At 32.7% G+C, this 72,089-nt stretch overlaps 1 protein-coding gene across 1 annotated transcript; it reads left to right on the top strand.

Annotated features, from left to right (window-relative positions):
- The first annotated feature begins 14,081 nt into the window (after nt 1-14,081).
- Nucleotides 14,082-42,451, top strand: LOC145296719 (uncharacterized). Its single transcript, XM_080142708.1, has 4 exons — nt 14,082-14,892; nt 29,433-29,651; nt 32,550-33,237; nt 41,505-42,451. Exons 1-4 carry the CDS (start codon nt 14,836-14,838, stop codon nt 41,831-41,833), a joined length of 1,293 nt encoding a protein of 430 aa, XP_079998834.1. The 5' UTR covers nt 14,082-14,835; the 3' UTR covers nt 41,834-42,451.
- The last annotated feature ends 29,638 nt before the right edge of the window (nt 42,452-72,089 follow it).

The raw sequence follows: 72,089 nt of genomic DNA on the forward strand, positions 1-72,089 counted from the left end.
TATTAAGCAGAAACGTTCATTTCGCAATTTCTTATCAAAATACCTACTGTTGATTTTATATGCAGGGCCCTTCTGCTTGTGCGATGATAAAACTTGTGAAATGCATTTGTGGTGTAACTTTGGTCAAAATTGGATTGTTATTTCTTTAATAGTTTTTTTTTTTTCGATTATCGATTTTTGATACTTATCTAAAAACACCTTCAGACACATTAAGTACATTGTGTGAAATTAAAAAAAAAATTGGCCCACCTGTCTCGACGTCATTAGGTAACAAACTACACAAACACGTATACAGACCAAGTGCATTCATGAAAAACACTCGCATAGCTGAAACCACTAAACCTAAACGTAGATTCCACGAATAAAGCTTCTTTCTTAGAACTGCCCGCCTGTGGAACTCTGTTTCGTTTTTCTGCTTTGCAACTGACTACAATATGGTCATCTTAATGTCCAACATGAACAAGTTCTTGATGAGCCAACCACTTAAGTAATCCAATTTAACAAATTTCCACTGCTAACGATTACTATGTCATTTTCTTATTGATATTCATAATTTAATTATTGATAATGGTTGCAGATAGATGAGTGTTTTTCATGAAAATTGGACAAGGAGAGACCATGGATTGGAGCTCAGACGAGCATTTGCCATGAAAATGATAGAACAGAGATAGGCTTGCAACGTTTCTTCTGTGGAAAGAGGTTGCACTTTCTACTAGGGTACAAAGTTTGTTTTGAACTCTGTCAAGGCAGGATAAGGTGCTTCTAGCAGCTTCTGCCCACATGTGGCAATAGTACTCCATCCTAGACCATACTTGAATTTGATGCAGGTAGAGAATTAAGAACAAAATGTAAAAAAAAAAAAAAAAAAAAAAAAATCCCACTTCCTGACACAAGGATGTTATTCAAGTTTCCCAAAACAATGTCACATAAACTTTATCAGGAGATGCCATTTGCACTTCATATCTTCGTTCTTTTACCCCAAAGCTATCTGATTAACAACTAAAGCTTCACTCTATGCCCAAAGACATTTTTAATCTGATAGTTTCCTCCCCAGACTGCTTGTCTTTGGAATTCCCTTTCTGCTCACTGTTCCACTGGCAACAAATAAATTTCAAAGCAATGTTAATAAGCATCTTGATGCTCAATTCGCCACCCACCTACTCTGCTTACTATAAATCTGGCCTCTATCACAGTAGCTCTTATGCATCAGAAGCAATATGTCTTGTTTGGGATGAATGAAAGTAAAAAAATAAATAAATAAATAGGGGTCAAGGATAATTCAAATCCCCTTCCACACCTTATCCCAGATTCACTACCCAACCCTTCGGTTACCAATGGGCAAACATCTCTGGGCCAAACAATGATAATATAATACTTGCAAGAGCTAGTGTGTCACAGGACGTTTGGCGAGAGAACAGTTTTTTCTGATTTGATAAGGAGATAAGGTAATATCATCAGGGTGTTTACTGTCACCTTTGTCAAGGTTCAGTGATTCCAGTTGCGAGGGAAAACTGGTTGTCTTTAAAGGCAACGATGTTGTTAAGAGCAGCATGATGTGGCTAAATTGATAATAGAACAAATGAATATTAAACATTGTATAGCCGCATTGGTGAACTGTAATGATAACACAGAATGCACTCTTCCTGCCTCTGAAAACTCGGACCACTGGAGAGATTAGCTAGAAAATGAATGACAATAGAATGAAAGACACGTGGAAAACTTTTTAATGGTTTTCGCCCCCCCCCCAAAAAAGAGTTTCTAAAGGGTCAAAATTGAAAAAATGGTACGTGGAGGGGGGGGTCATCAGATTTTTATCTGCTTGTCAATTGTTTCATGACTGCGCATGCACGAATGGTTCATATGACAGCTTCTTTATGTTAAGAATAAGTAGGTTTGAAAACACGATTTAAAGAATGTGTCAAGCTAGCCTAATGGTTATCCTACTTGACTCATTGTCTTTAGGTTTTGGTTTCGATCTGAGCTTGAGTATTTTTTTTTTTTTTCACAGAAATTTAACTGTTTAGAAAAAACATAATGCTCACATGCACATTTCTTAATTACTTTACCTTTTTATTTTTTACTTCAATTTTTTTTTAAGTAATTTAACGTTGCGCTTACAACCTGTGATATTTTTGTTTATAATAAATAAGAATTATGCATTAATTAAAATATAATATTTATGCATATTTTACGACCAGGTAACGCCGGGCAACGCCGGGCAACGCCAGGATATGCCAGGCAACGCCAGGCGGTCTGCTAGTATATATATATATATATAACACGATCTGCCCGGTTGCTGGTGTGTGACCGACCCATGTGTTACACTAAATGTCCTGGAAACAGTCCACATATGAAGATCTGTCGATTAGACGTCTTTTGTCAGAGGTAAGATCAAAGGCATACCTAAAATGTTGGGTGTGGCCGTCTCATTCACTCAGGGCTGCGTCCCCACTCAGGTGTCATTCTGTATGGAATCTTCTTCGTTTTCAAGCCCGTTTCCTTTCACCTTAGGCAGACATTCAATACAGGCACAAACAACGCACGACACAATTGTATATATAAGACCTTAACTATTTTATTCTCCAAATGTTTTCATACAATAAACTGAACACAATTAGCTCCTTAAAACTAACTAACCTAACTAATGATCCCCTTCCTCTCATCTACAGAGGAACAGAAAATATATGCTCACCTCATGCTGTCCAGATGAAAAAGAGGGCGAAAAAGGGAAAGGGAATTCTGGGCTGCATTTCTGTGTATCCCTCCGCCTAGAGCCAAATTACCACCTACCAACCATGGCACTACAATATAGTGCCACATATATATAATTCAAAATTTAGTGTTTAAAAGGTCAAACAAGTGCAGATTTTTTTAAAAATAAATGTTTTATTTTATTAAAATTAAAACGAAAATTTGGTTCATAAAAGAGCATCAATCAGCATCCGTCAGGAACATTCAGATATTTTTCATTTGGTTTTCCCTTATGTGCAAATGCTGATGGTAATGATTCGCACGTTATCAGGTGTTGAAGGTCGAGCTGTTGAAATATCCAAGTAAGTTTTGGTCATGAGCACGCGTGGAAAAATAATCGAAGAATTCACTGTTAAAAAAAATTACTGTGATATTGCAATTTAAAATTAATTGCTTAAAAGACCAGAAAAGCGCAGAATTTTTAAAAATAAATATATTCATATATCTTTAATGTTGTTGATGATGAACGAGTACAGATTAATGAGAAAGGCAGATGCACGCTCAGGAATCTGATAGGGTACTTTTTCTGGTGTTGAATAAAGGAACTTGGAAATCATGCCCACACACAAATTCTATATTAGCAGAGAACAAAGAAAATAACATGTCCGACTTTGACACACATATTGACCTCAGAGAACAAAAAATACTATATCGGACTTGATGGAACAAAGAAAGAATTTGTCAATAGAAGCAAGAGGTTCGACAAGCAAAGAGAATAGAGAGAGAGAAAGAGAGAGAGAGAGAGAGAGAGAGAGAGACTGAGAGATAAATGCATAATTAGTTCGTCAACACCGTTGCTCAATATGTCCAACGACCACTGCAGGCAAAATAATAATTAAATAAAAAACAGTTTTGTTATGAAATCGTGTCTGTGTTTGATTGTCACACGACTAGAACAAGCTAGAGTGTATATATTTATTTAGCAGACATGATTATGCATACAGCGCAGCCGCAGCCGAGATTGAACTCACTACACAAGTTTGTAGTGTAATTCAAATCTGGTCGATAGCTGAATACTTGATGCTTTGCCAGGGCTATCAAGGGTATCATTTTTTGTGACGCCATCATTAGATGGAGTGCCTACCACGACTTAAGAGAGGTGCATCTACCATCAAGAGAAGGATAGACCGCACTAGTTTCTCAACCTGGTATTTTACCTCATGGTACATACAGTTGCCCATCTGGTACTGGCCAGGCTCTGCATTGCTTAACTTCCATGATCTAGTGAGAACCGGTGTGTCAATCTGATTTTTTCAGATAGTTTCAATCAACAATTATTTTATTTTTGATAATCATATCGACATATATACGTGAGTGATAAAAAGATATATCATTACAGAAGGCAGACTATACAACACTGGGGCCTAAATCCTCAGGCAACTAACTATATAAATTTTAGATTGATATTATATAACAATTTGTAACACCTACGCTATCACCTGTATATGGCCACTATCGGACTATGCTTTCATTGTTGCCATGCCCCCTATGCGTTTTATTCAGTGGCAGAGTAGTTCCTCCTGCCATTAATTTCTGTAAATAGTTTGAATCAATAATTATTTTATTTTTGACAATCCACTATATTTGTTTTTTTTTTTTTCAACCAGGTGATTTGATTTCAATTGACGATTATTTTATTTTCAACAATCAATCATGTTTTTTCATAGCCGATGCCTCGAGTATAAGTCCTAGTACTGAGAAATATTATGAGAAAATGAGAGTTCGAATATTAGTGGATCCCTCCCCCCACCTTTAAAACTACATGCCAGGAGGTTATTTGCTTGCTTGTTTGTTTGTTCACAGCTTAGAGTCTACATCAAATAACCAAATGTCACCAAACTTGACCAAAATATGGCCTTAGAACTGATTTAATTATTGTTTATCTAAGTGAAAGTGAATATTGTAGAAAAGGTAAATGCCACACATTTGGTGATAACTTCAGTTCTGTTCATCATAGAGATTCACTAATCGGCATATATTGTACCCACCGAAGTCCTGCATTTTATATGCCCTTGATCTTTGAATAAAATTTTTACGGAATTTCAGGTGGAGGTATGCAATTTCATGATTGACTTAGGTTCTTATTTTTTATTTGTTTCCCTTTTTGACGAAAGGTGTTTCAAAAGTAGTGCCTCCAAATTATTTTATTCCGCCCAAATGGATCAGAGAGGATTGAATTATTATGATGAATTGCATTGTTATGATGATTTAACATGCATTCATTACCTAAAAATTTCATCTCTGTGTTGCAGGTATTGACAATGTGAGACTCTAAGGAAGCAACCCACTGCCATAGACGTACGTCAGAAGCAGAGATGTGTCATTGAATTCTTGGCAAACGGGCATTGAGAAAGGTGGTGACGATATAGAAAAATAAATTCTGAACATAAAATGTCACTCGTTTTACCATTTCCATCTTCGTAGCTCTTCAACTTTTTAAATAAAAAATAGGAGGCTTTAATTTTGAAATGACCCTCATATGAGAAACCGCGTTCCGAATGCCCCCACGCAACAATCGTTTATCACTGGCAAAGGAACATTGCAATCGGTGGTGACTATGTGGAAACATAGGTTCTGATACACAAATGGTCGCTCGTTTTAATGGCCCATTCCCGTCTTCATAGCTCTTCAACTTTCTTAGTTAAAAATAGGAAGCTTAACTCATGAAACAACACTCGTATTTTAGTGAAACGCCATTTGCTAATTCTGGTTTTCTTTGTTTTCAAATGAGTCGTCCAATGCAGTGAAGACATGAGATCACCTAGCTGTCATATACTATCTCTAACCCACAACATATTGTTTGTTTAGTCATTAGGCACAGATTAACAGTTCCATTTACAACTTAATGAAGGCGCTGGCGTTAATTGCCCATTGTCTTTAAAACCGCCCTACCTTTGGCTAATGATTTTTGTGTTCATTTTCTATGTCTGGTTACGGCTGGGGAGAGTTATCTTTTATCTTTTTAGTTGCTAGTATCAAAGTGTAGGATCTTATTTTATTCTTTAGGCATCAGCTTAAGGTTAAGATCAGATGTGACAAAAAAAAAAAGATTACATCTCATAGAATTCCACAAATAGTGGGTACAAGTTGAAGACTTGTGCGTATATGATACCGAACCAAAACGACACTTACCATAGGCAGACTGAACCTGTTTCCTCCAAAGGAGGAAGTTTCATGGGAATATCAAATTCACAAGCGGTCCCCAGTCATGTGTAAATCAGGAGAGATAATAACGTTAGGGTTTTATAGTTTCTTGCAGTCAGTTGTCAACATCTTCCTACATACAGTGCCTGGTATTCCCAAATGATCACCGATCAAATACTGACCAGATTTAATATTGCTTAACTGATGATCTAGGAAAAACTGGCGTGTCAACATGATTATACCGTATTACCATATGATAAAAGTCAAGGATGTGTATGTGTTATCTGCCTGTAAAAACAGTTCTTGGTCCTGTTGAAGTCCAGCCCAGTTCAGGTAGTCTCTTAGCAAGTTAGGTGAATGAGTCCCATTGCCACTTTAAAAAATATTTTTGTAATATTGTTTCTCTCAGGGGTTCATTTTGACTATGCTCACCCCTTGTGTCACATCACCAAAGTGTTGCATCTTATGTTGCTTTACAAGTACTTCTGTGGAATGTGCCACGATAATCCTACTGAATTTGTACCCTTTTAATAAATGCCCTTTATCGATCCAACAGCAAAATCTCACCCCTTCTCTATAGTTCCTAGATGCCGGAAGATCTTTTACTCTATTAGCTTCTTTTGTAATCCTCTCTATCCACGATACTATACAATTTTACGTATTTACAATTCTCTACATCCTAGATCCTCTACGATCTTTATCTTCTACAATCTCGATACTTTAAAACCTTGATTCTCTTCTGCACGAAATATCTTGTTGCCTGTTCAATTTCACCTGAAAAAAAACAACAGAAACCTGAGTTCATAGAAATGTAATAATAAATAATAAAGTTGACACACCATTTTCGATCATCCAGTATTATACACAAAATCAAACAAGCTACAAAAACCGTAAATTGTTGGTTCACATCAATTAGTGTGGTGGTGGTGGTGGTGGTGGTGGTGAAATATGTGTGTATCGCTTGTTACATGTAATTTTGTGACTGCTTTTAGAGTTGACTTTTGCGGATTAAAAAATAAAATCCTTCCATTTAATTTGCGATTCTCTACCTGTATAAGAGCCAAGTACATCCAAGAATAGAGTACTGCTGCAACATCTGGGCAGGAGCTGCTAGTAGCAGCTTATCCTGCCTTGACAGAGTTCAAAATAGACTTCGTAGCCTAGTGGGGGATACCCTTTTCTCTTCCCTGCAGCCTCTTTCCCACAGAAGAAACGTTGCGAGCTTTATCGTTATTTTCATGGCAAGTTCTCGTCTGAGCTCCCATGTATGGTTCACCCTGACCTCACTTTTATGAAAAACGTCTAGCTGAAACCCCTATTAATAATTTCCTCAACTCTTTATCTGTGCCTAAGCCTACAGCACGTAGATTCCATGAACAAAGTTTCTTTCTTAGAAAGAACTCTGTTCCGTTTGCCTTCTTTCCTACAGACCACAATATGGTCGTCTTCAAGTCCAATGTAAACAAGTTCTTGATGAGCCGTCCCCTTAAGTAATCCAATTTACCAAATTTCTGCTACTAACGATTACTACGGCATTTTCCCATCGACTAGTGTACACTCATTAACCTTTATCCTCGAGTGACCTCCGGGCCTTGATAAATGGTTACTCCTTTGTAAAACAAAACAAAAAAGAAACATTTTAAGGAAAAGTTTTATACATGATGTCATCTCTCTCACCATTCTAGGATTGTAAAGGGTAACCCTCTAGAGGAAAGGGTCGATCCCTTAAGAAAACAAATTCATAACGAGTCATAACGATTACGTTTCTGCTAAATAAGTGGTATTTACTCCCCCCCCATCCCAACCACCACCACGATGGGATAAAATGACATGAAATTGAGAAACAAGTGCCCTACTGCCCTACTACCCTAGAGGAACAGTAATTCGAAAAAAAAAAAAAATGGTGTTCTCCTGTAGGAGATGTCTCCCTGATTTCTACTTTTGCTTTTCTTGCTCACGTGACCCTATTCCGAATATGTAACAGCTGACCGACATCAGTGTACTTCTTCCCCCCCCCCATCAAAACGGTCATTAACAATGTTTTTTGTTTGTGTTTTTTAGTGTTAACCTATTTCAAACTGATATGAATTACTGCACAGTAAAAATAATTAAATTGAAACAAAAATCATTTTTTCTTTTTTCGAATTATTCAATCAAGTAAAAATTCAATTTTTTACTTAAATACTAAATTTTAAAATCTCGTTGTTGTTGTTGTTGTTGTTTATTAAATTGCTAGGTAATTGACTAGAATAACATTTTAAATTTAATCAAGTAAAAATGGAGTTTCTTCTTGATTTAATAATTCGAAATGAGAAAAATGATTTTTGTTTTAATTTAATTATTTTTACTGTGCAAAGATTTACATCAGTCTGAAATATGTTAAAATTTAAAAAAAAAAAAAAATGATAGAAAAAAAAAAGTCGGCCCGCTGCTACGTATTCGGAATAGGATCATGTGAGCAAGAAAAGCGAAAATATAAATCAGGAGATCCAAAAAAAATGTCTCAGCATTCCTCGGTAGGTGCGCCCGAGGCGATTAGCAATAAACAAAAGGAGAAGGCAAAGCCTGGTACCGCAGTAAACAGAGGAAGACGCAACAATGACCTAGACTCTTGTTTGTTTGGGTGCCGAGGGAAGAAGAAAAAAAGAACTCCGGCCGGTTGTTTATCTCTCTTTCACGTCGAGATGTGACACAAGGGTTGGAAAGTAGGATTAAACAGCCAGCGCCTCAGAGGAAGAGCATCTTGACCTGAAAAAAAAAAGAAAAAAAAAAAGCCTGGGCAGATCCGGTGGCATTCCTCAGGCGATTAGCAATAAACTAACTCCTTCTTAAATGAAGAAGGTAAAGCCTGGGAAGGCGGGAACACAGCAACGTACAGCAATTCAACAGGAAAACGCCAATGGACTGCTGGCTTTAGTACCGAAGGACCCCCCCCCCCTACTGAAGTAGAGTAAATAGTTGTTTTTGTTTTGTTTTTCTAGTACATAAAATTTTTTAAAATGTAAAAAAAAAAAAAAAAAAAAAAAATGTTCATTTATTACAAACAAAACAAAAATACATTTCTCGCTGAACCGGTATATTTTGTAGCTTCTTTTAAAATCTTGCTTTCAAATAAAAAGTTTTAGTTTCGACAAGTGCTTTCACTTTAGTAAATAAACATATGTCGTGTAGTAGTAGTAACAGGGTTTCCAAAATCTCGAGGTAAAGACAGAACTAAAAATTGAACGCTTTGATGGGAAAACACGTTGTGTGACGTAGGCGTGTGAATAATTTAAACCAACCAGAAATCGGGGCAGCTTCAGCTTTGACCAATCAGCGTCAAGTTATCATGTGATCAGCCTGTGTTCTAGCCTCGATGTACACGTGGTCATGCCATGAAACCAGCATGGCATTAAATAGAAACAACTGTACACATAGGCGCGCACTCACAGCACGTATACATAACAATGTCTCCCACCCTTCTCGCGTACTCAGTTTTGTGTTGCGTTTTTTTTTGTTTTTGTTTTTTTGTCTGTGCAGCCATAACACTCCCCCTATTAGTAATTCTGCCATTTATTGCTTGTATTGTTGTAATAATTATCGTAGAAAGAAAAAAGGTGACGACGGTGACAACTTTTTACCTAAAAGGAATTCAACAACGTATCTGTTTGTAATTACGTAGCTAAGTGGTAAACGCGAGGTGTAGAGAAATCCGAGATTCTGTGTGTGTGTGTGTGTGTGTGTGTGTGTGTGTGCGCGCGCGCGCTTTAATATTAAATCAGCGTTGCCCGGAAAAAGGTCTTAGAGAAAAATAATTAAAAATACAGATCACTGTGACGCTGAACCTGGCCAGTGCTTATGGGTGACAATTCAGGAATAAAAGGTGACAAGGATTTGTAGCCGTGGGCCCCAAATTAGACAATTCTGTTTCCTATTAATTGCAGGGTAAACATTGGTCCTGCCTGTACTCTCCAGGCTTTGCGTTTCTCTCTTTTAAAAGGGGTTCAAGGAAACTGAGTTTTCTCCCAACGTTGAACTGATTTTTGTTCTAATAAAATATCTTCTTTTTTAGCATAGGACCTCGACCTTGGTCTAATGGTCAAAATCGTCGGTTTGAGTCCACAAAAATGTTCGGTTCTTTCCCAGGGGATCACCTCCCCGGACATTACATCCTTTTGGAGTAATAATTTAATTACATTTTGTTAGTCAGTGAACGCGAAAAATTCTTCTAGACTAATGTAATTTATATTTTTGAGTACTCGTGCATTTTATCAAACAATAAGAGGAGGGCTTTTAAACCATTCGGCTAACAGTTTAATAGACAAAAAATACCGTAAGTATTGAATTAAACTTAAACATTCCATCTAAAAAAAAAAACAAAAAAAAATTAATAGCACGGCCTGTAAACTGCACGAGCACCAATTTTTGTCCCAATCCAGAACGCCCCATATTATGCCCAACTCTGCACTCGTGGGAAGGCGAGCAAATAGGGGCCGAGCGTGATTCTTTTATATCTTAAAAAAATATAAGTATGTGACAAGTTTAAAAGACGCCTGGTCACTTTTTGTAGGACAGTGCTATTTTTTTTTTTTTTTTTTAGGTACGATTTTCAAGTTAATTCAATTTTTACGGATCTTTTGTTTATTAAATTGTTAAGTGAAAGCAGTGGCGAGCATAGCACGTTTTAGCCAAGTGCTCACTCACTGCTCAAATAAAAATAAACGGCAAAAATATAGAAATAAACACCGTCTGCCGTCTCGGTGATACAATCCTCTGAAAAGGGTATTTTTAAAACAAGTAAATGCGGCAGGTGCTTGGGAATCCCTGGCACCCCACTTCCTCTGCACGTCCCTGGGTGAAAGTATAGTTAACAAAAGGAATGGGTTTATAAATAATAATGTTATTATTTCAGCATGGTGCGTAAACTGCAGAAGTACCGGTGTCCGAATGAATATAACAATAAATAAACGAATTACTCGCATAGTGTTCCTCATCTTTCGCCTGACAATTATTTTGTCTTATAACCCTTATCCTCGAGTGGCTATTGGTTCTGATAAGTGATGACCCAATAATGAAAAAGAAAAAAGAATCGGAAAAGACAAAAGAAACAGTGGATAGGTGTTCTTGCTATGCTGGGTAAAGAAGAAGGCGATGCGGAAGTAAACCGCTAGATTCCACATCTCACAGAATCTTTCTGTTAGTAGTCAGAATGTATCCCCATTCCACTGGCATCGACGAATTAAGGTCAGGGCCAATTCCTGCTGGCTACAGCCGTAAAAAATGAGCGGAACTGCAAGAGTACAATTTTTTTTTTTTTTTTTAATTTTTCTTTTTTCATTAGGAAATCACCGTTTATCAAGACCGAAGGGCCACTTGAGGATAAGGCTTAATGAGTGTCGGGTAGACTGTGGAACAACACCTTGCTGATTGGTAATGATGTTACTTGAGTAGGTTTGGATTATTTAAGAGGACAGCTCAACAAGAGCTTATTCACATTAGATTTGAAAACGACCATGTTATAGTCAGCTGGGAAGCAGCTCGGCGATATTGTGTTTCACAGACGGAGAGTTCTAGGAAATAAATTTTGTTCATGGAGTTTTCATTTCGTTTTCAACGTTGATAAAGGGTAAGGGAAATTATTGACAGTAGTTATGACTAGACGAGTGCTTGTTGTGAATGTTTTGCAGGGGGGGGGCATTGATTGAAGCTTAGTAATCCGTCCATTTTTGAGGTGGCATGTTCTCTGTTGGTTGAGGTATGTTTCTATGCTGTTCAAGAAGGGCCACCCTCTCAGGCTTTGCCGCTTTCACCCTTTGAGAAATGTTACTTTTGCTTAATCGCCCGTAGCGCCCTTGCAGAAAAATGGCCATCGGGCTGCCCAGTCATTTTTGTAGGCCAAAGTGCGCTGTGGGAAAAAGATAAATAGTTAGATACAAAGTCTCTTTATAATGTGGGGGATACCCAACTCCCTCTAGAAACACCAGGAAGAGATACTCTGGGGAGCGACTAAAAACAATTTAAGTCCCTCAGCCGAGAAACAGTCCCCCTTCTTCTGACCACAGACTACATTTTGAAGTATTTAGTTAACGAAACACAGATGACTGGTGAGATAACAACGTAATGATCAGTAATGGTGGAAATTGGGTAGAGAACGACTCAACAGGACCTTGTTTACATTAGACAACGGCCATGTTATAGTTAGAAGGGAAGTAGCACTGCGGTATTATGTTCCACGACGGCGGGTAGTTCTAGAAAAGAAACTTTGCTCATGGAATTTTCATTTAGTTTTAGGTACAGATAAGGAGTAGGAGAAATTGTTGACAGTGGTTGTAATCAGACGAGTGTTTATTGTGAATGTTTATCTTTACTAGGAGCAAAGTGTAGTATTTGGGTAGATTTCTCGCTGACATGAGACTCTTTGGAATTTGTGGCCGTTGGGCGCCATCAATAAACTGCCTCTCCTGGATATCTCAGGCGACCGTCACGCCCGTCATAAATCAACCCTTTTCCCAAAGCAGAATATAATACCTGGGAGGAGGATCTTCTCATACGGATTAGAACAGATACCACTTATTCTTTCATCCTAGTTTAGATGTCAGGGTTTTTTAAGAGTCAAGTGTAGTATCTGTTCTGGTGCTGCTACACTTAAACTAATTTATCTTTAGTCAATGCAGTGTGCAGTGGAGACCCTTCCATACTAAGACAATTTTTATTTTCGCCTACTGTCAGAGTGCCCCTTCCCCCTCCCCTTAAAAACGACCTTGTGTTACATTTTGCTTCCGTGGGGAAGTAAATAAATACAAAATATGGACACATTACCACGACCTGCTTCCCAGCTGACTACAGCATGGTCGTTTTCAAGTCCCGTGTTAACAAATTCTTGGGCCGTACTCTGAAATTCAAATCTACTCAGTTTCAACTGTTGTCTCCAATCTTCCCCGTCCAACCAACAAATCCATTAGTCATAATCGAGTTGCCTTTTGAGACTTTGATTAGCGGTGACTCCCTCTCGCGGCGGTGTGATATGACACAGGAGTCGGATAGTGAGATTTTGGTATTCTCTAGTATGGGAGTCTCATGTGATTAACAATAAACTAACTCCTTCTCAAAGAGAGACGATAAAATCTGGGAGGGGGGGGGGGGCTCCTAGGACTGCACAAAACCAAAATCGTACCTCAACCAATGGCATGGTTGCTTTGAGGCCGAGAGAGAGAGAGAAAAACTACCTGAACTAATTAATATTCTCAAATAAAATAGCTCTATAAATAGGAATGGATTAAGAAAATAGGGCGGGAATCGGAAGACTGTAGTCCAGTCCACATTTGAAATACGTTACGGAGAATAAATAAAATACGAAAAAAGAAACAAAGAAACCCAGCCGTTTTTACGTCGATGCCATCAATTTTTAAACGAGTCGGGACTCGACTGTTGATTTCGAGTCACTGAGAGTGGGAAATTTAAAACGAATCTGATTCCTTTTACTACGTAAAAATAAAAATAAATAAATTAATTAAAAAAACTACCAATTTTTGTTTGTGAGTAGATAGTGGACACGTTGTTGCGTTCAGAAGATTTATTTGAAGTTTTAAAATATATTTGATTTTAAAATCCTGAACTCAGCATTTAAATTGAATTGATGTTTGTTTCTTTTGCGTCCATTTCTCAATTTTGCGACTTTAAAAGAAAGTACTATTTTAAACTCCATATTTTAAACAACAAAACACATTTACAAATAATACTATGAAAATGGGGCAAAAGAAATTTAGCTCCCCTAAGGGCACAAAAAATACTTATTAGGGTGCTTTAGACGATATAATACATTTCCTCTTAGAAAGGGGAAGCGCTCATTGTTAATTTGCCTCCCGACGGGGGCAAAGTGAGACACAAAGTTGATTTGTAATGTTAGAAAAAATTAATCTCCCCTCAAAGGGGCATTCTAGATTAGTCCGAAAAAATTGCCTCAGTCTAGGAGGATTTATTTCCTCTTATTAAGTACAAAACAGATACTAAAGTTAATTTAAGAAATCAGGCACAAGGCCATCAAAAGTGTAGGAAATCCCTATTTAATTGACTCCCCCCCCCCCGCAAGAGCAGAGTTAAGCAAAAGGTAAGATTTTATGTCGGAGAAAATCTAGACTCTCCTCTTTCTCCAACAAAGGACAGTTTCGATTGGGATAAAAATAAAAGTTGCGTCACTGGCAGAAGACAGAAAAGATAAAATATAGTGTCAAAACAGATACTAAATTTTACTCCTAGCCAAAATGCTAAAGAAATACGATAAGAACCTCGTTATTTGTCTCTCCAAGAGAGCAGAGTCTGACAAAAGGTCGATTTAAGTGTGAAGAAAATACAGCTCCCTAAAAAAAAAAAAAAAAAAAAAAAAAGGATCAATTCGGATTAGGACAACATTTTTTAAATGCCTCAGTCTAGAAGGATTTCTCCTTCACTGACCGACGACAGAAAAGAAAGATAAATTGTATTAATATTAGAACAGATACTACGCCTAGTTCCTAGTCATAAGAACAAGGAAATGTAGAGAGTCTTTGATTCTACAAAGGTAGAATGCATATTAGTTTAGGATAAGCCCCTCTTGATCTATCTTTCTATTACTGCCTAGTGCCTATCCCTATTTCCCTTGTGGCGTGGAGGCGGTAAATAGGGCGTCTTTTTCTATAACCGTTTTTTTTTTTTTTTTTTGCGCTACTTCTTAGAGACAAAGTAGGAGGGGGGAGAGGCTTCCTCCCTCTTCAATGTATTTCTTACCTCCTACTCCACTCCTCCACTCTGGCCGTGTTTCCTAATCCTCCTCCTCTTGTCAAACATTCGCACGTCGTCGTACTTTGAATGAACAACTTATTTCTTGTTTCTCTTCATTTCCCTCCAGCTTTTTTTTTTTTTCATCGGAGAGAAAAAAAATAATAATTATAGGGATTTAAAATTGTTAATCAACAAAAAATTACAATGCATGACACGGACAATTGCTGTCCACCTTCGCCACCGGCCACACCACCAAACTTTGTAAGTAAATTTAATTTCGCAATTTGATTTACTTTAAAAAAAAAATTTCAACAAGCTGAAAACGGAAATTCATATTTGTTTACATTTTTTTCCCCCGATTTTTAAAAAAGATTTTTTACATATATTTTAACTATAATTGTTATAGATATTTATTTCCGTTTAAATTTATTTAAAGGACGATTATTTTGTATTTATTGTTTTGATTTCTTATTCTACGGCCACTGTTTCTTTTATGAACGAATGAATGAATGAATGAAGGTGATTAAAAAAAAACAAAAAAACTTTCTTTGTTAATTTGTTTATTTTTAAATATTTTGCAAAATGATAAACACCAGATGTATTATATTCAGTTTTGTTTTCGCTATTGATATCTATTTTGGTATTATTATACAAACACCGTGACAGGGTTAGGGTTAGGGTTTAGGGTTAGGGTTAGGGTTAGGGTTAATTCGCTGTCACGGTGTTTGTATAGTTTTACCTCTATTTTTAATTGTCTCCATCGGGGATCACTCCTGAGACAATCTACTTTTTTGTAATAAGAACATTACATTTAATCTACGTATTGTCTCATATGGGGTTGATGAAGAAATATAGTTGTTTTTTTTTGTGTTTGTTTGTTTGTTTGTTTGTTTAATATGTGACAAAGCGTTTGTATTACACATAGATTCGAAAAAGTTGTCAAAAAACAAATATATAATAAATACTAAATGGATATGTTTATAGTGTTTTTATTCAATTATTCAATGTAACATGTTTATTCAGCTCGAAAGACATACAGTGTTTACCAATGTATTGGAAAATTTAAAATGGTGCTGCTCGAGTCTCTCTTTGGTACCGTAAGTTTTGGAAAAGGAGTTAAAAAAAAAAAATATGCAAAATACCGTTAAAAATCCACCTTAATATGTCACAGTAACAATAACATATATTGAGCGAGTTTTTAACCGTATTTTGTCTAGTTTTTCATTTATAACTCCTTTTGCCAAACTTAAGCGTGTCAAAGAGAGATTTCGGGTGCCATTTTAAATTTTCCAATACATCGGTAAACACTGTATGTTTTTCGAGCTGAATAAACATGTTATATTGAATAAAAACACTAAAAGTATACCCAGTTAGGTAGAAAAGTAACTTATCTTGCCTTTGATACCATTTATTTGTTATATATTTGTTTTTTGACAACTTTTTCGAATCTTTGTGTTTAGTAATACAAACCCGTGACAAACTTTAAAATAAATCGCAGAACAATATTTTTATCATACAAATATGTGATTTATTCCAAACAATTTCCGGCATATGCGGCCCCGCCTCAGCCCGTGTGCATGTACGTAATCTACAGGCCCAATTGTCAAAAACTCTAAGCCTTAAATTAGGCTGTATTTCATCAATAACGCGTCGAATGCTGTCTTCTAAGTGGCCTGTTGTGCTTGGTTTATCAGCATTGACATCGAACTCCATATATCCCCAAAGAAATAGTCTAATGGGGCTAAATGCTATGAGCGAGGTGTCCAGTTGACAGTTCATGTTGTGAAATTATTAGTTCATTGTTTCTCTTAATGAATTGCTCGTATCATTTGCAAACGCTTTCGGCTGCCAGTCCCATCATGATGAATTGCCAAACAGAGCTGAACTCAAAATAACCTATAGGTGCAAAATCTGCAAGTGAATAAATAGAGCTGTCAATTTAAAGTTCGACACCTAAAAACACATCTACACACACACACACTATATATATATATATATATATATATATATATATATATGTATGAATAAATAAGTTTGTATTTTGTTTTTCACTTAGTTGATTAAACCTAATATAATTTATACATGTATACAGATATCATGAAACTTAAATACCACTTTTAAAAAAATAGCACGGTAACATAAGTGCATCTAAGTGGATTTCTCTTTCACTGGCCGAGAAGAGAATATACTATAAGTACGTCATCAGAACAGGTACTACACTTTACTCCCACCCAAGATTTAATACATTCAAAGTTAGCTTTTCAGCATTTTAAAAAGTAAATTGCAATTTTATTTCGGGAAATTTTATTTAAGATTAACAATCGATTTTATCCAAATTTTGAACGAAGGAAAAAAATACTTTCTGTCCTCGGTCAGTGGAAGAGAAATCCTTCATGATTGAGACAATTTTGGTTTCTATCCAGAGTGCCCTTTTTTTTTTTTTTTTTTTTTTTTTTTTGGTAGCTAGATTTTATCCCACATTAAAAACAGACCTTGTTTCTAACTCTGCCCTCGTGGGGAGGCAAACAAATAGGAGCAATTGAACCAAAACTTCATCCATTCATTTTAAATACATGTTTCTAATTTTGGGACTTGTGCACTTTATCGACCGTACTATTTTTTAGATATGATTTTTTAGGTTAAATTCAGTTTTTACGGTATCTTTTGTTTCTTAAATTGTTAGGTGAAAGCACGAAATAGTTACCCCCCCCTCCTCCTCGTCTTAATGATAAGCCTGGTTTTCTAAATACGTTTTTAATTCGGTATGTTCCGTACTTTTATTGTGACACAACGTAGATATTTATATCAATAAGATTGTGTGACCACTTCTAGTGTGTGTTTGTTTCTCGTGTCTACGTGACTTATATATTTTTTAATTGTTAGGTGAAAGTACAGAATAGTTACAAAATAAATGGGTTTCTAAATAACGTTTTTATTTCAGCGCGTTCCGTATTCTGCATAAATACCATTATAATATCTTCTTTTTTTTTTTTTTTGTCCTGAGTATTTAATTTGGCAAAAGTCGCATTGGTTCGGTCCAAAGTCTGTAGAAACACCCCCCACCCCCCCACCCCAAAAAAAATTAAAGTTAATAAAACAAAAACAAAAACAAAAAATATTCCGCGTAGGTACGAGGTAATTATATTTTCCATTTTTTTATTTATTTTTTAATAATTATGTGATACTAAAACCAAGAAACCACTGTAAGTCCAGTCATGTTTTGCATACGTGATTTCTTTCTGGGTGTGTCGCTTTGTGATATGCTAATGAGCAAGGTCAAGGCTCTTCACAAAGAAAGAAAACCGTTTTCCCTTTTCTAGCAATTCTTAATAATAAATTCTTTAAAAAATGCTGATGTTTTAAACTTACGTTGCAAAACGGTGCTTATGCAGAATAAGTGATGAAATAATAAAGCTATTATTTACTAAATAATACTTGGAAACACTGGAATATTTGGAAAGGGTGGCCTTCCGGGCAAAAATGTAGAATATGAACCGTGCCGTGCTATATTTTAGATGGGATTTTTAAGTTAAATATATTTTTACGGTATTTTTTTATTATTAAATTGTGAGGTGAAAATACAGAATATTTAACAATATCTTCCCATCCTCAGAATGGGTTTCTAACGCTATTATTTCAGCACGGTCCATATTCTACATAAGTACCAGTTACTGAAAATAGTGTCACGATTAGGCACTTGTGCGTTTAAGCTTTGTTTTCGTTTTAGAGTTACGTCCGCAGCAAGGGAAAGCATAACATCCCTCCCCAGATTAAGAATGACTTTCTAAATTTGCACAGGATGTTAAAGTGCACAAGTGCATTTTTTTTTTTTTAACTCTTAACAAAAGATTAAAATGGCCGATTTCCTTCAAAAGAAACGGTAATGCATTCTGGTGGATTTAATCATTGAATTTTTTTAAATAGTATTTTTAAAATATGTAATAAGTTTAGCTTATTGTATTTCTTTCGATTGACATTAATGGTAACAGTCGCTCGAAAAACACACACAGACCAAGTTATCCAATAATTTTATTAATGTAGAAATTATGAAACTTAAATTCCATAAATACTTTCCAGTTCTTGCACTTACGCAGAACAGGGGCCGTGCTGAAATAATGTTATCATTTAGAAATGTATTCTTGATATAGTGGGGGGGGGCATTTTTTTTTTTTTTTTTTACTTGGGAATCGCCCCTTATCAAGGCCTGAAAGCCACTCAAGGATAAGTTAGTGAATTTGAGGTAGTAGTATAGTAATCGCTAATGGTGTAAATTGAGTAGATTATTGATGGGGACTGCTCAACAAGAACTTGTTTACATTGGATTTGAAAGCTACCATGTTGTATTGAACGGGGAAGAAGGCAAGCGGAGGAACAGTGTTCCAGTTCCACAGCCGGGCTGTTCTGGGAAAGAAGCTTTGTTTATGGAATCTGCGTTCTGCATAAGTGCCGAAACTCTTCAGAATGATTTTCTAAACAGTAACGTTAACAACTCCATTGTGTGTTAACTATTCTGTTCCAACGATCGTCAAAATTAGAAATTAAAGTATTTTTAATTGAAATATTGTGAGAAGTTAACAAGAAAAAAGTTTTTAGTGTGTAATTTCTTTTAAGGTTTCGTCATTGTTAATAACAGTAAATAACGAAAATCCCCGCTGTTGACATGCCGGAGAGGGGTGAGGGGATGACTATTGACATAAAAAGGAAAGCAGGGCGTGGCCATCAACCTCAACCGGGTCACGGTGATCACTCGTTCAGTGCGTGCTAATCTTGTTTGGACACGTGATCAGGAAGTGAACCATCTTGCTAGGTTGGTCGCACTTTCAAGCAGAAAACTATTATTACTACACATGTGACTTCATCTAGTCTAGACTTAATGAAATTATCTCTTCTTTCCTTGAAAAGAAAAAAAACGTGTTTTTTTTCTGTAAAATGGTAAAAACGGGGCTAAATTTTATTCTTTATTGTCTAAAAAAAAACACATATAAGATGTAATTTTTTTTTTGTTACACATTCCGTGGGATTTTTAGGCTTTTTTTTTTTTTTTTTAAAGACGAAACTATTGGGAAAGGTGAAATTATTTTTAAATTTTAGAGTGGGTGATCAGTTGTTTCGCATATAAATTTCATATAACACGAGTCCCCCAAAACAAGAGGTTAAAAAATATAAATATACAACAGATACTTGTTACGAAAGACAAGTTATCTAGCTACCTAGATACGTTTTAACTTATTTTAAAGCGTTTATTTTCTTTGAAATAAAAGTAATGCATTGCTACGCCTGATTTTTTTTTTTTTAATGGTGGTTTCGTTACAGCCACTTGGACCCTAAAAATAGCAAATTAAACAAACTACTTGTAAAACATTACATTTTCGCACGATTAGTAACTTATTGGATGGAGTTTCTATCAGTATTTTTAATTTTCGATTTTTTGGCAATTATTGAGGGTTTAAATAGCTGTAATAAATGAATGAAACAGTAACACCACTTTTTTTTTTCTTCGTTCTAACTCAACAAACTTACTGCTGTGTTAGTCTTCTACGCATGGTGGAGGGAGTCCCAAATTCTAGCCTTGTTTTCACTTCGAAGCATTTAGGTCACTTGGTGCTAACTAACCGGTGCCACTGACACATCATTGAATTGAAATATTTAGGTTAAGGTAGCAAGATGGGGTCCGAAAAGCCAGCCTCGTTCTGAGTCCAGGAAAAGGTAGATCACGTCGTACATTATAATCGGTATCGAGGCAGAATATAGTGCAGAGTTGTTAACTTCGAACAATAGAAAAACAGTGCAGGCTGCAGGTGTAATACTAATACACAACAAATAAATACTACCAAAGGCAAGATAAGTTAAAAGGAAAAACAAGCAATTCAAAGAATTAAATAAAGAAGCAGTTCGGTATTTTTTTTTTTTTACGACCTGCCCCGGCCCAGCGTATTATAAACACTCCAACCACCTCATATTAAGAACGGCTTTCGTAATAAACACCCCTCAACCTCCCCATATTAAGAACGGCTTTCGAGGCTGGGGTGTTTATTCCGAAAGCCGTTCTTAACATTTGGAGGTTGAGGTGTTTATAATATGCTGGGGCACGTCGTAAAAATTTACCAGCAGTTCAAAGAATTTTCGGGCATTTATTGGTAAATGTATAGTTTAGCGGCGTAAATTATTTGACGGACAAAAACATAAAAACTTTATTTTTTTATATAAAACACAGTATTAGACCTTAAGGCTGAAATAAAACAAAAACTTCAGGTACTTTTGATGACGAGTGTGGACCCCCCTGCGCAAATATTAGTTTATTTAGCTATGAAAAACTTTTTCAGGCCAAAAAACATTTTTTTTTAAGCCAAACAAAATGAAAAATTGATTTTAAAATCCACTTTAATCGAGCGTGTTTTCTGTTTTAACTTTTTTTTTCTTTGAGTAAATTTAATTCATACTTTTATTTTGTGTTGTTTTTATTTTATTTTATTTCATTTTAAATTTATTTTAATTCATTTTTATTATTTTCTCCACTAAATATTTTTTGTACATTTATAATAAAAAAAATGTTTACGCAACTATTTGAGTGGACAAAGGACTTTGATTCTTCTCATAATTTCCTCAAAGAACGAAAAATACTTGCATCTACGATGCAATATGCATTACAATGTAGTGCTGCTTCTGCTGTGGTCATCAGGAGATGCCTCAAATAAAGTATCGTGACACCAGTGTCAAGTTTGTTGAGTTTCGGTGCAAAATCATATGGTGTCGAACCCGTATCAAATAGGTAGAAATAAGTTGTGTCATTTGGTACGTGTAACAATTTGGAGTTTAAAATCAATTTGGCATTTTCTTTGGCCTTTATTTATTTATTTATTTATTTATTTTTGTCCTGAAAAAGTTTTTCATGGCTAAATAGACCCATGTTTGCGCAGGGTCGTCGTCCACGTCCACACTTGTCATCAAGTGCCAAACTTCATTTTTATTATTTTTCATCATTTTTATTACTTTAATCATTAGACTAAATGTACGACATTCGAGGCCGCCATATTGCTTTTAAAATTTGGCCTTTCTGTTTGACAGATTGGCTTTTTTAAGGCCAAATTTGGCCTTTTTTACGCTCTTTCATGGAGCCATGATTTTGGCCGCCATATTTTTTTTATTTTTATTTTACTGAAAGAGCGTATTTTATTTATTTATTGTAATGAAAGTGCGTATTTTATTTAAGTGAGACCTTTTCAAGGCAAATCTTTTTAAAAAAATTAAAAAAGGTAAATTGTTACCTGGTTTCCACCTTAACATTTCCCTTTAAAATGACAACTTTTGGTGAAAACGAATATCGCATTTAAATTTCTCGCAAATAAGTAGTTTTTCGAATATTAAGTAATGTCATTTCTTATGTTATTGCTGGTGGCCATCTTGGTACGCGCGTGCTCGTTCGTGTAAACGCAACCCCCAGAAAATATGCACAAAAAAGTATTTTTAAGTTTTAAAGTGGGAGGAGGATCAATTTCGCGTACAAATTTAACATAAAATGATCCTTCATTTCTAAGTCCTTATAGCGTTTGAGAGTAGTTACTCCCCTCCCCACTTTTTTTTTTTTTTTTTTTTTTTTACACTTTGCTGCTTTATTTTGCTTTTGGGGTGTCTATCTTTTGTATGTTTACGTGTGATTCTACTATTTGCCAGTCAGACTTATGGTTAGTTGTAAATCGTTTACTTTATTATTCACTCGGAAATCGATGATCATTTTGCGTTAAATTTATATGTGTAACTAATCTCCAACTCTAAATTCTAAAATTGTTTTATGGGGGGGGGGGTATCTTCTTTCCACTAATCGTTTCAAAGTGTTCACATGTAATCGCCTAAAATAAAGGTAGAATCTCCAGGGTATTTAAATCGATAAATTTATCGGTGCTAGTGCAGTAGTGCACTCACATCCGATCTGCGCTATTTTTTAAATCGTATTTCCAAGTTTAATTAAAGTTTTATGGTTTTTTATTCAATTGTAAGGTTAAAGTATAGAATAGGTACAACACCCCCTCCCCTCCCCATATTAAGAATGGCTTTTTAAATAATAACGTTATTATTTCGTCACGGATCAATAAGTGCACTAGTACCAATTTATCAAAAGTAGAAGTTCGTTCTTATTTTAGTATTAACTGCGTTGTGGGGGCAAAAAGTAAAATTTTACCGACGTCTCTTAACTTGTATCGATTCTTGGTCGTCTTTTCTTTTGCAACAAAGCTTTTGCTAAAGTACATTTTACCTCAGTAGCGTGTTATGCTTTATGGACGCCATGGCCCTGTTCGGTATTACCTGCGTCATGGAATCTTGTTTCAGATTCTATTTTGGATGGCTGTAATCATTTGTATTTATGATCATTGCAAAAGGTACGAATCAAAACCTGCTCATATGTGCTGGATGCAGCACTGGAGCAGTGGAGCAGTGAAGCAAAGCAGCACTTTATTCTTATTATGACTACGTATACCCATCTGGCGTTACCCGGGAGTATTTTCACCAGTTTTTTTTTTTTCTTTTACTTACTGTCCCCCTCCCCAACGTTACTCTCTATTTGTTCCCCTTTTTTTCTTATTGCAAGAAAATATGGTTTTTATGCAGAATTCTCTCTTCATTAAAAAGCAAAAATAAAGGAAACGCTGTCTGTACTTTAAAAAAAAAAAAAATGGAAATTGCTCCAGACAAGGCATGAAGCTATCTGATGTTAGGAGCTAAAAAATACACTACTTAAAAAGTCAAAACTAGTTAAATATAAGTGATAGATGGATAGATTCCGGCACAAAAACAGCAATTCCCCCGCTTTTATTAGAAACATATGGAATGTGAGGACTAAAAGACAAAATAAAGGACGCTAGAGTTACGAGGATGGCGGAATGTACGTATCCGTAACTAAACGAAATTATATAATGCCATTGGTCTAGACTGTAACAGCTGTTCTTTCATGATGAGGAAACACAATCGTTTGCAAAAGTTTTTGAGAACTGATATCCCAGTTTATGTTATGGGGGTACGTGTGCCGTTTATTTGCTCTTTGTTCGAGTAAAAACGGTCAGCATTTTGTCTTTCTTAGATTTTTTTTTTTTTTTAATAATCTAACTTCATTTTCTCTGATAGTGCAAAAGGACGGATTTTGTGAATGATACAAGATGTTTTGAATGCAGAAAATGACAGAATCCCTAAATCGGCACTGACTCTACGGCTTTCGAGAAAGTGATTTCCATTATTTTCGAACCGCATGATGATACTCACGCGCACTAATTTCAAAGTCAAGAAAAAAACGGACGAGATTTGGCAATGCCAGTAACATCTATAAAATTTTAATCAACTGCAAAATGCTTCTTTCTATTAATATTATTTTACAGAGGTAGCATGCTCTCGTTCCGTCAGCCATAACCAAGTAGAAGTCTTAAGTAATTCAAAATTCAGTTTAAATATCATTCGCATTTACAACTGATTCTTCAACTTCCAGGAGCGTCACTTAGATCTGGATTAAGCAAGGACCCATGACATAACGGATAAAGTGTTGAGTAGAATTCAGTTGTAAGTGACACTCTTCTGGATGTTGGAGGTTTTGCAGAAAGATTCCCGAGTTCGAATAGAAACGTCTGAGGGAGTTTAGAGGTCACAGTCACAACGTTATGAAAATAACACTCAAGATGAATACAGTAGTCCGAATAATTCAAATCTTACAAATTATCAATCCGCATAAAAAATTTAAAAAAATTCAGAATCATAAAAGAAAAAATGTTAGGCTTCTTGAAATCTGCTTTTGTAGGGCAGGTTCCATGATGCCTGCTCCATTCGAGTAGCCAGTCTTTGGACTCTCACCACATGTTGGATATCATGTCTTCGGGCCCAGATCAAAGTGTAGTATCTGTTCCGGCAGATACTGCAAGCTATGACTAGCTATGACTAGCTATGACTAGCAAGGACCAGATGTGGGGGCAACCCCACATGCCTGACCTTTAACCAGCTCCCATTTCCCACCTCTCGGGAGCTGGTCCCCTTTTTCCCTTCCCCCTCCCTTCACTCCTCACATTAAAAATTGGCCTTGTGCGTAATTTGCTCGGTGGGGGAGCAAATAAATACCATCTGTTCCGGCAGATACTGCAAGCTATGACTAGCTATGACTAGCAAAGACCAGATGTGGGAGCAACCCCACATGCCTGACCTTTAACCAGCTCCCATTTCCCACCTCTCGGGAGCTGGTCCCCTTTTTCCCTTCCCCCTCCCTTCACTCCTCACATTAAAAATCGGCCTTGTGCCTAATTTGCTCGGTGGGGGAGCAAATAAATACCATCTGTTCCGGCAGATGCTGCACTTAAGATAATTTGTACCAGTCAATGGAGGGGAAACCCTCTATACTGGGACAATTATTATTTTTGGTAACCAGAGTGCCCCCTTTTTGCCTACTTTTAGGGGAGCTGGTTTTTACCTCACATTAAAAACGGCCTTGTGCCTAATTTGCTCAGTGGGGGAGCAAATAAATACCATCTGTTCCGGCAGATACTGCAAGCTATGACTAGCTATGACTAGCTATGACTAGCAAAGACCAGATGTGGGGGCAACCCCACATGCCTGACCTTTAACCAGCTCCCATTTCCCATCTCTCGGGAGCTGCTCCCCTTTTCCCCTTCCCCCTCCCTTCACTCCTCACATTAAAAATCGGCCTTGTGCCTAATTTGCTCGGTGGGGGAGCAAATAAATACCATCTGTTCCGGCAGATGCTGCAAGCTATGACTAGCTATGACTAGCAAAGACCAGATGTGGGGGCAACCCCACATGCCTGACCTTTAACCAGCTCCCATTTCCCACCTCTCGGGAGCTGGTCCCCTTTTTCCCTTCCCCCTCCCTTCACTCCTCACATTGAAAATTGGCCTTGTGCCTAATTTGCTCGGTGGGGGAGCAAATAAATACCATCTGTTCCGGCAGATGCTGCAAGCTATGACTAGCAAAGACCAGATGTGGGGGCAACCCCACATGCCTGACCTTTAACCAGCTCCCATTTCCCACCTCTCGGGAGCTGGTCCCCTTTTTCCCTTCCCCCTCCCTTCACTCCTCACATTAAAAATTGGCCTTGTGCCTAATTTGCTCGGTGGGGGAGCAAATAAATACCATCTGTTCCGGCAGATGCTGCAAGCTATGACTAGCTATGACTAGCAAAGACCAGATGTGGGGGCAACCCCACATGCCTGACCTTTAACCAGCTCCCATTTCCCACCTCTCGGGAGCTGGTCCCCTTTTTCCCTTCCCCCTCCCTTCACTCCTCACATTAAAAATCGGCCTTGTGCCTAATTTGCTCGGTGGGGGAGCAAATAAATACCATCTGTTCCGGCAGATGCTGCAAGCTATGACTAGCTATGACTAGCAAAGACCAGATGTGGGGGAAACCCCACATGCCTGACCTTTAACCAGCTCCCATTTCCCACCTCTCGGGAGCTGGTCCCCTTTTTCCCTTCCCCCTCCCTTCACTCCTCACATTAAAAATCGGCCTTGTGCCTAATTTGCTCGGTGGGGGAGCAAATAAATACCATCTGTTCCGGCAGATGCTGCAAGCTATGACTAGCAAAGACCAGATGTGGGGGCAACCCCACATGCCTGACCTTTAACCAGCTCCCATTTCCCACCTCTCGGGAGCTGGTCCCCTTTTTCCCTTCCCCCTCCCTTCACTCCTCACATTAAAAATCGGCCTTGTGCCTAATTTGCTCGGTGGGGGAGCAAATAAATGCCATAGTGGAGGAGAAACCTTTCATGAGTTCCTATCCAGAGTGCCCCTTTTGGGGGAGAGCTGGATTTCCCCCACATTAAAAATTGAATTTGTGTCTAACTCTGCCCTCGTGGGGAGGCAAGTAAGTAGGATCGTGTATTATCTATGGAACAGAAACTTTGACATCATAGTCTAACAGTGGTCTTACATTTCAGAAGTAAGTTGGCATGAGGAATTGTATACTTATTGCTTTGCTTGCAGCGTAACGTTAAACACGTAGACCCAACACGTTGTAGTAGAATACATCACAAGGAACATAGGATCAGTAATAATTTGACTTCCTTTTGTTTGTTTGTTTGTAACAACACCATTCATTTCCTAATCCTCCTGCCACACATGGCTTCTTGTTACAGTCTCTTTTTTTATAGATTTCTTTTCTTTTTCTTACTGTGACGTCATTTTGCTCATGGCTCGGTATTTGCATAATCATGTCCACGCTGTTATAGAAGGATGAGTCGGCCAAGACTCCTATTTAAAAAATATATGCATATTTGATAAAAAAAGAAAAAATTATGCACTGCATTTCATCTATTATATTAAAGGGCAGTTTCCTTTTATTATTTTACTTTGCTTAATTTTAAGAGATCAAGGGAGTTAGCTCTTGATTTCATTACGATTTGAATTTATATCCGAGGGCTCTTTTAAGAATATACGCTGTTCCCTTTCTGGCTGCTATCTGCATTTTGTGCCAGTTTAGTCTTCCACAGATTGTTTACAACTATTTATTAAGATGATAGGGGGGGGTGCTTTGCCTGGGCATAAAATACTCTTAGATATATTTTAATTTGTTCAGATTTCGTATATATTATTATAGTTGTGATTTCAAAATTTAAAAAAAAAAGTAATTAGATGCCATCAACTAGAATTGAAACCGAAACTGTAGTATTCAAAGCTGGTGACGTTACCACTGTACCAACGTGACACACATATAAACCAATTAAAAATAAACTAAGATGAATGTACAAAATGTTTAACGATTTCTTTTCAATTTTGACCTATTTTTGACCCCTTAAAACAATTTTAACCAGCTAAAGACCCATAAAAGAACAGGCCGTAAAAAATTCAATCATTTAAGGCGCCTAGTGCCGCTCAGGAGATAGTTTGAAAATATGGGGGCAGACACACAGACAGATAGACAGATATATAGTCGTTTATATATTAGATTAGGCCAATTGCTTCTATCACAACTGGTCTGTGTATGTTTGTATGTGCAAGTAAAAGTCCAAAACTATTAACCAAATACCCACAAAGTTTATATTTTCTTGATCGGCAATGCCTCAGATGTACAATATCTAAAAGAAATAAAACAAAATTATTCATTCGTTGTGTGTCACTTGGACCCGGTTTCGTCAGTGTGGGGTGGGGGTGCCCAGCGTTGCCCGGGTGTTTGGAGGTGTGTGTTGAGCAAAAAAAAAAAAAAAGGGGCAGTAGGCAGGCAGGCTCGAATTTGTTCTGCAAAGGGGAAAAAGAATGTGAAAAAATTTTTTTTTTTAAAACGTGATGTCTTTGCCTGTGCATCCATTGCCAGATCAGAAATGGCGAAGGTTTAAGTTAATCTAAAAGAGGGGATGATTTTCAAAAATATCAGCGAAAAAAGCGACCCCTCCCTGTAGAAAAGTGCCAAGTTGAGGTTGAAGGAATTAATGTTTTTAGCCAATTTTTCAATATTTGTTGTCTGAAGGATCGAGCTTCAAAACGATACCAAGCTCGTGAAAATCCGTCGCCTCTGAAAGTTTTAAGCAGACATACATACATTTAAACAGACAGGTGAGATTTATATTAGAGATGACCCCGGGAAAACATCAGGTAGCTCTGCTTGTTATTTCCTATTTACAATGCCTCCCCACGGGGCAGAGTTAGACACCAGGGTCGTTTTTTAATGTGGTGAAAAGGAACAAAAATAAAAATTGTCTCAGTCGTGAAGGATTTCTCCTCCTCTGACAGAGAACAAGAAATGGAAGTGCAGCATCTGAAGAACAGATGCTACATTTTGATCTTGTCCCGAAGGCCAAGCTGCTTGTTAAAAATTAACAAAAATAAAACTAGAAGGCATTTTTAGCAATTAAAATTTTTAAAGACATGTTATATTGCTTATATAGCTGGCTGTACATACACACGTGCTGGGATTCACACAGTAACAAACTTTAAAGAAAATTGACAATTTTCTCTTTTACAATATTCAACAAAACATAAAAGAGTTGTCAAAAAAAGAAAACTAAATATGTAACAAAGAGATGTTACCAAAGGCAAGATAAGTTATTCTTTCTACTTACCTGGATAAATTTTTTGTGTTAACTTATTTTAAAGCGTTTATTTACTTTGAAACACGAGTAGTGTTGGGTCTGAATTAGAATTTTATTTTTTTTAAATATGCCCATTTGGACCCTCGATAATCGCTCAGAAATCGAAAATTAAACAAAATACTGGTTGAACATTACATTTTTGCATGATTGGTAACATTTGAATGGATTGTTTTTACTCTAACCCTCACTTGTTTTTATTATTTTTAGTAACAGCTTTTATTTTTTTAATTTTTTTTTTACTAGGTTTATTATTTTTATTTTTTTCAACTTTTTTTCTCTGTTTGAAATTCTTTACGATTACCAATTTACAAGTTGTTTATCCTTTTTACTATCTTATTGGATAAGCGCTTCGGCATCCTCTGACTGACTGTTCATGTTAACAGTTGAAAAGAAAAACTTAACAAAGAATCGGTTTTATCAAATCTAAAAGCTGTACCACTTCCCAATCTTCAGAACTGGTATAATTTTATCTTTAAACAAACTAAAATGAAGGACAATTTTTAAAAAAATTTTAAAAAGTAAAAAAATGCTAAAAGGGAGGGGGGGACAGTTTCTTGGCAGAATTAGATACCAATGCCAAAATGCAATGCTACTTAGGTCTAAATTAACAAGATAACTTTATATATTTAAAAAATATTTTTTGCTTTGTTTAATGTTATGATAAGCATCAAAATATTTACATTATATTCTTGTTTAAATTAATGTTTTATCTTTTTTTTTTTATTTAGGAACGCATGATGGGACTGTCACCGAAAAACAGCAATGCTGAGGAACGGGCGGCTGTTGAGAGCCTGTTGTTTATGAGCTTGAGCAAATGCAAAGATATTGACGATTTTACGCAAACTGATATATCATCAAATGCTAATCGAACACCCCCACGATCCCCCCCTTATGAAGTTGTCCAGCAGAAACCTGTTGAATATCGAAAGGAATCAAAACTTGCTAAGGTAAAATCATTTCAAATTAATTTTTTGATTGAAAACTTTTTTTTATTTTTTTTTTTTTATTAAAAAAAACAAAGCTGAGTTCTGACCGATCGCTAGGGCCTTACCTCCTTATTTTTTAAACCCCTATTTGACTAGATTTTATTTATTTTCTCCTCTCTTTCCCTTTTTTGCTTTATCTTTCTTTTCTCTTTTTTTTTCTCTGTTTTTCTTGTTCATGTTTTGGTTTGTTTTCCTTTTTTCTTTTTCCTCTTCTGAAAATTGGAAACGTTAATTTTGTCAGTAAAGGTTATTAATGAAGAGAGGGGGTGGGGTAATTAGATGACCCATTTCATCAAAGAATGGCATCCTGCCTTCTTTCCCACCCTCCGGCACACATACGCCCACACCATCCCACTGTGTCTTTCTCTTAATTTTGACTTTCTAAGTTGAAACTGATTGGAGTTCTTCTAGGAATGTTTTCGCTTTTCCTCCCTTCTTTCCGCCTTCCCTCCCTATTTTTCTTGCCTTCTTTCTCCTTTACTTTTATCTTTTTATTTATTTATTTTTTTTTAAATTCAAACAAGTTATGTCCCTCAAATGAAGTTTCATAGTTGGACTTAGAAATGTCCAGCTTTGTATCTGGAGGCTTCTTTAATCCACTGGAAGAGATGCATCCTCAGTCTGTAAGACTTGCATCTAGGAGAGGCAAAACTGATGTAAAACCTTAGGTCTACTGTGTACTCTGTCCTTATTTCTCTCTCTCTCTTTTTATTTATTTATTTATTTATTTTTTTTTTTACAGCCAAACATTTAATTACTTTAAAGAACTAATCATTAATTAACAGTTAATCAAGCTAATTTTTTTGTTTGTTTTTTCTTTTGAATCGAACAATTTTTTTTGAAATTTGCTCATTCGCATTATTGACACTTATTCATTGAAATGAATCTTAATACAACTATTTTATTAACTTTTCAGTATATAAAAAGCATTATTTTATTATTTATCGTTATTAGCTGTAAACACAAACTTTATATTGTGTGTATTATTGCTGTAATGGATATCGTCACAGACAATGGGATCTGATATGTTGAAGTCAAATCTTATTGTACTTATTGAATTAGGTAAATCTGGAGCTTTTTTTTGTTTGTTTATTTTTAATCAAAATGGCGTCCAACTGTGACACTAATTGGTTGCCTTCTATTTTAAAATGATGCTTCAAAATGTTTGTCAATTAGTTTATAGATAATAATGTACTCTTAGAAATTTTTTTTTTTCTAGTTTTATTGTGAAAATAAAATCCGTGTTTTAATAAATGAATGGCCGCCATTTTGAGTGAATTGTTATTGCATTATGTATTAATATCTTTGGAAAAGGTATGAACCAAGAATTTCCCCCCTCAGCTCAGGGGTTAAAAAAAAAAAAAAGTCAGTTTTAGTGTGTGAAAATGGATAAATATAATGAAATTCCCTTAAATTTCAACTTGTGATGATTTTTTTTGTCTGTTTTTGTTTATTTTAAATTTTTTATTTTATTATTTTAAATTGGTGATGACTCTTGTTTTTTTTTTTGTCTGTTTTTGTTATCATTTTAAATTGGGATGCAAATAAATTTTCATCTTTTCTTTTTATAACTGTACAATTGTTTCTCTTGTGTTATTAATAATTTGAAATTAATTATATTCGTAAAAAAAAAAAAAAAGTTTTTCCAAAAAAAATAAATGTCACACTTTCCAATAATGACTGTTCCAAACTATTTAAAAAAATGAAAGAATCCTACATTTTCATATAATCACAATTGGAGAACTTGAATGCCTACTAGACACTGTCCTCAAGTGTCTAAGGTCTCTCTGTACCAGGACAACCTGGCATGAGGATACTTTCACTAAAAGTAAACGCTGACCAAATATTCAAAATCACATAGTATTTACAGCCTAAATAAGATCTTCTCGATATAGCTGTTCCATATTGGAGGAACAGTGCACTTTCTCTGATGTTACCTCAATTAATAGCACGAAGCTGGATACTCCACCAGACTAGATAGATTCTTATCCTGAAATCTAGTAATACCAAGACACCACAAGAAAGATATATTCTAACATTTAAATGGTCAATTTTCATTTCAGAAGTCAATTTTATTTCAACTCAATGAATGTTCAGATAATGTTTTATTTTGTGCTACTGTATTATTTTAGTGTATGTTTTTTTTAAATTATTTTACTTAAGAATTATGTGAAACTTTGACATTTTTCGATAGGGTCTTCTTGCAAACATTTCTTTTTATGAAAGAGTTGTGATTGTAGGTATATCAATGTGATTTGTGGGAAACACCTTGGACACAAGTTAGTATATAAAAGAATAATGGGTGCAACTTTACTATAGTGTGTGTCACCCGTCCCAGTCATGTATTTTCAAACAAAGACATTTCAGGGAAAAACATTATTACGTACTTACGTGTCATGTCTATATTTGTGTAAATTCCAAAATTTAAGAAACCTCGTCCGGTAGAAGACACACTAAAACTAATTTTCAGATAAAAAAGCGTGTAATATTATCGAGAATAAGCAAGATGGCCTACATGAAAGCAGTTATCTCCCCCTGATTTGAAGCATCTAAATTTACAGTGAAATTGCAACTTTAAAAAGTTTCTGTTTTTACTTATAATCATTTTTCTGCTGTACTATTTTTTGTCATTTTTTGAATTTATACTAATTTCAGCATGAGACGCACATATGTAATGTTTTTCTCTGAAATGCATTTTTTCAAAGGTGCACTATGGTAAAGTTTGCACTGAATAATGAACCGCATTGATATAGCCTTCAAACAAAACTCCTTTCACACTATGCACAATGCTTTAAGCAAACTACAGTATCCTTCTCTTTTCTTTTTTTATTTATTTTATTTAAAAATTTTGTTTTGCAGTTGCTTCGGGAAGGCAGTACAGGATATGAGAAGAGTCAACCTCAGGCGATCTCACATGTTGAAGATCGCTCGAACAGCGTGCCTGTTATTATGCATCCTATCAAGAAACACAATGGATTACATCCGCATCCTCCTCATTTGACATCTTCATCCACCTCCGTTCAACCAAGCAGACCTCCTTCACAACTGAAAACACAACTGACTAGTGTACCGAGTTCAGTTATCACAAGTGTTGGTAATACCAGTTGCATTAAGCTGTCATCCACAGACCAAAGGTCTGCAGCTGACCCCAAAGAGGACAATGAAAAGACCATTCCTCCAGCAAATCCAATAGTTCCGACTGCAACACCTGTGATCACTGTGCCGACAATGGTACCTACAGTCGTGGGCAAGAATCTCAATCTTGGAAATGCCCTCCTGTATAATATCCAGGCGGCCTACTACTCTATGCCACCTCTTGTGCTGGTTGTCAATGGGGGAGACTGTCTCTCTGGAAAGAAACCCATTTCTGAAAACTTTTGCCCTATTGCGCCCGCTCCAAGGCAGGTTAATTGTGAAAATAACCCAAGGACTGATCAAGTACTGACAGATATGAAAAGAAGACGCAATTATGCATGCACGTATTCTAATTGCAATAAATCCTACCTGAAGAGTTCACACCTTAAGGCACATATACGCACACATACAGGTATGTTTCAGTTTATTTGTTTAATTTGTATGAATTATCAAGATGATTCTGGTGTTGATGTTGTTTTCCTGATATCTGTCTAGTTAGAATTCTTTCTAGAAAGATATATGTGATACTTACATGAGAGACTAAGTGAAGGTTGCCAACATCCCTAAGTGAAAGTATTTCTGTGAAACGAATTGGATTTGAACTGGGGGGCGGGGTGGGGGGGGGCGTTAGTCTGTCAGTCTGTGTCATTAAGTTAGCCACTGTCATCTATCATTTGTTTTATTAACATTAAAAAAAGTGTCATAGATTAGAATTACCTGTACTTATTAAGATATAGTCAACAGATTGATTTTATTTTAAGCAAAGCAATATTACATACTTAATTATAGTAATATATCAAAAAATTACAAATAGAAATCATTGAGTAAAAAGTTATAGTTAAAAGTAAATTTTATGGAAAATTGGGTAATTTTTTCTTAGGACGTTATAAAGTAAACAGTTACCCTTATCCCTGAGTGGCTTCCGGGCCTTGATAAGTGGTGACTACCTTGTAAAAAAAAAAAAGAAAGAAAAAAAAGAGTATATGCAAGGGACATAACTCAGAAACGAATATTTTAGATTACTTTTTCATGACTGCAATATTTATTGTCTATAGCAATAAACTTTTTCTTTTTATTAAAAATACAATAACAGTTGTTTTACATGATGAATTTTCGTAATTTTGGGATATATTACTATTTTCGATTGACAATTAAGTACGTAATATTGTTTTTGCTTAAAACAACATATTTAAAAAATCGATTTGTCAACTATAACATAAACACCGAATTACCATTAGAATTTTTTCAATTTTAATTTTGTTTTTTAAGGGATATAAGTTCTCTGCTTTTTAGCTAAATTCTGCCTTTTTTTTTTTCTATGAATGACAGATTTTTGCTTAAGTTACAAGTTACATCACTTTTGTTGTAGAACTCCACTTTTTTTTTTATTTCTGAAAACTGATTTCTGCCAAAATGCTAGAACCTTACCCCCTTATTTTTTTCTTCAATATTTGGCTGAATTTTATTTCTCTTCCCCTCTGTAGCTTATATCTTCCTTTTTTCTTTCATCATCTTCTCTCCACTTTTTTTTTGACTACCCTACCATTTCCCTCTTATGAGAGCTTTCTCTGAAAACCAAAATTGCTGATTTTCTTATGGAGACTCAAGATTTCAAATGGTTCATGATGATATAAGATTAGATGGTTTTTATTTCACCAAAGAATGACTTCCTGTTTCTTTCCACCCGCCCCCATATGTACACTAGGTGTCTTTTTCTTGATTTTGACTTTTAGTTGAAACTAATTGCTTTTTTTTTTACTCATGTTCACTCCAAACATGGCATATCACCACTTTTTTTTCTTTAGTTCTTACGATATATATTTTTTTTTTTTTTTTTTTTGTCTTTGCTTGATCAGACACTCACACATAAGTCTCATTACAAAGTCCCCTGGCTGAGAATCCATCAAAACTGGAGAGGCACATTAGTTCAATTGCTCAGTATCCCTACCTAAACTCAATGACCTGATTCAAACATTCAACTTCAACCCACTCTTGGTGAGGTGGGTGGAATGCTGGCTATGACTGCCTCTTCTATTCTCTTGGGATCTTTTCATTCTTATAACCGGTTCTATCTCTTTGTTACTGGTCTCTGTTCACCTGTTACTGAGGGTTGGTTTCTCCATATATCCATTGAAGATAGCATCTAGGATTGTCTCTATCCCGGGGACTTACCTGCAAATAATCGTGAATTTTATCCCTCTCACAAAGCTGATTTCAACAGAACTTCTTCCCACTCAATGCAGGTTTTATTTTCTTTAAACAAAGAGAATATCTCTTGGGTGGTCTGACTCTGGCCAGAGATATTTTCAGCTCTGCACCCACAACTTCCCTTGGCCAAACATCCAATAACTGCATGTTAGGGTGGCACAAGCCAGGGGGTGGCATTTTGAGGGGGTAAAAATAGAAAATAGAAAAAATTAAGATAATAAAAAGCTAACCCAAATGAGTTTTTAAGGTCGTAATATTTTTTGCATTTTATGTATGTAATACTGTTTTTAAATAGATTTTAATTCCATGAAAATAAATATTTTGAGGACTTTACGGAATTTTGAAGGTTAACGGATTATTAATGGCCACCCTTGGAGTAAGTCTTACAACGGGAACTAATTTGTACCACCAGCCTAGAGTCTTTTTTTAAAAGCTAAAACTATTCTAACGGAATGGGTTCCAAAGAACCCAAAACCGTGTGCGTCATCATGCATTATGGAGGGAACACGAATTCAAACCTGGCACCTCAACGGGTGCATGAACTAGAGTTATGCACTTGTCTCTTATTACAACATTGTCCGTGTTTTGTGCTGCTCTTGACATATCAAAGGCCTTCGACAAGGTATGGCAAAAGGGTCTACTTCACAAGATTTCCAGCTACGGTATAACTGGAAATGTTTTCTCAATCATTAAATCATTTCTCTCCGATAGGCTCATAAGAGTAGTGGTAGATGGACAAAAATCGGAGGCCTGCAATATAAATGCTGGAGTCCCTCAGGGGTCAATCCTGGGCCCAACTCTCTTCCTGATCTACATCAATGACCTCCCTAAACACATACTTAAATCATTCGTTGACATCTATGCTGATGACACGACCATCTACGACAACACATCAAAGGCTGTAAATGACAAAGTGCTCTCTGATTCTCTCTCCTCTGATCTCGAGCACGTGGTTCAGTGGGGGAAGATGTGGCTGGTTACCTTTAATGCATCCAAAACCAAACTCCTATCCTTACATCATCAACGCTCTGATCTCCATCTGGCATCAGTTGTGATGGATGGCTCTCATCTGGGTGAGGCCCCGTGTTTTGACAAGCTTCTGGGTTTGACCTTTACTCCTGATCTGAAATGGAACACGTACATCAAGTCTGTTGCCAAGGTCGCTGGAAAGATGGTGGGATCCTTCTACCGCTCCAGAAGATATCTCACTACTGATGCAATTCTCTATCTATATAAGAGCCAAGTACGTCCAAGGATGGAATACTGTTGCCATATCTGGGCAGGAGCTGCTAAAAACAGCCTATCCTGCCTTGACAGAGTACAAAATAGACTTCATGGCTTAGTGGGGGATGCCCTTTTCTCTACCCTGCAACCTCTCTCCCACAGAATAGACGTTGCGAGCCTATCCTTGTTTTATCGTTATTTCCAGGGCAGGTGCTCATCTGAACTCCAATCTCTGGTCCCCCTCGCCAATCTTTCACGAAAAACACCCGTCTAGCTGAATCCACTGTGAAAAATTTCCCCCACTCTATATCTGTGCCTAAATCAAAACGCGGATTCCATGAACAAAGCTTCTTTCTTAGAACTGCACACCTGTGGAACTCTGTTCTGTCTGCCTGCTTCCCTCCGGACTACAACTTGGTTGTCTTCAAGACCAATGTTAACAAATTCCTAATGAACCGCCCCCTTAAGTAAACATTTCAGCAAATCTCCTCACTAACGTAATGTACTTGCAATAACCCTTATCCCTGAGTGGCTTCCGGGCCTTGATAAGTGGTGATCACTGTGTAAAAAAAAAAAACAAAAAAAACATGGACGCACATAAATAAATACGCTTCAGGATGGGATTCATTTTTTACATCAAAACCTCACTTTTCTGCTTCGTTTCTCTCACTTGCTGGTTTTTCTCTTAATTTTGACTTTCTTATTTACCAGAATTGATATTTTACAGGGCTTTACGTTGCGAATGAAACAGTCCAATTTGCAAGTGATTTTTTTCCAAGTGATGACTAGAAATATTCTTATTGTTTTTTTTTTTTGTTTTTTTTTTACCTACAATCTTCCAAAGCTCATTACTGAATTAATGAAAAATTAGCTTTCAACCTTTTATTTTATTTTTCATTTTTAATAAAACTAGTAAAGTGAAATTATTTCAACAATAAAAGGTTTACTAGAACAATATACTCTTTTTTTTTTTATGAAGGCTGTTTAAAAAAAACATTTGAAGAAATTTGAATGTTTATATGTTCAAGTCTCAACATCAAATTTGGTGCATATTTAAAATTACATTTTAAAACAAAAATACAGACAAATCTTTATGATGTATATACTCGTCACAGAATTAAGATGTCATATTCCAAAAATCATGTGGGTTTGGCTAGTAACTTTGCTATTTGGCTAGTAAATGAAAATATTTAGTTGTCAAAGGTCAACTAAAGATAAATTTGCCCATAGAGCCCTGTTTTACTAAAAATTTTGAAATTATTATCAGTGCGTTTAACTATCATTTATGCTCTCCACACACTTTTTCATCACTATTTGGCTGGATTTTATTTCTTTCCCTTGCATTTCTTTTCGCTTTATTTTTCTTTCTAATTTTCTTCTCTTTTCCCTTTGTCTTGTCTTATTTTTCTTTCTTATGTTAGCTCTTTTTGAAAACTAAAAATATTAATTTTTTCATGAAGGCTAAATCTTCAAACGATTCATGGGACAGGTAGAAGAGTTACATGACTTTGTGTTTCATCAAAGAATGACTTCCTGTTTCCTTCCCACGTGCCAGTTTTTCTTTTAAGTTTGACTTTCTCGTTTACTGAGATTGATAATTCACTAATTAAGCATTTGTCAAATTATTTTAAACTAGCAGGGCTACCCAGTGTTGCCCAGAGCAAAAGTGTAACCTATTTCTATTAAAACTTCTATCTCTTTATTCGTCTCTCTATCTTCCTCTCTTTCCTCTTTCTAGTTTCTCCCTCTCTTTCTCTTCTCACCCCTTATTGGTCCTCCAACAAAGTGTTACATGATAAGGGCTGTCCCCTTTTCAACATCATATGTAATAAAACTCTCTCAACGACAAACACTGTAATAAGACTCTTACTCTCTCTCTAAGAATCTCTCTTTTAATGAAACCCCCAAATGTAACACAAAGGAGTAATTCACTCCCATTCGTTTGTTCACATTTTTCTCAATAACCACACATTGAATTTTTTTTTAATTTGCACAAACATTAGTCATGGCGAAAGTGAATGTTTTGCCAGAACGGATTCTCCAGGATAACTCATATTTCCCCCTTTAGGGGCCATTATAAGGGTAAAATTGCTCCCAAATCGTTCATCCATTCATTTGTTTGTACTTTTCTCAATAATCAAGCCTTGGAATTTTGCACAAATATTTTGCACAAACGTTAGTCATGGTAAAAGTAAATGTTTCACTTGTGGAGGGGACCTTCCATGCTCGGTTGTTTCCTCTCCATTTAGCCGATTGCTTTGAGGAATGAATTGGCATAAGGGAATTAATTCCTTTATAAAAAAATCTGTTATTTCCTTTTAGTAACTATATAGTCTAGCTGAAAAATTGACCAGCACTTCACCCTGACAAAATCTGCACAATCTTGAAGCCATGTTTAGTTTCAGAAGAGTTCCCGATGGGTAGTTATTATAATTTTGTAGCCATGAAGCAAAAGATTCTTCCCATGTTGACATGAAGAAAATATATGCAAGGTTGCTAAAAAAAAGGGTTTAGTTTTTATGGAGCAATTCTGGTTTCTGATTGGTTGATAGCAGAATGTGAATTAATTTGATTTGTCAGTTTCTAGCACCGTGTTTATAAATAGAATCTCCCAGCTGTGAGGAACCATAACCCCCATTATGAGTCAAAAATATTGCAACATAATTGTTTTTTGAAATAGTAGATATTATTCATCCGGAGCAATGCCAGTTAAGAAAATACCAACTTTGTGGGTGTTTGTTTTGTGGTTTTTTTACTTTGAGCTGGACATACAAACATACACACGAATAGCTGCTCTTTATATTATAGCTGTGTTTAACAATTTGCAACTAGCACATCATCCAAGTTGGTGTTACTTGTTTATTGTGCTGCCCTCTGTACACATACACACGCAAAGGGGGGTATTTTTCTTGGTATCAGTTTTGTTTTTCCATAGTCGACTTACAGTCTGTTTAATTCATTTTTCCGGTTTGTCTAGATCCGTGAAGTTTTACTATTTAATTGACTGTTATGCTTTATGGAGATTGCGCTTTTAACTATCTTTCTTAAATCAATCCTAAAAACATCTGTTTTGTCTTTTTTACACATCAGTTTATACTATTATTACATCAATATACAGATCAATTTCTTTTGAATATTTCCTCCGATAGTTCCCATCTTTTAATACTCGCGCAGAATCTCCCCCTTCCATAAGAGAAAACATTTTTTTTAAAAAATCTTGTGCTTGACTGTAAGAAAATCTTGTATTCCAAAGCTCACGTATATTGATCAAGTAGTTTTATTTTTAAATAAGAAAATCAAGTTTTATGGCGAAACGAGGAGTGACTGTCTCATGACACCACTTTGAAAAATCTTAAGGGACAGTCGAAATAATTCTAAATAATTCAAACTCGCAAGACTTTTTTTGCAGCCTTGTAATGCGTACAAATTCTCATAAATCGCTTAAAAATGGTTTTATTTATTTTCAAAAACTAGCAGAACCCGTGGAAATTCTACGGTAGTTGAAAATTTTTAAAACACATAAATAAAATGAATAAAAAAAATAAAATATCGAATTTAAAACAATTTTTTAGCATTTTTTCTTCCTTTTTTTTTTTTTTTTTTTTTTTTTTTACATTTTCAAGCTAAAAAGAATTGATTTTAAAAAATTTAGATTTTTTTCAATGAAGATTCAATACACAACACATCTTGTTTTTTTTTTGTTTTTTCAATAATTTTTTATATAAATTATAAAGGAACAGATGTCAATTCAGTTGCACTTTTTTATTTTAAAAACAAACTACAATAAAAAAAAAAAAATCTTACATAATCAAAAATCTCAACATGACATTTTTTTTTATTTTTTAATACTAAAATAAAATAATCAATTTGAAACCGTTAACAAATACCCATGTTTTTTTGTTTTCTTTTTTTTTTTTTTTTTTTTTCGTTTTTTTTTTTTAATTTTTGGGGAGGGTGGTTTTAATGATTTTGATTTGATAAAGGGCAACTATAAAGGGAGGTAATTCGTTTCTCATGTTTGACATGATAGTTTTTTGTGACACTGGACGTACAGATGAGTAAATAATTATTCAGATAAACTTAATTGATCCATTTATGTGAGTTTTGAAGTATATTTCTTTCATGGGTATGTACATCATACACATTTTATTTTATTTCGTTTTAATATGGGGGGAATCTGGAGAAGCACCTTCCATTTTTACCACCTATGTTTCATGTTGAAATTAGCACAAATTACAAAACTTATGATAAATAACCTAGTAGAAAAATAATTACAAGTAAAAATGGAATTTATCAGAATTATCGAGTTTTATTATGTTTCAATATGGGAGAGTTGTTATTAATTCTGTATGACAAACTGACTTTCCTTGCTTTCCTTTTACATCCATTAAAAAAATAGACAATGATGCCTGATCTCTAGTGTCTATGATTTGTGTGTGGAAAATAGATTTAGCACATCTACAGGATCGTTTTTCATAATTTTGTGAATTTATTACTAATTTCGACATGACACATACTTATATGATAAGTGTTTTTGCCTGAAATACATTTGTTCAAAATTTCATTATACTGCACAAACACCAAGCCCTGTAGTTAATATTTATGTTTTATAATTAAAAAATAGATTTTTAATTTTGTTGTTTTGCTTGGTCTGTAAAATCAAGTGTAACCCCATGTCGTCTTGAATTGCCAGTAGGTCCACAGATCTAACTATCGGCTCCCTGGAATAGACTGCCATATGAGGTTGTCGCCGCACGAACAATGGATAAGTTCAAGAAGTTGAACAGGTGCTGGTCAACTGTATTTCCGACTGTCTAAATTCGCAGCACTCCTTCCCTACCTCCCCCTACCTCTTTATTTGCTTTCCCTTTTTTTTTTTTTTTTTTTTTTATTCCTCCTCCCATGCCTTTCTTAACGGTGACGAAACATGTAATATTTTAACCTATGCTGAATGAATTGAATTAAATTTATCGGAGATGTAAAGGGATGCATTCATTAAAATGAGTACAATTTTCAGACTCTATTCATTGCAAATATGCTTTCAAGTTTTTAAGTCGACTACATATTTGCTGTTAAGTAGATTTTTTTAATATAATTTTCGACATGGGCACGTACGTATGTAATTGTGTTTTGTTTTTTTTTACCCAAAATGTATTTATTCGTAATTCTATTATAATTATTAAGCACCATGCTCTGCAATTAGTATTTATACATTTTATCGTAAAATTTTTTGTTTGTTTCTTACAGGTGAAAAACCTTTCCGTTGTGATTGGAATGACTGTCCACGGCAATTTGCCCGCTCAGATGAACTCTCTCGCCATAAACGCACACACACGGGCGAAAAGAACTTTCACTGTCCTCATTGTGATCGTCGTTTCATGAGGAGTGACCATCGCACGAAACACGTCAAAACTCACACACTCAGCAGCAAAAAAAATGTAAAAGTCGTCACTACTACTCCTGCTGCTACTCCCATGACTAATAGCACTACTGCTAACTGTCAGATTTTTAACTTGGTGCCGAGTGTACCAACGTCGTTCCCTTCTTACACATCCCCAACAGCCTCAGCTTCATGATACGCCTACAAAACGGATTCATAATATCAGACTATATTTCCATGATGAGCTATTTCAACGTGTTTTCCCTGCATTGGACACCACAATTTTCACATTACAGCTGTTGTTTTTTAATTTTTGAAATGAGGATTGATAATTTGGATTATTCGGACTACTTCAGTGTTATTTACACAACGTTTCGATTGATGACCCTCTGACCATCTTCAGGCATATTTTGTCAAAATCTGGAATTTTTCTGTCAAATTCTGTGAATCTACATGAAATTTTGCAACAAGGGTACCATGCTCTCATTCTGTCAGCCATGAGTGGGTAGAATCATAATTAATTTGCAGTTGTATATTCTTAATATCACCTGCATTGAGGATTGAACCTTCAACCTCCAGAAGAGTGTCACTTATAACCCTTATCCTCGAGTGGCCTGTGGTAAACCCTTTGTAAAAAAAAAAACAAGAAAAAAACGGAATTTCATAGAGTACTTTATCTATTACGGCATGGATCGTTGTAGATTCCCATGTTCGAAAAGATACATCCGAAGAGTGGAGATTGCATCAACCAAAAACTTGTATAAATAAAACTGAGGATGAATTCGAAGAATGCGAATAAAGCATTTCAACTGTTGCATGGTCTGGCATTCTTCTTCACAATTCTTTTTTGTCGTAGTGTCAACTTACCAAGTATTTTAAGAACATTGAATGGAAAGCTCCACTCCAATGAATTTTCCAACGACAACAAAAGTTAACTGAAGAAGGTCAGAAATAGAGAATGCAATGGTTGAAACCTCGTGAGAATGCTAACAGCCGACATTGGAAAAACGTTTGAAACTAGTAAATAATTTTTGTTAGGAATCATCTTTTGAAATTGCATTCATTTATGGAAGAAAAAAAATATTTTTCTTCTCAACAACTGGAATTTCTACAAACATGACTTCATTACAAAAGGGAAGTACTTCAAGTAACATATACAAATAAATGACAAAAAATCTATATTTTAAATTCCAATATATTGTCCATCTTACTGTTTATTTCTTTTAGCATGTTAAAATGTTCAATTCTTGACAGCACTTGTTTCATAGCGCAGAATCATTCATATAATCATGTCAGTTTTTTAATCTTTTCTACCCTGACTCATCAGAAAAATAAGAACTCATTAATTTAAAAAAGAAAAAGAAAAAGAATATGTGCATGATTACATAAATCCGAAAAAAAATCAGAAGAGTAGCTGCAATTGTGTTTTGTGATATTCACACCATCTTTGATTTTATTTATTTATTTTTTTTAAAGTTAATGAGTTATTATTCTGATGAGTTGGGGGGAAAAAGATTCTAAAACTGACATAATATTTATATGAATGTTTCTGTGCTATGAAACAGGTGCTGTCAAGAATTGAACATTTTAACATGTTGACAGAAATAAACGGTAAGATAGACAACATCTTGGAATTTAGAATATAGACTTTTTGTCATTTATTTGTATTTGCTCTGTAGTTACATTGAGCTTCATAAATTAAACGATTGGTATAAATAAAGGATGCAATATAATTGAATAAGCATATTTTCCCCATAATTATATATATATATATATATCTCAGGGAGTTTAAAACATAAAATTCCAAACAAAATTAAATGTTTCATTAATGGAATAGTGGATAAGTATGACAATATACTAGTAAAAATAAGGACACTAATGCAGAAGCAATATATTATGGTTGATTCAGCTTAATCAGTCAAAATATATTGTCTCATATTTAGTGATGTGTATTTGTTATTTTTACAAGCACATTATCATACTTATGTACTATTTCACATTTATTTTTCCATATTTATTTTTACAGGCACACACACACATATATATATATATATATATATATATATATTTTTTTTTTTTTTACATATTAAATCTAGATTTACTTTTATTAAAAAGAAAACTTTAAGATACACTGTTATTTCCCTTGATTTCAGTCACTAATTTGGTCCCCGGTGATTTTTTTTTTTTTTTTTTTTTTTTTTTTTTTTCTTTTTTTGCTTGTTTGTTTGTTTTACACCAACATATTTTATTTCAAGTGGGGGAAGGGGTCTTTTCTTTCATCATGAAATTGTTTTATTAATAATGAAAACCATTGCATACATATAAGAAAATAGAACAATACAAATTCCAAGTGAATAACACAGAAAATAAATTTGCTAGAAAATGTTTTAAAAATAAGTATGCAGATTAAGCATACACGTTTTTCTTTTGATGGCAACAAATTGATATATGGAATATACAGCATTTTAAAATAACTTCTATCATTCAGTTTAATATGTCGGACCAGTTTTTAATGTCAATATACTTCAGATAAGTGGACGAAACATTCATATTTATTCATATATATATATGATAAATTAGTAATTTAAATTCCATAACATAAAATGGTTAAGTTTCAAATCTAGAATTTTTATTATATGCAAGACAAAAAATACAATTCAAAAAGTATATCTCCTTAACCTATAGGTTTTCGATGTCTACTCATCTCCTCAGAGGAGAAAATTATAATGGTTTATAGCTAATTTGCTAAATACAATAAACATAGAAAATCAGAATTTAAAGTTTTTAAAACATAGAGTAGGGGAAATTATATATTTGTTCAAAATGAAAAGGATATTGAATTTTGTATCCAAATTGTATGGTAAAAGCTGAAGTGACAGTCTTTGGTAGCAGTGAGGTAAAGGAGTCCAATCCGTATTTTGAATCTTCCCAGTAGATCCATTGCATTACACTATTCATATATATATATATATATATATATATATATATATATATATATATATATATATATACATATATATATATATATATATATATATACATACATACATACAATGGGACCTGTTTCACCAACACCAAGATAAACAGTCTAGACAATTTAATGGTTTTATTACTATTGATTGCTGTATGTTGATTATCCCGTGCAATGCTAGGAGGTCCATCTTCCCAGGCTTTGCCTTCTCTCTTTGAGAAGGAGTTTCAGATGCCTCTGTTCAGTCTTGAAAGACAAAGGATACCCCTTGTAAGGGCAGCCGTGAATGTAATTGTGAGGCAAGGGTTGCGCAATCACTAACCACACATCTCCTACATCGGCAACGCTTGAGTCCAGTGGCGAGGAGAAGTTCAGGACAAATGGAAACAATGCCGAGATAAGTGGAGAACACATACAGCACTTGGAAGTCCCAAATGGTCACCCATCTGGTACAGGCCAAGCTTATCATTGCTTAACTTTGGTGATCTGACGGGAACCTGTGTGTCAAACGTGATTGTGCCATATAAGAAGGAGTTAGTTTATTGTTAATTGCCTAAGGCACCTCTCGCAAGGAATGTCAATATAATTGCCCAGGCATTTTTTTGGTAGGCCAGAGTGCTTCCCCTTGGGCCACTGGCTCTTTAATCCCACGTTCCAAACAGGGAAAGAGGTAAATTCATTATTTAAATATGACTACCTCATCTGATCTTATATCAAGACTAGTTTACTGTAGTGACCTATTCTTAAATTGAAATTGCATGCAACAAAATTTACTTCTATTTTGTCTATATGATCGAGGGGAGGCTGGTGCCAACTATGGACTTTGGTATCTCTTGTTATCATCAGCTAGCTCAGTTTTGGAGGAGCGGCTTTCACTTCCCGATAAATCTTTTTATAAAGGCTTGGCTTTTGTTATGTCAGTCCAGAAGTTTGTGGCTGACTTCACTTAGGTTAAATGTATTGGCTCAGGAAGACACACTCACTGGCAGGAAGTCCGTGGTTATGTTACATTTAGGGCAGCAGCACTTGGCGATTGATACCTTCAACATCCTTATACAGGATGCTGGAAGCTAACATGTGTTATAAATATGAAATGCTCAAATGTCATAGGGTTACAGATTGTATAATACTGTGAATTAAAAAATGAAAATCTTGAAAAAAAAGTTTATATTGTACATATCCTTTATGGAATGAAGTTCTCAAAAAAAATTTTTCACTTAATTTCACCAAGTATTTTTTTTTTTCGCAGTAAAAAAAAAAAAATTGCTATGATATTAAGGAAAAGGTTCGATTTTTAGGAAGAAAAGCTAATATTAAAGATGGGGAGGGAGTGTCGGCACTTTAAATTGAGTTATCTCCCTGTGGCATGTCTGAAAATCCAAACAAAAATTAAAAATATTCAAAGATATCTACCTTCAATATGCTGTCATAAAAACGTGTTTTTTCCACTGTAAAAAAAAAAACAAAAAATCTACTCTATAAAATTAAGTGAAATTTTTTCCGCAGATCTTCAGTTCAAAACAGACACGTACAATATAACCTTCTTTTCGATATTTTATTTTTTAACGTCTTGATTAAACTGTACATGTACCTAAAGTTCCAATAAATATTGGTGTCAATATTTATAAGACGACTCCAAGCAGATCAAGTATATTCATTATTCTGACTTTGAATATCCGTTTTGCATCATCACTTCAATTTTAATTTTCAATTTATGTGCTAATAAATAAAATTTATAATCACCCAACAACATTTTGCTAACAACATTTTCTCCGATGAGATGAGTCATCTATTTCCAATTCATGAGTTAAGGAAAAAAAAATTAAATTATTTTTACTCATTTATCAAACAATAAATTTTGTTGTAATTCTGCATAATTTAATTCAAAATTTCCATTTTTATATATAAAAAAAAAAGACAATACTTCCCCAACCCCTAAATTACTATATATTTTAAAATAATTTATGTTGGTAATAGTGTTTGATAATGCCCGACGTGAAGGACAAAGGGAGACAACTGCATTCTTTTGTTGAATAAACATTTAAACCATTTCTGGTTACAATTAAACACTTATAGTAACACTTCTGAAATTACTGAACTGTTAGAGGTTCCTTTACAGAATTAAAACTAATTAAAACAACACAAATACAGAAAAATCTTTATGGTGTACATACCCATCATGGAACAAAAATGTCCTATTCTACATAAATCGTGTAAATTGATCAGGATTTTTTTTTACTAAGAAAATCAAATAAGAAGCGAGGATGATGTTTCGCCCTGCCATCTTTAATAAATAAAATAAGTTAATGCAAACTACTGAGATCAAAATCAGCCTTGTAATGGCTATGATTTACTATTATCTGCTAAAAATTGTTTTTAAAAAAAATGAACTACTTGATTAATTTACGTGAATTTTGGAATGTGGCATTTTCGTTTATGAAAGTCATGTTTGTTATATAAACTGGTTTAAGAAAAGAAACAAGCATCACATTTATTTCATCTTTCATTTTTATCATAAATTGTAAAACTCAAATATTCTTACAAAGTATAATTTTTTCTTAAAAAAAAAAAAAAAAGAGAAGAATCTGCTGTATTCTGTATTTTTTTATACCGATTTAAACAAACCCTATTTAAGAGCAAAGTTTACAATATTTTAACATTGGTCATTCATTAAACTCACGGGTGCTTATTCAGAATTCTCCCTATAGTAAACAACAAAAAAACAAATATTTAAAAAAATCTGTATGAAGTACATACCCATGGCAGAAAGAAAATACTGTATTCCAAAAATCACATAAATTAATCAAGTAGTTTTATATTTAAAAAATTATTTGTAAGCAACTTTGAGATTTTTTCCAATATCCCTTCCCCATGTTAAGAATCCTTTTCTAAAACCTTGCAAGTTTTATTATTTGGTCTTATCTCCCTCTTCTATCAACCTGTTTTCAAAATGGCGTCATGAGACAGTTGTTTCTTAGTTAGCCATGAAATTTGATTTTCATAGTTAAAAATAAAACTATTTGATCAATCTACATAATTTTTGAAATACCATATTTTCTTTCTGTCTCAGGTACATACATTATAGATTTCCCTTTCTTTTTTTTCTTTTTTAATCAAGGAATTCTGAACAAGTACCAATTCATCTTTAAAATGTTTAAACATTTTTTTTTTTTTTTTAATTTAACTCTTCCAACCCTGCACAGGCGGCATATTGGCCTTAGCAGCATAGCCAAAAAGATGCCATGGCCGATACTTTGGCCTTATAATAATGTTATCATATAATTTTGCTAATAGTCCTTCATCTTTATGGATAATTATTGCTTTATTGGGTCAGTATCCAAAGGGTTGAACATAATCTTGGATTTGTTGGGTGTAATTACAGTTTTGTTCCATTTCCCTGCTATCAAATGCTATCATAAAATCATTTCTCTTGCTGCTGCTGCTATCTTCATGATTAAAGAATAAAATTCTTGGGAAAATCTACAACACACAAGCCTTAAGTTTTAAAAGAATTTTGAAAAGTTAAACTGCCAGTTTAATCAAATATTTGAATATTCAAAACATCTGATAACTTTAAAAAAAAATTTTCCCTTTTGATTTTAAATATTTTATTTTAATTGTTTTAACCCGTATTTGTTTTTTGTTTTGTTTTTTTTTGTTTTGTTTTTTGTATTTTTTTTACAGTTGGTCTTTCAAATTTTTAAAAAGTCTGAATCTTTGGTATTTATTAAAAGTAAATAGAAAAGGTCTACTTCATGATGATTTCTGGTTTTGAAATCAGAATTTGATAAGCAATGTAAATCTTAAAACAGTTACCCATTATATTTTAAGTAGGATGCTTTGGTTCGGGGGGGGGGGGTAGGTGTAATTTGTTTATTATTAACACATTCGCTTGTAAAAAAATGATTTTTATAATTTATTAATAATTTTTACAAATAATCAGTATCAAACCTAGAATTGGAATGTATTTTGTATTACCACATTTTCTTCCAATCCCTCTTTGGGGTAGGGAGACGGTCTATCTTTTCTGGTGATTGCGTGTGGTTTTATGACTTTGCTACTCATAATTGTTGTTAGTAATAAAAGAAATGTGGTCAAACCATTAAACAAAATATTTACAAACCGAAAGCTGTCACCAAGTAGACGTCTTTTCTTGAACCATTAATTATAATAAAATAATAATTACAATAAAACGGCTTTGATATTTTGCCAAATTTATTCTAAAGAAAAGTTTCGTGTGCCAACAAAAATATGGTGGAAATATGTAATTTGTTTTCTTTTTAAATATTTTGATAAAATTTTCAAACCCTATATTCATTTTATGCATGGGCTTTGGTTGCATTATCCTAAGGACCTACATCTAGTGTTTAGATAATCTTCCTCTAGTTAAGTATAACATCTCTATTCTCTGCAACTATTATGTTTACTATTACTATTATTATTATTATTATTATTATCTATATAATTATGTTATGGCAATTTTATATTATGACATTCCATCCATTTTCTTTAAAAGACAAAATTGTTCAATCACCAAAAGTGTGCTGCAAAAATTATATTTAAATCTTTTTTATCTAATGGCACTATTGTGTTGAACATGAAAATTTGACTATGATACTCTTTTTTGGCATTTGGGTTATGATCAAAATGTAATATCTGTCTATCCAAAGATGGTACAATAATATTGTGGGTGTCTGTATTTGTACTGGATGTCTATAGAATTGAAATTTGTCCCAAATAATTACAAAGGTTTCCAAGACAGACTCATTTGATTAGAGATATTCTGAAACTATATTAACCCGAATGCTTTCAAAGCTATGTTTCAGTTTAAACGAAAATGATAGAATAGTATTGTGCGGTCTGCATTCACACCAAACATCCAAAGAATGGAACCATGTCACAAACTCCTACAAGAGTTTTGGAGATAGACCCTCATAACCAGATATTCCAAAGCTACATTAACCAGGATATTTAGATAAGTATGTTTCAGTCAGTTTAAACAAATGTAGTACAATAATATTGTGGGGTCTGCGTTCACACCAGATGTCTGTAGGAATGGAAATATGTCAGAAACTCCCACAAGGATACAACTGTGGAATTTCTGTAGGTTATTATTCGATGACCGAATAAATTTCAGATAATTTGGAAGATTCTAACTACCATTCTTATCTTGAATATTATTTTCACATTTCAGCTGATTTAGTTTTTGATTTTCTCAAAATCGCAAATCACTACAGAATTTCAAATAGAACTCTTTATTTAATCCGTAGCTTGCCTTCGTTCCATCAGCCATGATGAGGTAGAAGTCTTGAGTAGCTTGTTATTGTATTCTTAGCATCACTTATACTGAGGATTAAAACTTAAACCTCCAGAAGAGTGTCACTTAGAAGTGGTTATTGCTTAGGAATTGTATATCCTTTGAAACCATGGGTGATCCAAGATGAAACCGATAGTACAGATTATGAATCTTCATCTTAAAAAATTTCTCACATGAGTTTTAGGTATTTCATATGACAACCATTATTTGATATATTTATTTTTTTATTTGATCTAAGCAAAATTTGTATTATTTTTATTTATAAATCCTCACTATTTCCATTAAATCTGCATCACAATCCTTTACTGACAAATTGTACTTTCAAGTCACCTTTCAAAAAATGAAATATTTCTTACTCTTATGGCTTGTCATACCAACTGGTCTATGCATGGTTCAACAAGTGAATGAGAAGGTTGTTTATGTTCATGTATCAGTTGCACGCTAACTTCCGTCACGTGTGGATTTCATGATTCAAAAATTTATTTATTGCAAAAAAAAAAAAAAATCCTGCCGATGAACGGTTAAATTTTGTCCAGTTTTCTGGCAGCTCCTATTTTAGCACACACAAACAAACAAACAAACAAACATTACGGTTTTGTTTGTTTGCTTTTGGATTCTTTAATTTTGTTTTCTACCGCAATTGTTTTCTTGTACTCATCACTTCAATAAACAGAAATAAAATTCAGAATTTCCTCTATATTTAAAAACTAAAATAAATAAAGATCTATATTATGTACATGCCTGTGACGAAATGATAATCATATTCCAAAAATCATGTAAATTGATCAAGTAGTTTTATTTTTATAAACAAATTCATTTTTAAGCGACTAATGGGAATTTATTACCATTATCACATAAATCTAGTTTGAATTATATTGTCGAGTTATCTCCCTTAGTTTTTAAGGGTTTTTTTTTTTTTTTTTTTGTATGAAATGCTGGTCTATACAATCACATCTCAAATACTCATAAAATTTTATTTTCTTATTTAAAAATAAAACTTCTTGACAATGTTATGCGATTTTTTGGAATATAATCTGTTTTGTCATGGGTATATACAGCATTACTTTTGTTTGTTAATATCGGGAGAATTCTCGGCAAGAAATAATTCAGGATTACAAAATTAATGAGAAGAAATTGGTATTTTCAAAATAACTTTCGATTTTTTCACAGTCATAAAATAAAAAACACATTTTTCTTATTAGTATGGCAGACATGTTTGTTACCATCATGGCCATTTGAAATTCAAGTGGTTTTCAAGGTTTTAAACTGGCAAATAAAAAGTATTTTCTTTTGCTTGAGTTAAAGTTTATAGACAAAAAGACAAATATTCTTGATTTGGCTGCGTTCCTAAACCATAGGAAAACGTTAGTTCTTGAATGTGTTCGAGTTTTATATTAAAAAAAAAACTGTCATTTTATATTTTATACAAAATGCCTATAACTCACATTTTAAAATGGGTTGAACAAATAATTTTTACAAGACTTTCATATAAATCTTCAAAGATGTTTTTGTAATGAAACTGCATTCTCTTCCATTTTTTTTTCTTTTTTTTTTTTTTTAATAAAATAAAAATTACAAAAACATAACCATTATTAATAATTTGAACATAGAAAATAAAATAAGCATTCTGCATGAAATCCCAACAAAAGAAAGGCAGCATTCTGCTCTCTGGAACAACCTGCCAGAGAAGGTCATAATAATGTCTAACATATCCACTTTTCAAGTCATTTTGAACAGACTTTTGAATATTCAGACGGTAAATAGTTGACATAATTTTCTGTATTCATACATATCTTGTTCCCCCGTTTGCTTTTTTTTTTTTTCATTTTTCTTCTTTTTATTTTTTTTTTTTTTCCAACAAAATTGTTTGATTATGGTTTAACTTTAAAACAATAAAGGACACATCATTGGCATTACAGAAAAAAAAACATGACCATAAAAAATAAGATTAAAAATATTGCTATGTCGAATTTAATGGCCTTTTTATGTGAAAAGTTAAAAGAAAATGATGAAAGCCCCTTTTGATCAAAATTTAAATAATTCCCTGTTGCTTTAAAAACAAATGAGTATTTTAGTATTGCTTTAATGCTTTCCTAACTTTCCAAATTCTACTTTAAATTTATATTTGTATTTTCTTTTTCTTTTCCAAAAAAAAAAATGAAATCTCGAAAAGTTTGGGGATGGGTAGTAACTTTGAGAATTCATCAATATACACACACTTATATAAAAAGCAAGAAAAAGGATTCAAAGACCTCATAGCTACACCATCTATTTGACAAAATAAATCTCCATTTAAAATAAATTTGACTGATCTGTTAATTCAATATGATGACTAAATCAGACGAATTTAATTTTCCTTTTTTTCATAAGTTTCTACCAGATTGTTCATTTCATCCTTGACAAAAAAGAAAAACTAATATATATATTAGGAGGTATATTTGATGAAAAAAACAAACAAGGAAAAGAGTGCTCAATACATTAGTAGAGCTAAATGTTTTTTATTATTTTCAACCTCGGGTGTATTAACTTAATCCATTACAAGTTGTTTCAATAAATGGGATAAAAATTACCTGTTCGTATCTTTTAGTTGGTTTAAGTTTTAAAAAAAAAATAAAAGAAGAAAAAAAAAGTTAACTCAAACCATCTAAAGATATAAATGGGTAATATTTATCCCATTCACTGAAACAACTTGTAATGGATTGAAAATAGTAATAACACACACACACATACACATATGTATAGTTATATTCCAAGATCCAAATATTTTTCATGCAAAACAGCCCCTCCAACCTGTTAAAATTTCTGTACATTTTTTTTTCTTTTTTTTTTACAGATCTGTTTCGGTATGCAGAAACAATAGGTTATTTTAATGCATACATATGCAAAAAAAAAAAAAAAAAAGTCGGTATTGACATAATAATAATGATTTTTTTTTCTTGCTTAATAAAACAGATCTGTAACAAAAGTACTGAAATTTTAACATGCTGGAGGAGTTGTTTTGCACAAAAAGTAAATATTTGGATGTTGGAATATAAGTAAACTTTTATTCTTTTATATATGCTGTTGTCACCATTATCAAGGCCAAGAAGCCACTCGGGGCTAAGGGTTATTGTGTATACAGTAATCAATGAGATAGTATTATAGTAATCATTAGTATTGGAGATTTGATAGTGTCTTACTTAAGAGGGTAATATTATTTAACATGCATTAAACTTCTAACCAAAAAGGATTGGTATGTACAAACAGTGAAATATTATTGAGAAAACGTATTTTACAAAAAAAAAGAAAAACTATAAAAATTTTCTTATCTACAAACTGGTGGTGGGGTATCCTACTGGATTTCAGACATTCACCCACTATTGCACATGTTCCAACTGAGAGATATTTTTAAGATTTTAACCGTCCCTTTTAGTGCAATTTTTTACTCTTTCTTGCACTCGGTTCACTGGGTTGCCAGGTAGTTTTTGAAATTCTTTCTCATGAGTCCCATTAATCCGATAATTACTGGAAAGATAGAAATCTTCCTAAGATTCCAATTTCTCTTCATGTCGCACATAAGACCTTGGTATTTCGTTATCTTTTCCCTCTTGGCTCTGTTTAACCCAGCATCATTGGGGACATTAACTTCTACTAAGGTTGCTTCTTTCTCCTTCTTGTTCCATATCACTATGTAAAGTTTAATAGCTCTGCCTTTTAGGTATGTAGCCGTAGGAATTGGATAGTCATAGTGGATGGTATATGATATCTAAATGCAACATTTATTAAAAAAAAAAAAAAAAGTGATTACCCCCTCCATAAACTGAAATATTTATTTTTCTTTTTTTTTAATTTATTTTTATTTTTTTTTTTTTTTGTGTAAGTAAAGGGGAGTTAACTCTTTTATGTAAATATCCCATATGCTCATAAATGTTTGTTAAATATTTAAATCTGTCCAGATATGTTTAAGTATTTTTTGGTCTTCTTTCATTTCTATTTGTATAAATCCCATGAAACTCCACCCTGAGATGGTACGAAAGATTTATTTATTTAATGGTTGTCAGCATGAGTCAACCATACAACTCTGGTGCACAAGAAGGGAAAAAAAGAAAATGTTTACGTCTTCATATTTATGTATCATAATTTTTCTTATATGATAACTTTGAGATTAACTGACTGCATTTAAGTTCAAATTTAAGGCTTATTGAAAAAGGAAGAACCTTCAAATTACGCATCCTCTTCACTTTCATAACAAAATTATGTGTAATGGCTAAAATGTTGGTCGGAGTTATTTCTTTCTATCAGTGATCTCGATCGTCGTCAGGAGTGGTTATTGTTGTAGTTGTTAAGTGTATTAACTTAGTACCATCCTGCCAGCCAAAACAAAAGATTGCCTGCCGAATAGAGCAAATTACTTGTAGAATCGAAAAAAAAATGAAAACTCAATCATGTTCAACCAGACATATATATAAGTTAAAAGAAATAACTCTGATCAACATTTTAGCCATTACACATAATTTCTTTCATCCCACTACTGGCAATATTCTCCATATGTGATTCCTTGGTTAGTAGTTATTTAATGTAGACTCATGCCGTCTTGGTGCTGCTTGCCCTCTTCTCCCACTCAAGATTTCCTCTCACACTATATTTCACAGAGAAATAATGCATAGCTCTTTGCAAAAACAAATAGAGCCATCTTTGAAAGGTTATATAGTTTATATAAGCAAGACAATTTCCCTTCATTGCTTGTGCCGATGGTACAGTTGGTAGAAGCACTGTGAAAATAAAATGATCGGGTTTCAGTGTCAATGTGAAGAGCTATGCTAGCACAAAAGTTTCAATCTGCGGATGATTCTATCCAATATGTCGACACCTCGATTGAAGAATGGTCACATTTTGTATCTGTAGCTATACGGCTGCATTTCCAGTGTGTCTGTGAAATCATATACCGATGAATAATCAAACTAATGTATTGTTTGATCTTATGTAAAAAGGTGTGTGTGTGTATATAAATATATATATATATATATATATATATATACATAAGGGTGAGTCAGAAGTAGATAGACAGTAAAAAAAAACATTTTAGAGATCATATATACGTACAACTGTATGTAATAAGACAATTATATTAATTATCTTAATAAAATTAAATGTTATTTATCAACGCAAGTGCTCAAACTGTTTTCCTTCTTGATTTACACAGCTTTGAAGTCTGCCTCTTACGTTTCTACCTTTGACTTACCCTGTATAATATATATATATATATATATATATATATATCATAAATACTTGTTCTTTTCTTTCATCCTCTTTCTCTGCATATATACATCACACTCTCTTCTTGATATTTATAATCAACAAAATGTCTATACATGTTATATGAATATATTTTTTAAATAATATTTAATAAAATGTTCTATTGATGACAACAGAAGCTGCTTTTGTTTCTGGTTATAATACACCCCCACCCACCCCTTACTCGCCTATTTTTTACCCCAACAGCCTTTTTTTTTTTTTTTTTTTTTTTTTCTTGTGACTGGTTATATTAAAAGAAATTTAATATTGTTTTGTAAAATAACTTAAATGTTCTTGTTAACTTATTTAAATATAAAAAAATTGCTTTGTTTTTTTGTTTTTTTTTTAATGAGAATGTAAATTATTTTATACTATTTGATATTAAATATGCATTATGTTAAAACCTTTTTTCTTGTTTTGTATTTATTTTTTATTATTTTTATTTTTACCAGTGTATTGTATTATTTATGTGCTGCGATAAATTCAGGGTTGCAGAATCAGAAGGCATAATGTCAAACTCCCAACTCATACGGGGTTCGTATTACTATACACATAGATTCAAAAAGGTTGTCAAAAAAAAACAAATATATAACAAATAAATGTTATCAAAGGCAAGATAAGTTACTTTTCTACTTAACTGGATATGTTTTTAGTGTTTTTATTTAATGTAACCTGTTTATTCAGCTCGAAAACGTACTGTGTTTACCAATGTATTGGAAAATTTAAAATGGCGCCCGACTCTGTTGAACACTGTAAGTTTGGGAAAATGAGTTAAAAATAAAAAAAACTATACAAAATACTGTTAGAAACTTGCTCAATATGTTACTGTGACATAGGCTGACATATATTTAGTGGGTTTCTAACAGTATTTTGTATAGTTTTTTTTATTTTTAACTCATTTTCCCAAACTTATCGTGTGTGCGGCATTTTAAATTTTCCAATACATCGGTAAACAACAATACTCTGCATGGTCTGATAGTAAATTTGCAGAGATAAAAGAAAAATAACCTCAAGTGTGAGAAAGTCTTTTGACCAGTGAGAACCAATCTTTACAAACGAGTCACCACTTATCAAGGCCCGGAGACCACTCGAGGATAAAGGTTAAAGAGTGTGCAGTAGTCAATGGAAAAATGTGGTAATTGTTAGTAGTGGGCATTCGGTAAATTAGATTACTAAAGAGGACAGCTCATCAAGAACTTGTTTACATTGGATTTGAAGACAACCATATTGTAGTCATTTGGAAAGCAGGAAACTGGAACAGTTTCTCTAGTTAAGGGGAGGGTGTTTGGAATATAGACTCCAAGTCAATGCGTCTGAGTCCTTACAGCAAAGTGGGAGTGTAGGTTAGTTTCACTTAGTGCTAAGATATCCAGGATGTTTGCTAGGAGAAATGATTCAACATCATCTAAGTTAGTTCTAAGCCCACGGATATTTGTGAATGCAAGCCTCAAGGGAGGAGGCAAATTGGTTTTGTTAGAGTTTAAGCCTGGTTTAATCGTAATTTTTGATTGAACTCTCAATATTAGTACACAAGTACATGTATTTGGTGACTTCAGTGTCCATCACAGTAATTGGCTTAAATTCTCTACTTACACAGACGTAGCTGGTAGCACAACACATAGCTTCTCTATATCTCATTTCCTATCACAGATGGTTATGTTTCCGACACGTTTCCCAGATCAACAAAATCAACATGCCTCATTTCTAGATCTATTTCTGACCACAGTTCCCGATGATTGTATAACGAATGCACATAGCCCACTCGGGAATGCTGATCATGCTGTGATAATGGTAGAAATCATCCTTAATTCTCGACCCAAAACTGAAGAGCCATCACTCAAAACGACATGGTATTATAAAAAAGACTCACTGGGAAGCCATCAAGGATCTCCTCAGAGATTTTTTCTTGCCGCTGAACAGTGCTAATGAAACTACTGAATGGTTAAAAACGGCAATTGAAGCACATATTCCCACACAGAAATTTTATAGCAAACCCCACTCTCCCCAATGGTTTACTTCTACTTATGCAGCTGCCATTGCAGAAAGACAGCATCCATACCACAGATTTAATTGACGTAAGTCCAGTACAAACAGACAAACGTTTATAGAAGCTAGAAGTAATTGTAAGAAAGAAATAGCTACAGCTAAGAGAGAATATGCCGAAACCACCAGGAAATGCATCGAAGCACAGAAATGAGTGATTTCTGGAAAATCTACAACAGTGTAGTAAATAATGAGCACTCAACCATTCCCCCACTATCCATCAATCATGAAGTTGTTTACTCAGCAACCGAGAAGGCTAACATGCTTGCCAGTCGGTTTGCCTCAAACTTCACATTGAACCCATCAAACCACTCCCTCCATGACTTTCCCTTGTGGACTGACACCATACTAGATGATCTAAAAATTACCCCTTCTCAGGTGTATGATATCATAAAAAACCTAGACACGTCAAAAGCATATGGACCCGATCTCATCCCGGCTGTGCTATTAAAAAAATGCTCTGCTGAGGTTGCTCGGGTCCTCTCTAAACTTTCCAACAAACGCTATAAGGAATCTTGCTTTCCTGACTGTTGGAAAACTGTTTCTGTGGTGTCAGTTTCCAAGAATTCTGGCAAAAGAACTGACCCATTAAATTATCGCCCCATTAGCTTCTTCCCGCTTTTCGCCAAAATATTTAAGTTCATAATTAACCAAGCTCTAGTCCATCACTTTACAACAGCTGCTAAACTTCTGCCCGCCTAACAATATGGATTTAGGTAAATCCGTTTTACGACAGATATCTTAACTGTAATCTCTGAACATATATACCATACACTGAACAAAGCAGAAAAGAGTAGAGTAGTAGCCCTAGATATATCTAAGGCTTTTGACAGGGTTTGGCACGATAGTCTTCTTAGGAAAATCAGATCATACGGTATCACTGGACGAATACTTGACATAATTAAATCCATCTTAAATAAGAGAAGAATCAAGGTTATCCTCGACAGTCATACATCTAAACAATATGATATAAATGTGGGTGTACCTCAGGGGTCTATCCTTGGACCTTTATTATTCCTAATATTCATAAATGACCTCCCTGATAAAATTGTCTCTGAGATGGGTATATTTGCTGATGACACTATGCTCTATAATAGGCATGATAGAAAAACAAATGAACACATATCTAAGGAAATGGCAGAAACACTAGCTGAAGACCTCCAATCTGTAGTGGAATGGGGACAAAAATCGATGGTCACATTCAATGCTACCAAGACTAAGCTTGTTTCCTTTAATAATTACAAGAAACCTTCTCAACCATAAATAGCTATGGCTAAAGATACATTGCTTGAAAGTACTTCTTTCAAACTCCTCGGCTTAACGTTCATAGGGAACATGAGTTGGAACAGATACATTGAGAGTATTGCCAAAGCTGCTGTGAGGAAGGTGGGCTCTCTCTACCGTGTTAGAAAGTTACATATGCCTGAAAGTATCCTGTACTCTATAAGGCCACCATTCGCCCATGTATGGAGTATTGTTGTCACATTTAGGCTGGTGCATCTGCTACTAGTCTATCACTCCTGGACAGAGTTCACAAAAGAGTAGCCAACCTGACAGGTCCTGTATTGTCATCCAAGCTTCAACGTCTGTCCCATCAAAATGTTGCATCCCTCTGCCTGTTCTACAAGTATTTTAATGGTGAATGTTCTGACGAACTACAAGCCCTTGTACCACCTCGACGTAAATACCCCCAACAAGCAGCAAAATTCCACCTCTACACAGTAGATATACTAGATGTAAGAAGGCTTTCTACTCTATTAGTTTCTTCCCCAGAACTGCTAGACACTGGAACTCCCTTCCGGGTTCCAGTTTTCCCAACTGTACTGCCATGCAGAAGTTCAAATGTAATGTTAACAAACATCTTTATGCTTAACTCTCTACATAGTATCCCTGCAACTTATGTCCCCGATCGTAGCCCCCACATCAAAGTAACATTGTGCCTTGGGGTGTAAATGGAATTTAAAAAAACAAAAAAAATTTGTCTCTTTCGAAATTAAAAATCGCAGAGCAGCGCTAGTGGACTCAAATGATTGGATTTTTTATGGACTGTTCTTTCAATGGCTTTTAGCCGGTTAAAATAGTTTTTAAGGCGTCAAAAAGTGGTCAAAATGTAAAAAAATCTTTATACATTTTGTACATTCATCTTAGTTCATATGCATCTCACGTTGGTACAGTGGTAACGTCACCAGCTTTGAATGCTACAGTTTCATTTCCGGTTCTAGCTTATTGCGCCCAAATAATTTTTTTTTTTTACTTTTGAAATCACGACTCTATAATAATATATACGAAATTTGGACAAATTAAAATATATTTAAGCGTATTTTAGACCCGAACAAAGCCGCCCCACCCCACTAGTAATGGATAATTATTTATTTTAGTTTTTATTTATTTTTTGTCCCAAATCAGTGCTCGAGAAAAAATAAAGCTACCGGAAGTGATTATATAACGCAACCGAACAGAATATATATATATATATATATATATATATATATATATATATATATATATATATATATATATACACACACACAGACTTCAGAATAATGTAATGCAATAGATCTACACACACACACACACATATATATATATATATATATATATATACGAATACATACATACACATATAGACACACACATATATGTATATATATACATGCACATACATACATGCACACATACATACACACAAGCATATCTACACATATATATTATGTTTAGAATTTTTATTTATTTATAAATATTAACGTATTTATTTTTTATTATTTTTATTTTTATTATTATTCAGAATTATTACTTACTTATTTCTTTTATTGAATTTCTTTTTTTATATTTTAAAATATAAAGAGTGTATTTTAATCTAAATAATTTTCAAAGGTTTTTCAAAGAATTTTTAAAATTCATCGAAGATCACCTGTAATCTCTACAGTTTGATAGTCTTTTTTAAAAGCTTATACGAGGGGCGTATAATAAGTAATGCCCCTGACCCACTTCCCATAACAGTAGAGCAATGAAACTTGGCACAGTTATTAGTCTTTCTCTACATAGGAAGCACCCAGAGTTATGCATTTCTCCCATCGTTTGATGCAGCTCTGGAGACTGTTTTTGTAGAACACCCCAGGTTGGTCCTTCAGCACGACATGACTTCAGAAATCAAGGCTGCGTCATCTGGGAAACGCTTTCCTTTCAAAAGCAACTTCATGGCTGGGAAGAGGTGAAATCAGAAGGTGCAAGGTCAAGAGAGTAGGGAGGATGGTGAATGTTTTCATAACCACATGCCCGTGCTTCTGATCTGGCAACATGCGAGTTGTGGACCGGAGCATTGTCCTGCAGGAGGAGGGTACCTTTGCTGATCTTGCCCCGCCTCTTGATTTTGATAGCTTCCCTTAATTTCCTCAAAAGTGAAGCATAATAGGCTCCTGTAATTGTGGTACCCTTTGCCAGGAAATCTGTCATCACTACTCCGTCCTGGTCCCAGAAGACTGAGCATGACCTTGCCAGTGGAAGGCTGCACCCTTGCCTTCTTTGGAGGATGTGAGTCCAAGTGCTTCCACTGCATTGACTGGAATTTGGTTTCCGGATACTAGTGATGAAGCCAGGTTTCATCCTGTGTAATCAGTCTTTTGAAAAACTTTGACTTATCTTCTTGGCACATCTCCAAATTCATCTTTGAGCACTCGACGCGTTCTCGCTTCTGGAATGGTGTGAGCAACCTGGGAAACCATCTGGCAGACACCTTATGCATATGCAAATTGTCATGAATGATAGTTTCCACAGACGCTGTACTAATCTTGACATTTTGGGCTAGTTGGCGAATAGTAATGCGTCGATCTTCCAAAATGGCAGCCTCAACTTGACGGACAGATGCCTCATCAAAGGGCAGAAGGAGAGCGACCAGGTCTGGGAGCTGTTTCCACAGACTTCCGGCCATATTTGAATTCATGATGCCAGCGTTTTACAAGATCATATGATGGGGCATTATCACCATAAGTTTCTTTCATTTCATCCTGTGGTGTGTGTCCTTTCAAATACAAAAACCGGATCACTGCTCGACATTCAACAGGCTCCATTTCACACCTGAATCAGTTCAAACACCTGTAAAACAGAAACCACAATCAGTTCAGAGCTGTAATTTGCCATATAACCCCTAGAGATATAAATCATTGCACCTGCAAAATTTCAGCTAGATTAGAGAACTGGAAGTGGGTCAGGGGCATTACTTATTGCACGCTCCTCGAAGTGTTTTTTTTAGGAACTTAATTTATCTTTATAAAAACGCTAATTCTTTCTTAATGTTTTGTATATCTTCGAAAGTATGTTCTTTAAATTATATTATGAGGATTTTCTAGTTGGATATTTTTCAATATATGTTAGAGAATAGGTACAGTAACTATTTAAATCAATATACCAAGGGCAAAGGCAGTACTGCAGAACCTGTGTTAAAGAACCAAACGAGTTTGGGTATTTATTTTATTGAGGGTGTTTTAGTAATTTTGGTTGGCTTGGTTTAAGTATGGTAATTGGTATTTTAGGCTTATCTGGTTGTTAGTGGTAGATTTAATCAATTGGGATATTTAATTAAAAGGGTGCATAAGGTATATTTCACACACGCATATTTAGAAAATTAAATCAGACCATGATGGCGGTGATGGTGGTGTTATATACTAATTAATTTATTTATTTTGTGCAGTTAAACACACTTAAAAATGCATTCATTTCTTGTTTTAAAAGAAATAAATAAACAAGTAAATAAAAAAAAATAATTACGCACGCAAAAACGAAATTAATAAATAATATATATATATAAGTTTATTTCGCATATTTGAATTTTTATTTTATTTATTTGTGGTAGAAATGGGATCTTATCAGACCTGATTACCACTACAATTCATTAAAATATGGTTTTATTTAAATTTCACAACTAGAAAGTGGATTTTACATTTACTTTCCGCAGCATCGCAACTCTTGCTGCCCTTATTTTGTCATTTAGTCCTCACATTCCATGATTATCTTAAATCAAAACTTAACTGTATCTTTGTATTTTAATAATGCATTAAAAATGTATTTTGTATTTGTTATTTAACCACAGTTTTCAAACCACTTCTCCTAATCCAAATTAATACATAATTACAATATTGTTTTTATTCTAAAAGGAAATTTTTATTTTTAAAACAATGATTAATGAGCAATATTTCTGACAAAGGGAGAAAATTACAGTTATGCGAGTTGGAATCTATATACTTAGGTTAGTTTTTGCCTTGAAGTGATATTCTTGTTAATTAGCTCCTTACATGAGATGGCTTTATGTCTTGTCTGGAGCAACTTATATATATATATATATATATATATATATATATATATGTAGTCATCGACATACAGTCCTGTTTCGTTGTATCACAACTCATCAGCGGCGCTAGATTAGCATCTCTCTCAAGCCAAGGATTGAAACTAGAACCGTTGAGTTGACAGTCGGCAGTTCTCCCACTTGACCACGGAAGCGACGCCCGCAAATAACCCGTCGGAATGTCTATTTAAATAGACATCCGCCACCACTTTTACAGTGCTCAAACCTAAATACATACTAGTTACATATATATATATATATATATATATATACTAGCAAAATTACCTGTCGTTGACTGGGTTCAAAGACAGCCTACAGAAAATGGACTCTGATTTATGAAAGTATGATAGGTTATGAAAAGGAAGGTTGTAAAGAGATAGCTTCGAATTTGGGGGTATCAAAACCAAAGCAAAATATGATGAAAGTAAAAATAAAATAGATAACCCCCATAATTTATTATACCATACCTGTTCACACTGAAACACTTATCACAATATTCTGTTGATCTATATTGAAAAACCTTGTTAAACTTTGTGACATATTTCCATTCTATGGAGGTCAGGTGCGAATGAACACCCCATAATTTTATTATATCATATTTCTTCAAACTGAAACATAATTATCAAAGTATACTTACGCAGATAGATATGAAAAGTCTTTATTAAAGTTTGTGCCTATTTCCATTCTATGGAGGCCAGACACGAACGCAGACCCCACAATTTTATTATACCATCCCTATTTAAGTTAAAACATACTTATCAAAGTATTCTTATGTACATCCATATCAAAAACACCTGTAAACGTTTTATTTTAAATTTTTTATTTCCATACTTTGTGGACCAGGCGCGTACGCAGACCCCACAATTTTAATGAATCATCGTTATGCCAGATCAAACATACCAATTCCTGTGTCTCGATACATCTTCTATCATTATATGTGATAATTTTTCTATAATACTCAACCATATTGGAGGCTATTCGTGACCCGACACCACACACAGACTTTCAGCTTTATATTATAGATATAAAGATAATATGCGACTAATCTTGTGATATCATTAAACATCTGTTTTCTTCTTTGTCAGAAATGTCCTTTTCTACTGGGGCTATTTTTATATTTCTCTCAATCAAGACTGTCCCTTTTTGTGTAGGCGGATTTTCTTTACATTAAACCGACTTTGTATCATACTCAGTCCTCGTGGGAAGACAACGTAAATAAGGACAGTGCCCAACAGCAGAAGGAAAGGGCAGTAACTCATACACGATCAAAGGGAGATAATCGCCAATGATTTTTTCCAATTTCTTAAGTTTGACGAATGGATTCAAATATGTTTTAAAGATTTCTCTTACGCTGTGGAAATTTAGATGTTCTTTTTTATGATTTGATGTACGATGACTTACAGAGATAGATTTTTTTTTGTTTTTACATAGGCATCACCACTTATCAAGGCCAAGAGGCCACTCGAGGATAAGCGTTAAAAAGTGTACAGTAGAAATTGGACAATATAGTAATCGTTAGTAATGAAAATTCAGTAAATTTGTTAACTTAAGTGGAAGGGCTCATCAAGAACTTGTTTACGTTAGACTTGACGACAACCATATTGTAGTCAGCTGGAAAGCAGGAAAACGGGAGACAATTTCACAGGCGTGCAGTTCTAAGAAAGAAGCTTTGTTCATGGAATCTACGTTTAGGTTTAGGGGAGAATTATTGATAGTGTTTTTAGCTAGACGAGTGTTTCTTGTGAAACTTTGGCGAGGGGGGACCATAGACTGAAGCTCAGTCGAATACTTCCCATGAAAATAACGATACAGCAGAGACAAACTCGCAACATCTCTTCTGTGAGATAGAGGTTGCAGGGAAGAGAAAATGATATCTCCTATAAGGCTACGAAGTCTATTTTGAACTCTATCAAGACAGGACAAGTCCTTTCTAGCAGCTCCTGCCCAGATGTGGCAACAGTATTCCATTCTTGGACGTACCTGGCTCTTATATAGATAGAGAATTGCATCAGCAGTGAGCTATCTACTGGATCGATAGAAGGATCCCACCATTTTTCCAGCGGCCTTGGCAACAGATTTGATGTACGTGTTCCATTTAAGATCAGGAGTAAAGGTCAAGCCCAGAAGCTTGTCAAAACTTGAGTTGATGTTTTTTTTTCTGCCGAAAAAATTAAAGCGTACTATAGAGAGAAAAAAGGAGGGCGACGAGATGAAGAGAGAGACAGTGTGAGTCAGAGAGAGGGGATTAAAACGCAGATAGAGAAAAGGGAGCGTTTTGAAGAGGCTATAATATGTAGGTATTGGCTTCCCTCGAAGAGTGTGGAGACTTAATCATACAGTGAGTCCCACGAACGCTAAAAAACAAATACCTCTAATTGTTTTACTCTTTCATTCTTTGTTCTGATTCACTTTCTTACTCACTCAAAGCAAGGAAGTTTTCACAGGAAGGTGTTACCTCAAAGTATTTTCAACAAATGAATATTGTTTCAAGCTTCAAAGGTAACGTCTATATAGTAGGTACGGGCAAAAAATGGACGAATAAAGATAGAGGAACATAGTTCTGAAAGCCGATTTATCATGATTTTATAGGTTTCCGACTACTTTTTGATTGTATTTGAAAGATTAGAGACGAAAGTTCATTCTCAAAAGGAAACAAATATTTGTACACGTGAAAAAAACAAAAAGTTATGACGAAAAATATTTTCACAGCGACACGGCGAGCTAACAAATTCAGCTAAATTTTGAAGTTAAATAAATTCATTGTAAAAATCCTTTGAAAGATAAATATTAGTTTTCTGTGTCTATTTCTAAAATAATTGGTGAAGTAAAGTCCTAAGATATTGAATTAAATTTTTAAAAAAACATCTTGGTTGTACAAAAAAAAAAAAAAATAGCTTATTAGATCCCAAAAGCAAGAGATTCTGACTTTGCCCAATCACAACAAACGAAAAATCGTCCAAGTGTGGATTATACAGAAGGCCAAAATGTCAGAAAGTCGAAAGGCTGTCTGAAAATGACGCCAGGTAGTTAAAGGGAGGTAGGCAGTGGTAGTTTTCCTTTTTCCCCTCCAGCCATGAATCCATACATTTCTATCGTGAACGCTTGTATAATGTTTATCATTTTTTTATTTAATTAATTAAATTAATGTTTCTGCTTAAAAATTTTGTTACTGTTCTTTTTTTTTTAATTATAAAAAAATTATGTTACGCTGAAAGTTTCAGGTTCATTCAAGCAAGGAAAATATTAGAATCTTGCATGTAAATGTTATACAAAACACAGTATTTATCAAATAATGATGGCGGAAAATAATAAACCCATTATTTTTATTTGAATCTTAGTGGAAATGTAGCATTTTGTTTAAACAAAATACACATTTACTAAAGTTATGGTTTTCAGTAGTAAAAAAAAAAATGAATTAATTAATTTATTTTTTATGAAAATAAAGAATCGTAAATTATGACAATGAAAAAAATTATTTAATTTTTACAGGAACATTACGAAAAAAGCCCCTAAAGTCTGTATTAATGAATTCAATATATCTCGAAGAAAAATTAATTTCTCGAACTACCGATATTATTATTGAATTAAGCATTGTTTATTTAATATTTCCACAAAGAAATTATAATAGCAAAAAATATTACTACTTTATTTTTTAGATTAACATAACTTTTATATGTAAAATACTAATATTTTATATGTAAGATACTAATATTTTCTATGTAAAATACTAATATTTTATATGTAAGATACTAATATTTTCTATGTAAGATACTAATATTTTATATGTAAAATACTAATATTTTCTATGTAAGATACTAATATTTTATATGTAAGATACTAATATTTTATATGTAAGATACTAATATTTTCTATGTAAAATACTAATATTTTATATGTAAGATACTAATATTTTATATGTAAGTTACTAATATTTTATATGTAAGATACTAATATTTTCTATGTAAGATACTAATATTTTATATGTAAGATACTAACATTTTATATGTAAGATACTAATATTTTATATGTAAGATACTAACATTTTATATGTAAAATACTAATATGTTCTATGTAAGATACTAATATTTTCTATGTAAAATACTAATATTTTATATGTAAGATACTAATATTTTATATGTAAGATACTTATATTTTCTATGTAAGCTACTTATATTTTATATGTAAGATACTAATATTTTATATGTAAGCTACTTATATTTTATATGTAAGATACTAATATTTTATATGTAAGATACTTATATTTTCTATGTAAGATACTAATATTTTATATGTAAAATACTAATATTTTATATGTAAGATACTAATATTTTATATGTAAAATACTAATATTTTATATGTAAAATACTAATATTTTATATGTAAGATACTAATATTTTCTATGTAAGATACTAATATTTTATATGTAAGATACTAACATTTTATATGTAAGATACTAATATTTTATATGTAAGATACTAACATTTTATATGTAAAATACTAATATGTTCTATGTAAGATACTAATATTTTCTATGTAAAATACTAATATTTTATATGTAAGATACTAATATTTTATATGTAAGATACTAATATTTTATATGTAAGATACTTATATTTTCTATGTAAGATACTAATATTTTATATGTAAGATACTTATATTTTCTATGTAAGATACTAATATTTTCTGTGTAAGATACTAATATTTTCTATGTAAGATACTAATATTTTATATGTAAGATACTAATATTTTATATGTAAGATACTAATATTTTATATGTAAGATACTAATATTTTATATGTAAGATACTTATATTTTGTATGTAAGATACTAATATTTTATATGTAAGATACTAATATTTTATATGTAAGATACTAATATTTTATATGTAAGATACTTATATTTTCTATGTAAGATACTAATATTTTCTATGTAAGATACTAATATTTTATATGTAAGATACTAATATTTTATATGTAAGATACTAATATTTTATATGTAAGATACTAATATTTTATATGTAAGATACTAATATTTTATATGTAAGATACTTATATTTTGTATGTAAGATACTAATATTTTATATGTAAGATACTAATATTTTATATGTAAGATACTAATATTTTATATGTAAGATACTTATATTTTCTATGTAAGATACTAATATTTTATATGTAAGATACTAATATTTTATATGTAAGATACTAATATTTTATATGTAAGATACTTATATTTTATATGTAAGATACTTATATTTTATATGTAAGATACTTATATTTTCTATGTAAGATACTAATATTTTATATGTAAGATACTAATATTTTATATGTAAGATACTAATATTTTATATGTAAGATACTTATATTTTCTATGTAAGATACTAATATTTTATATGTAAGATACTAATATTTTATATGTAAGATACTAATATTTTATATGTAAGATACTTATATTTTATATGTAAGATACTTATATTTTCTATGTAAGATACTTATATTTTATATGTAAGATACTAATATTTTATATGTAAGATACTTATATTTTGTATGTAAGATACTTATATTTTATATGTAAAATACTAATATTTTATATGTAAGATACTAATATTTTATATGTAAGATACTTATATTTTCTATGTAAGATACTAATATTTTCTATGTAAGATACTTATATTTTCTATGTAAGATACTAATATTTTATATGTAAGATACTAATATTTTATATGTAAGATACTTATATTTTCTATGTAAGATACTAATATTTTATATGTAAGATACTTATATTTTATATGTAAGTTACTAATATTTTATATGTAAGTTACTAATATTTTCTATGTAAGATACTAATATTTTCTATGTAAGATACTAATATTTTCTATGTAAGATACTAATATTTTATATGTAAGATACTAATATTTTCTATGTAAGATACTAATATTTTCTATGTAAGATACTTATATTTTCTATGTAAGATACTAATATTTTATATGTAAGATACTAATATTTTATATGTAAGTTACTAATATTTTATATGTAAGATACTAATATTTTATATGTAAGATACTTATATTTTATATGTAAGATACTTATATTTTATATGTAAGATACTTATATTTTCTATGTAAGATACTAATATTTTATATGTAAGTTACTAATATTTTATATGTAAGATACTAATATTTTATATGTAAGATACTAATATTTTATATGTAAGATACTTATATTTTCTATGTAAGATACTAATATTTTCTATGTAAGATACTTATATTTTCTATGTAAGATACTAATATTTTCTATGTAAGATACTAATATTTTATATGTAAGATACTTATATTTTCTATGTAAGATACTAATATTTTATATGTAAGATACTTATATTTTCTATGTAAGATACTAATATTTTATATGTAAGATACTAATATTTTCTATGTAAGATACTAATATTTTATATGTAAGATACTAATATTTTCTATGTAAGATACTAATATTTTATATGTAAGATACTTATATTTTCTATGTAAGATACTAATATTTTATATGTAAGATACTAATATTTTCTATGTAAGATACTAATATTTTATATGTAAGATACTTATATTTTCTATGTAAGATACTAATATTTTATATGTAAGATACTAATATTTTCTATGTAAGATACTAATATTTTATATGTAAGATACTAATATTTTATATGTAAGATACTAATATTTTCTATGTAAGATACTAATATTTTATATGTAAGATACTTATATTTTATATGTAAGATACTTATATTTTCTATGTAAGATACTAATATTTTATATGTAAGATACTAATATTTTATATGTAAGATACTAATATTTTATATGTAAGATACTAATATTTTCTATGTAAGATACTAATATTTTATATGTAAGATACTTATATTTTCTATGTAAGATACTAATATTTTATATGTAAGATACTAATATTTTATATGTAAGATACTAATATTTTATATGTAAGATACTAATATTTTATATGTAAGATACTAATATTTTCTATGTAAGATACTAATATTTTATATGTAAGATACTTATATTTTCTATGTAAGATACTAATATTTTATATGTAAGATACTAATATTTTCTATGTAAGATACTAATATTTTATATGTAAGATACTTATATTTTCTATGTAAGATACTAATATTTTATATGTAAGATACTTATATTTTCTATGTAAGATACTAATATTTTATATGTAAGATACTAATATTTTCTATGTAAGATACTAATATTTTATATGTAAGATACTAATATTTTCTATGTAAGATACTAATATTTTATATGTAAGATACTTATATTTTCTATGTAAGATACTAATATTTTATATGTAAGATACTAATATTTTCTATGTAAGATACTAATATTTTATATGTAAGATACTAATATTTTATATGTAAGATACTAATATTTTCTATGTAAGATACTTATATTTTATATGTAAGATACTAATATTTTATATGTAAGCTACTTATATTTTATATGTAAGATACTAATATTTTATATGTAAGATACTTATATTTTCTATGTAAGATACTAATATTTTCTGTGTAAGATACTAATATTTTCTATGTAAGATACTAATATTTTATATGTAAGATACTAATATTTTATATGTAAGATACTAATATTTTATATGTAAGATACTAATATTTTATATGTAAGATACTAATATTTTATATGTAAGATACTTATATTTTCTATGTAAGATACTAATATTTTCTATGTAAGATACTTATATTTTCTATGTAAGATACTTATATTTTATATGTAAGATACTAATATTTTATATGTAAGATACTTATATTTTCTATGTAAGATACTAATATTTTCTATGTAAGATACTAATATTTTATATGTAAGATACTTATATTTTCTATGTAAGATACTAATATTTTATATGTAAGATACTAATATTTTCTATGTAAGATACTAATATTTTATATGTAAGATACTTATATTTTGTATGTAAGATACTAATATTTTATATGTAAAATACTAATATGTTCTATGTAAGATACTTATATTTTATATGTAAGATACTAATATTTTATATGTAAGATACTAATATTTTATATGTAAGATACTTATATTTTGTATGTAAGATACTAATATTTTATATGTAAGATACTAATATTTTATATGTAAGATACTAATATTTTATATGTAAGATACTTATATTTTGTATGTAAGATACTAATATTTTATATGTAAGATACTAATATTTTATATGTAAGATACTAATATTTTATATGTAAGATACTAATATTTTATATGTAAGATACTTATATTTTGTATGTAAGATACTAATATTTTATATGTAAGATACTTATATTTTGTATGTAAGATACTAATATTTTATATGTAAGATACTAATATTTTATATGTAAGATACTTATATTTTGTATGTAAGATACTAATATTTTCTATGTAAGATACTAATATTTTCTATGTAAGATACTAATATTTTATATGTAAGATACTAATATTTTATATGTAAGATACTAATATTTTATATGTAAGATACTAATATTTTCTATGTAAGATACTAATATTTTATATGTAAGATACTAATATTTTATATGTAAGATACTAATATTTTCTATGTAAGATACTAATATTTTATATGTAAGATACTTATATTTTGTATGTAAGATACTAATATTTTATATGTAAGATACTAATATTTTATATGTAAGATACTAATATTTTATATGTAAGATACTAATATTTTATATGTAAGATACTTATATTTTGTATGTAAGATACTAATATTTTATATGTAAGATACTAATATTTTCTATGTAAGATACTAATATTTTATATGTAAGATACTAATATTTTCTATGTAAGATACTAATATTTTATATGTAAGATACTAATATTTTATATGTAAGATACTTATATTTTGTATGTAAGATACTAATATTTTATATGTAAGATACTAATATTTTATATGTAAGATACTAATATTTTATATGTAAGATACTAATATTTTATATGTAAGATACTAATATTTTATATGTAAGATACTAATATTTTCTATGTAAGATACTAATATTTTATATGTAAGATACTAATATTTTATATGTAAGATACTTATATTTTCTATGTAAGATACTTATATTTTATATGTAAGATACTAATATTTTATATGTAAGATACTAATATTTTATATGTAAGATACTAATATTTTATATGTAAGATACTAATATTTTATATGTAAGATACTAATATTTTATATGTAAGATACTAATATTTTCTATGTAAGATACTAATATTTTATATGTAAGATACTAATATTTTATATGTAAGATACTAATATTTTATATGTAAGATACTAATATTTTATATGTAAGATACTAATATTTTATATGTAAGATACTAATATTTTATATGTAAGATACTAATATTTTCTATGTAAGATACTAATATTTTATATGTAAGATACTAATATTTTATATGTAAGATACTTATATTTTCTATG

Source organism: Euprymna scolopes, chromosome 17 (assembly GCF_053919585.1).
Source record: "Euprymna scolopes isolate OS-2025 chromosome 17, ASM5391958v1, whole genome shotgun sequence".
Lineage (NCBI taxonomy): Eukaryota > Metazoa > Mollusca > Cephalopoda > Sepiida > Sepiolidae > Euprymna > Euprymna scolopes.

Coding starts and splice junctions, on each gene's coding strand:
- LOC145296719 (XM_080142708.1), top strand. CDS start 14,836: ATGCATGACACGGACAATTGCTGTCCACCTTCGCCACCGGCCACACCA. Junction 14,893..29,432: donor CGGCCACACCACCAAACTTT/GTAAGTAAATTT, acceptor TTTTTTATTTAG/GAACGCATGATGGGACTGTC. Junction 29,652..32,549: donor AGGAATCAAAACTTGCTAAG/GTAAAATCATTT, acceptor TTTGTTTTGCAG/TTGCTTCGGGAAGGCAGTAC.